This window comes from Coptis chinensis, chromosome 5 (assembly GCF_015680905.1).
Source record: "Coptis chinensis isolate HL-2020 chromosome 5, ASM1568090v1, whole genome shotgun sequence".
NCBI lineage: Eukaryota > Viridiplantae > Streptophyta > Magnoliopsida > Ranunculales > Ranunculaceae > Coptis > Coptis chinensis.
This window is the reverse complement of record NC_141460.1, coordinates 20123826-20194147: the sequence shown is the minus strand read 5'-3', so window position 1 is coordinate 20194147 and position 70322 is coordinate 20123826. Positions and strand designations below refer to the sequence as shown.

The window sequence follows — 70322 nt, the reverse complement described above, 5'->3', positions numbered from 1 at the left end:
GAATCGGTCCCAGGGGGAGTGTTTGGCAGATTTGGCACCTCTCCCAACTGTTACGGTTGATTTGGCTCCTCTCCCAGCAGTTGGTGAAGGCATTGTTCCTGTCCCAACGATTGGTGAAGGTATAGTTCCTGCCACTGAAGAATTGGGCTCTACTGAAGCAAGGGCGCGCTCCTAGACTGAGCAAAATGAGGGTGGGGCGCGCTCTGGTGCTCCACGACCTCCAGTAAATGAGGCGCGGGCGCGCTCTAGTGCTCCTCCAGCTTCTAGACAATCTGAACGAGAGAGACGACCTCCAATAACTCTCAAGGATTACTATAAATCTGATAGAGAACTGCATCCTCCAGTGACTCACAAGAATTTTTATTCTTTGCATGATGTTTCATATCCTCTACAGGAGTATATAACATATGCCAATATGAGTCGATGATGTGCAAGAACCCAAGAACTTTAGAGAAGCTAACTCTCGTCCAGTATGGAGAAAGGCGATGGAAGAAAAACTTCGTGCTCTAGACGAGAATAAAACTTGGGATATTGTTATGCTACTGTATGGAAAGAAAATTGTTGATTATCGGTGGGTGTTCAAAAACAAGTTCAACAGTCATGGTTCCTTAGAGAGGTCTAAAGCTCGACTTGTTACAAGGGGATTCACCCAAACTTATGGTCAGGACTACAAGGATACTTTTGCACCAGTTGCAAGGATGAACACGTTTAGAGTTCTTGTATCTCTAGCTGTAAATCAAGACTGGAAATTATTTCAGATGGATATGAAAAATGCATTCTTACACGGAGATCTTAAATAAGAAGTGTATATGAGCATCCCACTTGGACATCCGAAGGAGACTAAGGTTGGATTAGTATGCAAGTTAAAAAAGGCTATCAATGGACTTAAACAATCTCCACGAGCGTGGTATGTCAAGCTCAGTTCTGTTCTAGCTATGACCGGCCTTAAGCGAAGTGATGCTGATCCTTTCTTATTTGTTAAATCTAGCAGGTTATGCTTGGTTATTGTTCTTATTTATGTTGATGACATTGTTATTACAGGTGATGACCATATCGAAATTTCTAAGCTCAAGGAGTTACTGCACAAGAAATTTGTCATCAAAGATCTGGGTATTATGAAGTACTTTCTTGGGATCGAAATTGTTTATTCAAAAAGAGATATATTTCTAAATCAAAGAAAGTATGTGTTGGATCTTTTGAGTGAAGCAAGAAAGCTGGGGGTAAAACTATTTGATTCTCCAATTGACAGTGGAGCCAAGTTGGACAACACCGGTGATCTTCTTACTGACATTGGTCAGTATCAGCGATTAGTTGGTAAACTAATAAATCTAACTATTACCCGACCAGATATTTCTTATGCAGTAAGCTTGGTTAGTCGTTTTATGCATACTCCAAGGACTCCACATATGAATGCAGTTTCTAAAATACTGCAGTATCTGAAAGGGTCACCAGGCAAAGGTATTTGGATGCGGAAAAATGGGCATACATCTATTACTACTTATACAGATGCTGATTGGGTAGGATGTCCAGTTGATCGGAAGTCTACTTCTGGTTATTGTACCTTTGTGGTAGGTAATTTAGTCACTTGGAAGAGCAAGAAACAAAATGTAGTGGCTCGTTCTAGTGCAGAAGCTGAGTACAGGGCTATGACTTCCACCACCAGTGAAATCATATGGCTTCGCACTCTTTTGAAGGATTTGTGTTTTGGGTTACATCTGCCAACTACACTTTACTGTGATAATCAAGCTGCTATGCACATTGTTACAAATCCGGTGTTTCATGAGAGAACTAAGCATATTGAAGTTGACTGTCATTTTGTGCGTGAAAAAGTACAGTCTAACATTGTCACTACCTCCTTTGTTCGAAGTGACCAACGAAATTGCGCGCATTTTACCAAGGGACTTCCGAACTCCAAGTTTCATGATATTCTCTCCAAGTTGGATTCGCTGGATATCTTCGCACCAACTTGAGGGGGAGTGTGGGAGAAGAAGAGAAGGCACGGCCCTTGGCCGAACAAAAAGTCGGTGGGCTCAATCGCCTGGAGGTTCGTTCAAGACCGAGGCTGGTCACTGCGAAGCAATACTAATATGAGGGAGGGGCACATTCTGGTCGGTTTTGATAGAGGTTTGATAGATTCGTATGTTTTCTATAAACAAAAGTCTCCAATCCTTTTAGAAACAAGAGACACGAATATGCACTCATGTTGTGCTATATAAACACCTCTGTAACACAAACCAAAAATAATCAAGCAAAACATTTCTTCTCCCGTGGATGTAGGTTGTCGCATTGGCACCGAACCACTATAAATTCTTGTGTGTTGTCTCTTTAATTAGTTGTTTAATTCTACAATATCATGCAAGTATTAATATTAAGCAGAGTCATTTTATGAAAAATTCAACAGAGAACCCAACTGGGTTTTGGGGTTTATATCCTGCTGGACGAGATGAGGTTGTCACATAGGCCTTTTTCTCTCATTTTGTCATGTTCTCCACCTTTGTACTGGTTTCTATTTTCCTCATAAAGTAGGCCTATGTCTTTTGTGTCCTTGGGTTTATAATAGGGGTTATAACAGTTTTAAGTATATTGAAAAGAGATGTGTTTTTCCTTAGGCTCCTACTATATCTACTAAATGACATTTTAGATACCTCTATAAATAAATGTTTGAGTGCAGCCTTGTGTGGTGTTGATATCATGAACATATATTTTTTTTTCTGAAGATATTTGATGTGTGTTCGAAAATCAGAGAACCCAACTGGGTTTTGGGGTTTATATCTAGCTGGACAAGATGAGGTTGCATTATCACATAGATTTAAATTGTTAGATTTTAAACAGTTGATTAGTGCCTTGGTTCATGCCTTATATTATTCTTGTTGCCTATCCTTTTTGGGTTTTATCCTTTCAAGTAAAATATTTGGCATAGTTGAGTAAACTTAGGATCGGTTAAGAGTAGACTAGTGTGGACCTTGTATGATATGTTTCAGTGCTTAGCGGGTTTTAGCTCTGTAAAGCTTATTGAGATACATTTGAAACAAATAATATATTGTTCTATAACAACTTAGTTCGCATATTTAGACCCTTGCTTATAGAGAATGTGCTGCCAGCAAATTCTAACTTTAAATGGCATGTTAATTAGCTAGCAGATAAGTTACCTTAGTTAGATGGCCAACCACGGTTCTTTCATGCCAGCAATGGTACCTTTAGATGAGAATTGAGATATGCACCTATTGAGAATTGAGATTACTAAATGACTGAATTTGACTTGTGTTCTTAGCTTATGAGTATGTTCTCTAGAGCTTATCTAATGAGGCTGTAAATAAAATAGAAGGGTTCATTGCTTAGGTAGGTCTTTTATACTAAAAGAAAATTAAGAGATAAGTTTAAAACCGATATAAAGGTTAGGTTTATAGCCTTGTATAAGTTTGACTTGTAGGTTCATTATACAAAAGAGAACCAATAGTTAAAGAGATTCAAAACTAATATATAGGTTAAGGCCCATGCACATTAATTTCTGACTTAGTTTAGCTTAACCTTATTATAACTAGGTGAGCAACAAATTAAGGTGTGCCTCTTAGGTAGTCAAAACAGTTCCTTCTTTGACTTATAGAATTTAAGTCCACATATTCCTACATAATCATCACCACTTATTTCATATTTTAAATATCATGAAGGTTAACACAAATTGTTACAATCAAATATTCCTTAGATCATCACCGATCATATAAGACACTTCAGTAGCAAATAATTCATACAGATGCTTCAACTACTTAGTTCTCATACATATATATAAGCCATTTCTAATTACATATATATATAAGCCATTTCTAATTCATAGACACTTCAAATGTTTATTCTCATATCTATAAGCCACTTCAAAAGCAAATAAGTGATGCAGACACCACCAACCATATAAACTCATTTATATCAAAAGAAATCTCAATGTCAGTAACTTAACACAGTATACCCTTTTCTTTTCTTTTTTGGCTTTGATCAACATAACAATTTTTCACTTCAAATTTTCAATAAATAAATTCAGTACATCACTAATATAATTCATATATATGATAACTAATCAATTAAATTTAAAAATAATAAGGTTTAGATGACTCACCTGAAATTGAATTTGCAAAAGAATACCAATACTTCCTTTTCTCCAATCCCTTTTCTTCTTCTTCCTCTTCTTTTTGTTTATTTCAATAAAAAATGTTCTTTTTAATGGAGGCTAGGGTTTGTTTTTGAATAATAAGATTTTTACAGAGGAAATTCGCAGGTATTGTTTATTCAAGGTTTTAAATCTATTTAAGTTAACCTATGGCCCTCAAATGGGTCTAAAAACACCCAAGGTCCATACCTATATAAATGAGTATATTTTAACAATGTTTTCAAGCCCAAAAATGATTCTAAAATACCTACAAAAGTTCTAAGAAACAACTTCAAGTAAAAACAATTTTGAAAAATCAACAACAACCAAACAAATTCTACAACAAGCTAGACTTCATAATATAATAGTTATTTTTCAATTCAAATAATATAATTTATGTTGTTTAAAAATTGGGGTTGTTATAGTCGGGTTTTGAAACCATTGATAATGACATTTTTTGGGTTATAACTATTAGAAAACACTAGATTTCACATTTTAATTATTAATAAGGACATACTTAATTTATTTATTTTCCACTTTTTCAATTTTACCCTTCTATAGTCTGTGTACACCGACATTTATGCATACCATTTTCTTGTGATGCTTGGTATGCACAGATAAAACTGATAAAAGCATCTCCAATGGGGGGTGCATGTAAACCATATAGAGTGGAAAGTTTACACCCCAAGTGTCAAAAAACTCTATCCAATAGGGGTGCTAAAGTGTAGATAATAGACTATTAGTTGATAGAGGGGATGATAAATTTCCCATCTCGCTATCAGTTGAAAAATAGCTTGGGCGACACTTGAACACACGTCTGAATAAAAGAAACGTTCGAACGTCATTTGGAGTGACGTCCCTATCTATTTCTAAAGTCACAATTTGAAAATTTTAAACTCGGACGACACTTGAAGTGATTAAAGAGGGATGTCACTTCAAGTGTCATCTGATTTTAAAATCAAACTTTTTTACACTTCTCCGTTGGGAACAATAGATAGTAGATATTTATGGGCTATACAATAATTTGCAATTATAGCTGTAAAATCCTAATGGCACCTAGGTGGAGCCTATGTGGAGGTGTAATTTTACACCTCCCATTGGAGATGCCCTAAGGACAAAATTCCGAAATAATGAACCCAAAAAAACACCCTGATTTCAAAAACACTCTCAAAATCTCAAGGACAATAGTTGACTCTTGTCCGAAAAACACAATAGTACCCCGGTATGCACAAGTGTCGGTATATACCACTTTTGATCTGTGTATACCAAACATAAAAAGGTAAAATTGGAAAGAGTGAAAAATATAAAAATCAAATTTGTTCTTATTAATAATTAAAATGTGAAATCTGATTTTTCTAGTAGTTACAAACAAAAAAATGTCTTGTCTTTATCAATGGTTTTAACTTTTAAAACTTAGTTGTCCTATACGATTAAAATTGGAAAGTAGACATTTTGGTTTATTTCTTGATGCTGATTTGAGAGGGGAAAAATGGGCAGCTAGCCTGGCTAGGTAAGTTGGCTCGTGAAAGGAACAATATAAAAAAAAAAACTTTACACCCGGAAAAAAAAAAAAAAAAAAAAAAAAAAAAAAAAAAAAAAAAAAAAAAAAACTCTTCCAATAGAAAGTGTAAAACATAGGTAATAGTTATTATTGTGTAAAGCAAGGGGGGAATTCTCTAACTCAAATAACAGTTTGTAAAAAGCTCGGATGTTAGTTAAAGTGACGCGCCAACTTAAGTTCTTCTCAAACTTTACCTAAACCTACGCCTGTTTTTTTTTTTTTTTTTTTTTTTTTTTTTGTTGTTTGCAACGGACATAGGCCGTCGTTTATTGGGTGTTTATGTTTTAAGTAACTACAGACGTTACTAGGAGTTACGGTGTTTTGTTTTGGTTTTTAGTTCAACCTATTTGTGACAGACTTGGACCGTCGTTTTTCTCAAATTACTTTTACAAATTTGTAATTGGATACAATTTTGGATATGAAAACTATTAATTAATGGGTAACGGGGTTATGAAATCCTAGTGACTCTTATGTGGATCATATGTAGAGATGTATATTCATAACCGCATTACCCACTAATAATTTTTATACCCAAAATGGTATCCATTGCAACAAAGCTTATGAAGTTGTAAAATTAAAAAATTGGGAAAAAAACGACAGTTAAAGTCCGTCGCAAATTGGTTTAACTAAAAATAAAATAAAATGCAAGTCATTTCGAGTAACGTCTGTTGTCAACTAAGGGGCTATTTGTTTTTTTGGGTTAAGTTATAAGAGGGTCTTATAAGACCATGTGTTATAAGATGGTCTTATAAGATGGTCTTATAAAGTGATTTGTTTTTTATTTTAAGTTCTCCTTTATAAGCACTTGTAAAAATAGAAAAAACAAATACATGACATCTTATAGATGGTTATTTGACAAATATAACCCTACTTTACATCACATTTAACTTGAATATATTAATTTGAAACAAACGTATAGTTTGATTTTCGGTTTCAAATCAATTTTGATAATTAGAATATCGATTTTAAGAAACTACCTTAATTGGCGGTGGTGGTGGTAGTGGTCTTAATAGCACGGTGGTGGTGGTGGTGGTAGTAGAGATGATGATATTAGTTTTAATAGTATGGTGATGGTGGTGGTAGTAGAAGTGGTGGATGTCTTAATAGCACGGTGGTGGTGGTGGTGATAGTCTTAATAGTATAGTAGTGGTGTTAGTGGAGGTGATGATATTGGTCTTAATAGTACAGTGGTAGTAATAGTGGTGGTGGTAGTGGTGGTTTTAATAGCACAGTGGTGGTGATGGTGGTGGTGGTAGTGGCGGCAGTGGTGGTGGTGGTAGCCGGTGGTGGCTAGGGTAATAGAGTTATTTGAAAAATAAGATAATGAAAAAGGAAGAAAAGATAAATGAGGCTAGGGGTATATAGACGGGGGTATTTGAGTCATTTTTCAAGTTATAAGACTTATAGAATTGAAGTAGATCCAATTTTGGTACTTATAGAATTGGAGCCTCTTATAAGACATTTCTAGTAAAATGCCTCTTATAAGAGGCAAAAAACAAATAAAAAAAATATCCAAAATCACTGGGCCACATCTTATAAGAGGTTATAAGACATCAATGTCTTATAAGAGGCAAAAACAAATGGCCCCTAAAACTGACACAACCAATAAATGACAGTTTTTGCCCGTCGCAAACATTACAATTGTTAAAAATAAATAAAAACAAACGTGAGTTTATGTGACGTTCAAATTTGTTTTTAGTTGGGATGTTATTTCAAGTGGCATCCTATATATTTATTAACTAATAGCCCGATGGGGAATTTACACCTCTCATTGGAAACAAAATTTTGACATTTGGAATGTAAACTTTACACTTTAAACAATTTACACCTCCAATTAGAGATGTCCTAATAGTAAATATATAGAGATGACAAAATTTAGTATGCCAAATTCTTCCGAGTTTGAGAAAAATTCTTGCTACTATTCTAGAGATGGTTTTAGGTTACTGCGACATGAAATTGAAATTGAGATGTACCCAAGAAAAGAAAATATCCCAACCTACCTTGTTGAAATTTCAAGCAATTGTTATGTACCTAAAACTAACTTTAACTGTTACAATATTTTCTTGCTATCCCTATAGACTTGGCAAGATAGATATACTATGACGTTTTAATCTCCAATTTTCAAAAGCCACATAAAGAGAACAATATTCACTCGCTTAAAATAATGGGGAGGGGGGATTTGATTTAATAATATATTAGCCTATAATGGAGATTGTAAGTCCAATACTATCCCCTTAAACTACACTACATTTGGTATTAAATCTATATAACTGAACTAGTATGCGATATGTGCTACACACTAGTTCTTGTAAGCTTTTGCATAAAAAGATAGATTATCAATATTCTTTATAGATCTATGTCGACTTGTTACATCAACAATAGTAATAAAGAATTATAAAAATTAAAATTGTAGTTGAGTTTTTCGTTTGAGCCAATTTGTCACTATTTTGCAAAAACAGTGTGAGAATAAATAAAAATGAAGTGACTTAGAATAGTGCAGGGGAGTATTACTAATGAAATAGAACAGAAGTGTACGTTTACAATTATGTGGGAAGGTATTAATAAATAATGAAATGGGAAGAAGATGCTTACAACTATGTGGGGGCGGTATTACTAAACAATAAAAAAAGCAAGAGAGTAAAAATACACTACTCGCTAGGTAGATGCAATTTCGAAAAGTCTAGCTATCGAGAAGAGACAAATATACAAACCGTACTACACATCGACTGTTTTAAAGTCTTTAAACCCATTGCTCAAGAACATCTATTATTTACTTACAGACAGGGTTGGAGCCAGGAATCTGGGTTAGGAGGGCCAAGATATATGAGGAGACAGTAGTATACTATTTTAAAAGATATTGGAGGGTTAAGTCTTATAGTTCTAAAAACTTTTGTACATATTGTAATATAATTTAATTTGATTGGAATATAAATGAATGTTTTTTCTTTTTTCTAGGTTCTATTTTAATTCAAGAAGTAGTTGGGGGTTGACTATAAAATTTCAGTGACCTAAAGAAAGTTCTTCCAACAATAGGAGAGTTTATTCTAAATTTAGTGAGGGAGGTGTTTTTAAATTGTAGAAGAAGAGAAATAAAAAATAACTTATTTGATAGCGAGGGGTTGGCAGTATCACACAATCACGGATAGTTCGTGATTTCGAATAGAATATTAGGATTCCATTAACGAAATCAAAATAACAATACTGTTTGTATTAGGGTCGAAAAATATAAATTTCAAATTTTAGTTGAAATATGTTGATAATTCTAGCAAAAATTCCGATTTTTAGAACTGTTTGAATTTTGAATTCCAAAATTTCCGAAATTTCAAACTATGGTTTCACACTTTCACCATATCGTGGATTCGTGAGAGAATTGCTAGCGTTCTGCCCGGGGTAGGACAGTCCTGACCTACCTAAGTGATAAAATAAATTAACTGTTGACATTTTACAAAAGTTTATATTTTTCAGAAAATACAAATAAATCAATGAGTTGACTTATCTTCTTCCAAACCAAACCCAATCTGGCCACCAGTGTTTCAAACACCACCAACCACTTTCCAACACCGGATCCTGTCATAGGTTTACACACCTTTTCCAAATTCCTTTAAATTTCGAAAAAAATATATGTTTAAGATTGTACAATCTTCAAACCCAATCTTAAGTTCAGAAAAACAAAGTGGAAAAAAAGCAATTTTTTCAGGGAATCAAAGTTGTTGGGTTAAAACAAAAGTGTTCAAATGTTTATTTTTGTTGGGTTTAATTAATTATTCAAGAGTCTTCATTTTAACATAAACATATATAATATGAAAGTTGTTGTTTATATAGTGGGTTTTCGTTGAATTATTACTTCTTTGTGGATAGTGAACATTTCTTTTTCCGATGAACTTCCGTGAGCAGTTTACATTTTCTGGTTTGCAAGAAGAAGGAAAGAGAGTGTATTGAGTTTATTTTTAAATTTTGAATCAAGTAACTGGTCGGGACCCTCCAACCCCCTTAAAAGTTCAGGACGCTAGCAATTATCATATCGTGATGGTTGGAGGTTGGTTCCATTCCACCGAATATATAAATGGTTGGAGCTGGTCTAAGTAATAACAAAGTTGAATTTTTGAACATGTTGCATTTCACAGTAACAGTAGGATGGGAAGCAAAGAGACAAGTTTAGTCCACATCAAGGACACACCCATGCAATTTTAAAATGTCAATCTATCTAATAAGATAGGGTTATTTTTTTCCCACTACAGGACAAAACTATAATAAAGAACGGCCCAGATCATTTCTAACAAAATCTAACGGCATGGGTTCGAGCCCAAAAAAAACATTAGTTTCGGTTTTTTTTACCAAAGAACATCTTCTCACCTCATCATCGCTGGGGTTTTATACCATTTCTCTGGCTGGGTTTTATACCATTTCTCTGCTCATCTTCGAGCACTCGAACTCCCCTTATTCAAAAATCCCAAAATCCCTTCAAATCAGAGTAGCTTAAGCTTAGCTTGGCTTGCTTTTTTCTGAGAATATTATTTGCTTAGTCAGCTTTCGGATAGACTCAACGCCCTCTGCTAGATGACTAGCAACTGGTTTCCCAAGGTAAATCCACACATTCACTATTAGGCATAAGAATAGGAAGCGGCAGGTGCAGTTGCGTCCCGCCATTCATTCCTAGGGCGATAAGGCAGCATCCGAAGCATCGACAGAAAGGAAGGAAAGCAGTAAAAAAGCAGTAGGAACTAGACCGATCAAGGCCACTAGGCTCTCTCTCGCAACCGATTTCACACAGAAAAAAGGAATGTCTTCTTATGCACTGAAGGAATCCTGTTGTTATGAGTCATTCTATTGGAGTAAGTGAGAGTAGGAATGCACTGAAGGAATCCTGTTGTTACAAATGAGTTGCACTGAAGGAATATAAGTTTTCATGTTGTTACAAATGAGTTGCACTGAAGGAATCCTGTTGTTACAAATGAGTTGCGTCTGTTAGTTTGGGTTTCTTTGTAGCATCCTGGGATCCTGTTTCTACAAATTAACGGTCCAGAGTGTGTTTTGTTTTTCCGGGCTTTCGCGGGTTCGAGCCAAGAGAACACTGACAAGTTTGGGTTTTTTTTTTACTCTAATCTTCTTAAAACACAGTCGACTCCACTACTTACCCAGAGGTCATTGTCACCAGTAAAGCACCACTTGACCGGCTACATTCGCGGGATGCTAGGAGAGTGGCAGGAGGCAGACAATGCACTGCTAAAGGAGGATAGACGTGATATCAAAGAAATGTGTACTATTTTATAGCTTTGTGCTGGCGTCGTTGCTTGCTGGAGGTGGAGACAACTTCCGAGAGATCGAAGCTGCCATCGTTGCTATTCTGCAGTCACAAAGTATTTTGCTGTTCCGATTTTAAGGTGAAATTTATTGAACCCTCTAGCTTATTTGAATTTTTCTTTTCGAATTTTATTGAACCCCCTAGCTTATTTGTTTTTTCTTTTTTAATTAAGAAATGGGTATTTGTTAACTTTGTGCTGGTGTCGTTACTTTGTGCTGGTGTGCTATTTTTTTTTTAACTTTGTGCTGGTGTCGTTACTAGAGCGTTTAATGGGGTTACTTTCGAATTCCTTTTTTTACCATCGATAGTGGAGAATGACAGAAGTTAAAATGTAGACTTAATTAGAATTAGAATTTTCTTTGTTAATTCCTAGATATATATCGGTAGTGGAGAATAGATGGTTAAAATGTAGACTTAATTAGAATTAGAATTTTCTTTGTTAATTCCTAGATATATCTCGACAACTCAAACTCTTGCCAATTTGTTATAATTTCAAAATAGGAAGTGGAGAGTCCTTTTATTTAATAGGAAGTGATTTTATTTAAATTGACTGTTCAGAAGTAAGTGAAGGCAATTTCTTACTTCGTCCCACTGGTGGTCTTACTTTAGTGGGAAAAGTCTACGAGCATTGCTGGTTGGTTTCCTTTTTTTATATTTACATCGATAGTGGAGAATCCACTTCCTGTTATTAATGCAATTTGCATGTTTTTGATGAAATAGTGGAGAATGTAAATAAACTAACGAACTCTTCTTACTTCTTAATTAAAAGCTGAAAAAAAGACTTAATTGAATTAGAATTTTCTATGTTAATTCCTAAATATATCTGAAAGTTAATGTATTTCAGTGCTTTTCAATTAGGTGTTCTACTATTTACTGCTTTGAGTCTTCGCTGTGCTCTTTGATTAGAGCTCCGTTTTGATTCTTTAACTTTGCGCGTTTCCAAATTTTTGCGAATTGACGCTTCCTAGGCAATCATGGTTAAAAAGCGCATTGAAGAGAGAGGAAGGGAATCGTTAGTTCACCCAGACAATTCCATAGCAGAACCTCCCAATCTGGTATATGTACCTCCACATCGAAGAAATGTTGTGTCTCCTAATCTGGTATATGTGCCTCCTAATCGAAGATCAACTGCGACTCCCAATATTTTATTTGTTGTGCCTCCTAATCGAAGATCTAATGCGGCTCCGAATAGGTTATCTGTTGTGCCTTCTAATCGAAAATCTCCCGCAGCTCTTAATAGGTTATCTGTCGTGCCTCCTAATCGAAGCTCTCCTACGGCTCTTAATAGGTTATCTGTTGTGCCTCCTAATCGACGATCTCCCGCAGCTCCTAATGTGTTATCTGTTATTTCTCATAATCGAAGATCTACTGCGCCTCCCAATCTCTTATCTATTGTGCCTCCCAGTCAAAGCTCTATTGCACCTCCTAATCGGAGATCTATTGCACAACGTCTTCGAAGAGAAAAAGATATCGATCAAAGGACTATAGCACAACAAAATCGAAGACGGAGGGAAAAAGACGTTATGTCTGATTACATATCAGATTCCTTTAAGAAGACGAGGTCAACGTACGAAGTTGGGTCCTCTTCATCTATCACGGAAGATGTCACAATGCAAAGTTGTGAGGATAATACTATGTAAGTCAAGTGCTTAAATTCTCATTCTTTTGTTAGGTTTCAACATACCGTAAAGTGTGATATATCATAGGTCTATTTTTGCAGTGATCATAATATGACTGGATTTGATGAAAGTGAAGAAGAAATTCTTAATCCTCATAGAGGCCATGTGCTTCCTGTTCCAAATCGCCGCCACTTTCTGGGAAAGATGGATGTTCTCTGTCCATTTTGTTCGGCCCTTCATTGGAAAGATGAACAGTTATCAAAATCAAGGCGCAACCGACCTTTATTTGGAACTTGCTGTTTACAAGGAAAAGTTAAGCTACCGCTTCTTTCTCCACTGCCTCCGGCACTTAAATCTTTATTCGAAGGATCTAATAAACGTGCAAGATTATTCCGTGGAGCAGATTCGCAATACAATGTGTGTAATGCCTTTACCAGTCTTGGTTGCAAATTTAACGATCGTGTAGTTACATGGGCGTGGTCCAACCTCATTCATCATCCATGGGGAGTTCGCGGCCCAAATCGGTTCATTGTTGCCTGATCCGGGGGATGGAACCTAAGTTTTCGCGAACTTTATATTTATGATCCCCTAGCTGCTTTGGATCACCGCCACAATCGCAACCCGAATTTGTCAAGAGAAGTGTTGAAAACTGCATAAGAAACTCTTACGCACCCACAAATTTTGTGATATCTATAAGGAAGCATTTGAGGTTTTAACTGAAAATGCTTCTGAGAATAACAATGTTCCGGTCCATCTACACTATGATCCGCGTTCGGATAGACGAAGGTACAATCTTCCGACAACTGATGAGATCGCAGTGATATTGCCTGGAGATGGGAGTAAGGTTGATGCCATGCGTGATATTGTACTTCGCTTGAGAGGAGGGCATGAGTTGGAACGGATAAGCGAATGTCATCCCGCTTATTTGCCTTTGCATTATGTTCTTTTGTTTCTTTATGGGGATTTGGGTTGGTCACCTGATTTGAAGTTGTGGGACGTCAAGAGAAATGCTCCAAGCAATGCAAGACTCACTCAATTATTATATTACGCCTACCGTTTGTTTGAACGACCCACAGAGTACTCATCCATCTTGCTAGGGTGTAAATTGTTGCATGAATTTTTTGGTTGATGCTTGGGCTGCATATGAACGCGTAACCGTCTGCGATACATTAGACTAAATCAAGACACCATCCGTTCGGATGTGTACAAGTGCTTGACAGATGTTGCACTTGAGGGATTAAGTCCTGATCAAATTGGCCAACGGTTCATTTTGCCTTCCTCGCATGTTGGAAGTCCAAGGCACATGTAACGAGATTTTTCAAGATTCAATGGCTATCACCCGGCACTATAAGCACCCGGATATTTTTCTTACGGTGACTACAAACCCCTAATTGGCGGAAATTAAAGATGCGCTCAAGGAACACCGGACTTCGACACCGGCCCTGAAATAGTTGCACGGGTATTCGAAATAAACGAAAAAGCAATTATGAAAGAAATCTTGAAGAATGATATCTTCGGCCGGGTGGTTGCATATGTCTATACCATTGAATTTCGAAGCGCGGTCTTCCACACATTGCCTTTTTTTATTTCTCGCATGATGACAAGATCCGAAACAGTGAACAAGTGGATAAATTTGTATGTGCGAATTCCCGGACCGACACACCCACCCCCCGCATTGTTTGAAACAGTGAAGAAGTGCATGGTTCATGGCCCCTGTGGTGATCGAGATCCGAGTGCTTCATGTATGGAAAATGGTCGATGCACCAAAGCCTATCCAAAAGAGTTTGTGGAGGAAACAATTATGGATAAAAAAGGGTACTCCATTTACCGAAGGCGCGACACTAGCAAGAAATATTTTGTGAAGAGGAAGAATAAAATGGTTAAAGTTGATAATGGAGATGTTGTTCCCTACAATGCATATCTGTCTGAAATGTTTGACTGCCATATCAATGTTGAAGTTTGTGCATCGTGTCAAGCTGTTAAATATATTAACAAGTACATCTACAAAGGCTATGACAAAGCAATGGTGGTGGCGGGGAACAAATGATGAGATTCAAAGAATATATCGATGCAAGGTACATTGGACCAACAAAAGCCGCATGGCATCTATTTCAGAATCCAATGCATAAAGAGTTTCCAAGTGTCCAACGATTGGTGCTTCATTTGGAAGGCATGCATAGGGTTGTTTTCAATAGCAAAGAGCCCATGGATGCAATTCTTGCCCGAGCGGAGACCAAACCTCAACACCGACAACTTTCTTTAAGTGTTGTCTTTGAAGATCCAAATGCACGCGAGCATTTACCTATCAAGAATTTCCAAGACACTATGTTTTCACAAAGACTCTCAAGAGTGGACTCCTAGGACTCGGGGACCTTCCATTGGTAGGATGTATTTTGCAAGCCCTAATGCCGGAGAGGGTTTATCTACGCTTGCTACTTATTGTTGTAAAAGGCCCTACCTCCTTTGCATATCTTTATAAAGTCGGTGATACCATGTACAACACACATACAAAGAAGCATGTATTGCCCGTGGGCTGTTGGAAGTCGATGATGAGTGGATACAATGCCTAGAAGAGGCGGCGATTATGAAAACTGGATATCAACTACGGAGGTTGTTTTGTGTAATTCTTTTAGAGTGTCATCCGTTTACGACCGGATCTACTTTGGAGCAAATTTGCATCGAGTATATGTGATGATCTTGGACACTGGCTTTGAACAAAGCACGCATCCCGGATCCAAATGATGAGCAAATAACAGATTACGGCTTATATCTGGTGGAACAAGTCCTTTTAGAATCTGGGAAGACATTGGAAAATTTCCCGCCCATGCCAAAGCCAAAAGAGGATTGGAGAAAAATTGTTGGCAATAGGCTCATTTGGGAACAACGCCAACTTCAAAGATGAAGGCATAGGAGAAGAGGTCAGAGTTGATGTTAGTCGCCTTAATGACGAACAACTTCATGCTTATAATTTTTGGATCGATTCAAGATTTGGTGACAAGGGCAAACTTTTCTTTTTGAATGGAGCACTGGTGCAGGGGAAAACTTTTTGTATAATACAATTGCAAAGCCTGCCTGCCGCAAACATGGGTCTTATTGTCATCATGGTGGCATCATCGGAATTGCATCTCTTTATATTGTCGGTGGACGACCGCTCATTCTACATTTAAAATTCCAATTGATGTGATGGATACCACTTTTTGCGGCTTCACTAAACATTCCGACCTTGCTGACCTATTTAAAGAAACAAAACTAATTGTTTGGGACGAGGTGCCCATGCAACATAGATACTGTGTTGAGGCTGTGGATAGAACACTTCAAGATATTTGTGGAAACAAGAAGATATTTGGTGGTATCACTACAGTTCTTGGTGGTGATTTTCGACAAACACTGCCTGTTATACCGTTAGGCCAGAGAGAGCAATTTGTTGGTGCATCACTACGACGCTCTTTCCTTTGGAGTTATTTAGAAGTTTTGCACTTGGTACGTAACATGCGGCTTGAAATGGCGGAGTCCGAAATGTCGAATTCGCCCGATTTTTGTTGGAGGTGTGCTACTAATGCCTTCTAATTAGAATGTTTTTTCTCCATTAGTTTCATATATAAACGAACTATTTTAAAAACTAATGAATTCATTTTTGCTTTGATTCATTTAGATTGGTTCAATCCCAAAGAATGCGCGTAAATTGCGCGAATGGAATACGCAAGTGTACCAATATCCAAGAACTCATTTTCTCTGCCTATCCCCAATTGGATGTTATGGACACACCGTCTCCAAATTTCTTAACCGATCGTACTATTCTTGTTTGCCCCGTAATGATGATGTGAGTGCAATTAATGAGGTTGCACTGAATTTGTTCCCCTGGTGAAGCCTTTGAGTATTTGGTGCAGGATAAAATCATCGAAGATGATATTGATAATCCAAGTGGGGCTCACTATCCCACCGAGTTTCTCAACTCCCTCGACCCTTCTAGCTTACCACCTTTCAATCTCAAGTTAAAACCTGGATGCCCTATAATGTTGCTCAGGAACATAGCACCTAAAGATGGCCTTTGCAATGGGACCGCGACTTATGGTGCTTCAATGTGCGAAAGTAAAGTCCTTCAAGCCAAAATTTTGACTGGAGAGAAAGCTGGAAATCCGGTACTCATCCCAAGAATATCTCTGGCTCCCTCAAATGCAAAGTTGCCTTTCAAACTATCAAGACGACAATTCCCTGTTCGACTAGCTTATGCCATGACAATTAATAAGTCGCAAGGCCAGTCAGTGAAATATGTTGGCATTGATTTGAGGACACCAGTTTTCAGTCATGGGCAACTCTATGTGGCCATGTCCAGATGTACTTCTTCAAAAAGAATATCCATTTTTCTTCCACCTAATGCAAGAAATTGTACTACAAATGTCGTATACCCAGAAGTTCTTCTCTAAGGACATCGATACCAATGAGAAAAGGCAAGTGAGAAATTAAAGAATATTACATTTATTGGTTTAGAAATTAAAGAATATGTTGTATCCATATATATGCTATGTAAGTTTTTATGATAGTTGTTGTTGTTGTTTTTTTTTTTTTTTTATGATAGCGTGGATACTTAAAAATAAGAATAGAGATTATTTTATTTTGAGAACCATCTCTTTTGTAAATAATATGCTAAATGTACCAATTCTAAAAAAATCATGTGTATATGGTTTGTTTGCAGGTACCAAGTTAAATTGCCATAATTTTTCAGCAACATGATTGTAATCTTTGCTCCATGGCGCATTTATCCATATGGTAGCAGAATGGTGTGAACAATATGCATAGAGGGGAGAATGAGAGAAATAAAGAACTCGATCAGTGGGCGTGGAGTATTTATTTTATTTTATTTTTCTCTTCGTTACTAGAATTAGCCCCAGGTGAAAATTTATGCAAAGTCTTCTTTAATGTTTAATGAGTTGTCTTTTAGTTTTAGAAGTAATTTGTGTTATGTATAAATATGAAGTTATATATTTTGGTATAGTTGATCTATGAGAATTGTATTGTTTGATTTTCAAGTTATGACAGGATTTAGGTTTTTGAAATGTTGAAAATACAAAGGAGACTCTGCTGGATTTTTTTTATTTAAAAAAAAAAAATGATGATGCTTTTAATTGAAGACTCTCTCCTTTTATTTTCATCATTCTCATTCTGATATGTATTGAATTAATAAATGTGTAAATGTATGTGTAATGAGTTGGTTTGTGAGAAATGAAATGTATAGAATTGCAATAATTAAGCTCACTTTAGTATGCATATGAAATGATTATGAAGTATAAAACTGTTGGAAATGGTTATATTATCGATCCAATGCTACCATAGAGATGGTCTCTCTTGGGGTGTTGTTCAAAAACAATGTGTTTAGAGTGCCGATTGGCACGGGCATTCACTAGTTATATAATAATTTAAGGTTACTAAAGAACCTGATCTTGCACCTGATCTTCACCGTCGTCGAACAATCCAAATTCACCAACGTCAATCTGATCAAGAATTAGAACCAAACCCATGGCAAAAGCAGCATCAAAACCAGGTTTAACCACGAGTGTGAACACATCTTTACCAAACACCACATTAGCGAGGCGCGTTTCTTTCCTTCAACCTCCGCCATCGTCACTCGCCGCGCATTGTAAAAATCACAAAGACCGCCCGGGCTAAACGAACCATCGATCCGGTACTCCTCACCGGATTATCTCCATAAACCTCTACGATCCGCGGCCGGCCCCTATTATTGATGATCTTCATACACTAAAAATTGGTTCATTCTTTTGCCCTTCGATTATTTCTCCTAGAAATCCTTCCCATCTTTGGTGCAGACTTGGCCTCTAAAACAAAATTTCATTTAAAAAATTAATCAATTATAAGATTCACGTACTGAGTTCAGTTGAATATGAATACTAAGACCACTAACCTTTCTGCGAACACTGATGAGGCATTTGCCAGAAATATCCATGAGGACAAGTTCATGTCTATCTCCGACATCGTGACCATACGAATCAACTCGAAACACACGCTCACCCTTGTTATCATAGGCCGCGAAACCATCCCCCGCAAAGAATAAACATGTCTTGAGTACAGTGAGATGGGTTTCTTGTTCGAAGACATAACTTCCTCCCACCATGCTCATCAGCTTTTCCTTTTCTTTCCCCTCAAACTTGTTTTGTTATTTGTCTTTACTTCAGTAACACGCTATTCGAAGGGTGTCGGGGAGAGGAATATGGACCAAGCAGCTAAGTATATATTAGGCTGAGTCCAATGGCTCCCTATCCCTTTAAAAGTAGTGTTAAGGTCAATAAAATACAGTTAAAATAAACAAAATAGAGCTAAAGTCAACAGATTTTACTCTCTATCATTAATTTCCTCTTTATATATACAAAGGATTTTACTCTCTATCTCTATTTTACTCTCTCTATATATAAAATAGAGATAGAGAATAGAATCCTTTGTATATATAAAGAGGAAATTAATGATAGAGAGTAAAATCTGTTAACTTTAGCTCTATTTTTAAAGGGATAGGGAGCTATTGGACTCAGCCTTAGGAAAAGAAAATGGGTAGAAACGAAGCTAAAGTGAAATTGATTCCTTCTCAACGCGGTGGAACAGAGCGCTAGACATGTGGTTATTATTAATATAATATCTCTACTAGGATCTGCCAATGAGTACTGGCTGCTCCCTCTCACTTGTCATAGAAGTGAAAAAAAAAAAAACCGTCAGCCTATCATCCGGTTGGGTACCCGGTTTTCACCCGCCACCGTTTTTACGCAGTCGGGCTATAAGTGTAGGTTCTATATTCAAACCCGACCCGTCAAGCCGCCCGACCCGCACCGTGTCAAAAGCCGTTGACCAAACCCCGTTGATCCGCACAATTTCAAGACTATATTATAATATTTTTGTATTATGTTTATATTTTTTTTTAACTTTTATAGGAATTTGGGAGATCGATATGAACACAAACTTATGAGTTCAACATCAATTTCAAATATTCAAATTTGAACATTGGACACATATCAAAAGTTCAAATTCAACTTTTGAATTTTGAAGAAAATGAATCATTCATCCTTATATTAATTTCGAATTATTTTAATTTATATTTTATTATTTTGTACCATAAATTCTCGCTCCCATATTCATTTTATTATGTTATGGAAAATAATCAATTTATAAATGGTAAATCACGAGAAATAAGTTTCAAATTTACAGATATGGTTTTAGGTTCAAGTTCAATTTTTTTTATTTTTGTTTATTTTTAATTGATTGATTCTATTTTTTTTTTCTATGTTGTGAATTAGAAATATATTACTTGCACAATTAGAAAGTTTTTTTTGGGTGAAATTGGGTTAAAATGATAATTTCCACCCGACCCGGATGACCCGCCCAAAACCAGCCCCGTAAGCTGACCCAATAGGCCGGGTGATGCTACTAAGACATGACACTTCAACCTGCCCCATCGGAGACCACTGTATTTGTATTCCCTAAACCCACCCTGACCCATCACTATTTGACCCGCAATTAACCCGGCCCGCCCCGTATTACACCCCTAACTTGTCAGCTCTAGCTAGTCCTACTACTTTTCATAGGCTCCACGGGAAATAGAACCACAAAAATACAAAACCAAAACCCATTAACATGAGCCGGGCCTTAACTTAAAATACCCAATCTCATATTCTCATTAACGAGTCCACCAATCCTCCCTCCCAAAAATAAACTTACCTTTCATACAAGTGGGCAAGTGCCATTTCAGTTCGGAGCTATGGCGGCTTATTCTACTACTAGTAGTTGCATAAAAAACACGAAATTTTCATTTGAGAAGCGTTACGATGGAGGGGGGTTTTCGAGAAGCGTGTCGTTATTTAATTGGGGTTCAAAAACTAGAGTTTCGGTGCTGAATGGACGACTGATGGTCTGTGCAAGCAGTAGCACCGAAAAGTCTCAGAGCAGTGACAATGCTGCCTTCTCTTTATCCGACTCTTCTGCTCCCAGAGCAAGGTCTAAGTAAGTATATTATTATTATTAGTTCAGTTTATTTTTTTTGCCTATGTGTTGTTTACATTTATCGAATTATGGATTAGTCCAAGCGTAGAGAGTAAACATAAAAACTGCATGATTTTAATTCATAATATTAATATTAAGTTTGAACATTCCATTATATGCAAACTTCTTTGGTATAATTCCACAACAGACCCATTCTTAGTCGAAATGTAACAGGATGTGGTGTGCACAACACCTTTCCGCAAAATTCAAAATTAGTTCAACCTCTCCTGTATGGAAAACCTAGAGTACCTTTGATTGGAAGATGGAGAGTATGATTTGAACTAGTTCTTGTGTATGGACGCATTTACTAGAACAATTTAATCCACCATTCATTAGACTTACTGAGAGTGTTAATCTCAGTGATCATAATAACCATTAAAGGCTTTGCAACCATGTAGGCCTGTGTATGGACTGCAATTACGAGCAAAATTATCAGGCATGGTAGAGAGTTTGAGATATGTCCTTATACTGTCTCACTGCTGGATTTGGCTTTTGCTTTTGATCATCTGTTAGGCGAAGTGGATTTGGCTTTTGCTTTTGATCTGTTTTTGAGGGGATGTCAAATTAACATTCTTGGAAGAACCATTCTCCTCTTTTAAATCCTGGAGCCAGGCTTCTTCCTTAATCTCATATCAGACCCTTAATCCTAAATCATTCCAACAAGGAGGCAACTTGTTCATCAAGACAACTAGTGAAACCACTCATTTGTGTTATTAGGGCCGCGACCAATCTTTCCCATGTAATGCCTGGCCCTACCTTCAAAACAACCTTCGGCCCCTTAAGCACATAGATGACGCATTTGATGGCCTTGGCAACATGCTGACGCCTATAACAGATAAATGTCACCTGACAAGGAAAAAAGAAAACTAAAACAGCCTTAACATCTATATTATTATGGACAAAGACTTCTTTTTGTGTGGTTTCCGGTTATTTTTGCTATTTAATATTATTGCCAAGGTTACTTTTATATCTAAGTGCTAACTCAAACATTTATCCGGTTGCACTTCTGCAAGTTATAGTGATTAATGTCTTGTTAGTAGTGAACACCGACCAACTTAGGTTCATGCTTGACATTCCGTTTCAATATAATTGCAGAGTGAGGCGACACACAATTTCGGTATTTGTTGGTGATGAAAGTGGAATGATAAATCGTATTATTAGGGGGTCTTTGCCAGAAGGGGTTATAACATTGAATCCCTTGCTGTTGGCTTGAACAAGGACAGGGCTCTCTTCACTATAGTTGTTTCTGGAACTGAAAGGGTCTTACAACAAGTTGTGGAGCAGCTTCACAAGCTTGTGAATGTCTTGAAGGTTCTCATCTCATCCCATCCCTGATTTTCAGATGATATGTTTTCTCTTTAGTATAAATCATTATCTTCTATCACAAAAACATTTTTATTACGTGGACCATCTGGCTGGAAAGAAATCATAGGACTTTTTGAGATAAGTTTTGCGATTTAGATTGCATTATTTGTAAATGCAGATATGTACTTTGGGGCTGGCCATCTCATCTTCTTACTGTTAGTAATGTGAGTTTTGATTTTATTGTAACTGCTTGTGCTACTGTTAGGAATGTGGGTTTTGATTCAATTGATTCAAAGGAAGTTCGTCAAATTTCAGGTAACGCCACTATTACGTTCAACTGATTCGATAGAAAAGCAACGTTTCTTCCACCATGCGCTGCATCAAAAACTCGAAAGGGCATCAAAAACTTGTTGATTCTACTAACAGAATACTAAGATATGGGTGATAAACAAGAGAAACCAATTTCTTTAAACAATTTTCATTAATTTTTTTTTTTCGTTTTACAACTTAGTGGTATATTTTATAGCCTCCTACTAGAAACATCCCAAATTGGTTATACGGCCTAAAGGGGTCTAAAACTACTTAAAATACTTCAAATATCACTCAAGAAACATCTGAAAACACCCTAAAAAATGAAAATACTTAAAAATAATAACTTCTAAAGTTTCAAAAAATCACATATGGGCAGAAATTTTGAATCCCATTAATCATGCTTTGAAATTCAACCTGCACCATTAATTAAATCTTGGTGGAAGATAGGGAGACCTTAGAGAAACTGTTATAGGATGATGAGATTCTTGAAGGTCTCACTCGACAAAGGGGATCAAGTGAAAGGGATCTAGCCCCTGGTTCTCATGGTTTTCCTATTGAATTTTGCAAAAAAATTTGTATTAATATTAAAGGAGATATTTTGGAGATGGTGAGAGATTTTCAACTGAATTTCTTTGGTACTAATCACACCTTTCTTCCTCTCATATCTAAGATGCAATGCGGTGGAAATGGATGATTTCATACCTATTAGTCTTGTGGGCATTGCTTATAAAACAGTTTCCAAAGCTCTCTCTTTGAGGTTAAAGAAGGGTTTGACTCAATCATCTAACAAGAACAAGGGGCCTTTATTTATGATAGCCAAATCCTTGACGGTGTCCTCATTGCTAAAGAAACTATTGATGATAGGATAAGGTCTTGTGAGCCAAGGGTTGTGTAAGGTGGACTTTTCCAAATTCTATGATTATGATAATGTGAGTTGGTACTTTTTTGATTACGTGTTTGGTGGATGAGTTTTGGAGAGGTGTGGAGGAGTTGGATTATAAAGTGTGTTTCTTAGCGCTTTTTTGTCTTAGTGAATGGGTCTATTGCAAGGTAATTTAAAAGTCTTAGTGGCTTAAGGTAGGGTGATCCTCTTTCTCCATTCCTTTTGCTTATTGTGGTGGAAGCTATGAGTAGGATTATTCGAAGAGCTAATGAGTGGGGTGTTTTATTAGGTTTCACCGTGGGAAGAGACAATATTAGGGTCACCCATTGACAATTTGTTGATGACACACCATCATTTTTTTGGGTAATGAGGTGATTAAAATTAGATACCTTAGAGGTCTTCTTACTTGTTTTTAGGCGGTATCCTGTTTGAGGATTAACATTGCTAAGAGTAGGAGGGAGAAATAGTGCAATTCAGCTTGCTAAGGTCATAGGGTGTTCCTTGGGTTCTTTTTAAGCTTCATAATTAAGTCTTCCCTTGGGTGTTGCTTATAGGTGTGTTTCTCTTTGGGACCCTATCATAGAATAATTTGAACACAAGTTGGCCTTCTATAGGGGACGATATGTCTCGGAAGGGGGTGGAGTTGTCGTCATCAAGAGTTCGTTGTCTAGCGGTCTAGCTCTAGCCTAGTTGTTTATTTCATGTCGCTCTTTAAAGATCTAGTGAGTGTCACCAAGCGGCTAGATAAGATCTCGAAAAACTTTTTTTCAGGTGATTCCAAGTAGGTACATCACTACCATCTTGTTAGTTGGGATAGAGTGTAACTGTCAAAAAAATGGGTGCTTTGGTCTAAAGAAGCTAAAGACTCAATTTATGAATCGTGCTCCTTTGAGTATGTGATTTTGGAGGTATGACACTCAGAGTGAGAGACTTAGAAGGAGAACTATTGTCTACATGCATGACTTGAATCCTTTTTGGTGGGAAAATTGTGACATAACAACCCCTTATGGGTGAATGTGGAAGGGGATTATGAAGGAAGTGGAGGATTAGACAGAAAATTTTATAAATTTAATGAAAGGGACGGTTAGATTTTGGGAGGATGTCTCAATTGGTAATAGAGCTTTACGTAAGGATTTTGGAAATTTCCTTAAGTTACATTGACACAGATACGTGTGTCCCTATCCGACACGGATACAAAAAGTCTTAACACGATGACATGTAAAAAGTTGAGGTATATCACATGCAATATGTGTCTAATATGTGTCTCACACATACATTTGGATACATATCCGACACAAATTATTTCTAAAATATGGCTTGTCCATGTAACATAGGAAATTTCTATGGCATGTCAGATAGGAACCATTCATCTTAGATAGACGTTTGTTGGTTGGAAGATTGATGATGTAGCCACCTTGATGGCAAGATTAGGGCCTCTGATTATTCTCACTTTTGAAGATGATCAGCAGGTCATGATACCGAAGGAATTTTCACTGCTAGATCTTGGTATTCATATATCCTTATCAGCTTGCCTAGCCAACCTCCTATCTTATCTTCTCCTAGTTATCCTTGGAAATATATTTGGAGGGCTTACTCCAGCCAAGGTCTCTTTCTTCTCTTGAACTCTGGGTGTTCGGTTCTGGGTAGGATATCAACCAGTGACAACCTTCGGGAAAGGTAAATGAATATTGTTAACTATTGTCCTTTTTGTTGTGCAAGGAATCCGTTTGTCACATCCTTATCCTCTGCCCCTATTCGTATGCCATTTTGAGCTATTTTCTTCAATCTTTATCAATTAGTTGGGTGTATCTGAGGTCTGTCTGTGATGTCTTGATGATGTGGTCTAATCTATGGTCCCCCACCTATAATCTCTTGAGGAAGTTCTGGAGCATCATTCCCTTTGTGATATTTTTGGTATATGGTTGGAAAAGAACCGGAGATACTCTGAGGCTAGAAGCCTAGAAGCCTTGGCATTGCACAGTTGATTCTTTACATCAAAGGGTTGCTTTTCCTTTGGTGTAAGCGGTGGAGGGAGTTCAAGAAGACACCCTTTGGGTCTTTTGCACTTTCCTCGGAAGCAATCTTAGTTCAGTGTTGTTTATTTAGTTACATTTTTTATATTATATTTTATAGTTTTTTATTGACGTTGTTTGCTGTTCTATACGCTCTCCCTTTCCTTAGTAGGATATCTCATCCTACATTGTACTTATTCCCGTGGTATTGCTAATTTATAAATTGATCAGTTACCTATTCAAAATAAAATTTCAGACCTTTTGTATTACCCCGCTGCAGTGTTTCATATACACCTATGGCAACCAGCTTTTACCCCAATACCCTTACACATCCTATCCCTCCTACAAACCACAACCACAATTCCTCCAAAGCTCCCATATTTGGTACACCGATTTGAACACAGATACCCACCTCCAGCAACCGTCAAGACACCTCAGGGCACCACCACAACAGCAATATGCACACCATAAAACGCCAAAATGTTCACCCACCTCTCCTTTATGAAAGACCTTCCTCTAATTTTTTTAATTCACAAACTACCCACATTAAGGCAAACTTTAACACCAATACCAATCCTAACGCCATCACCAGAACCAGTCCACAATCTCAAACTACCAAAAGTTAACAACACAACACATCCCCAACTTCAAAACCAATCCAGTGCGCCCAAGCCGAAATTTCCTTTCGAAGCACTTCTACCCAGACCCAACGGCCTGCTGAGAGTCTCAATGCCTTTATTTAAGTTGATTTCTGTGTAATTGTATATCTGTACGTGTATAAGCATGAGAATATGTGCCATGTATATGTACGTGTATATATTTAGGTAATATCTCCAAACAGTGTGCTCATATAGTTATTTTAAATAAGGGGATATCTAATACATTATGCTTGATGTAATTTATCAGGTTGAAGATCTTTCAAGGGAGCCACAAGTGGAGCGTGAGTTAATGCTTATAAAACTCAATGCAGATCCAAGCAACCGTCCGGAGGTAACTGCAATTCTTAGTGTTTTTCTTATGTTATGTTTTTATAGTTTCTCTACATCTAATTGCTTTCTATTCTACTTTATTGATTTTATTTTTTATTTATTTTTTATTTTGTTTTTTTTATTTACATAAGAAAAAAGGAACTCTATAAAAGATTACAAGGTGGATAAGAAAGTAACATGAACAGAAACACAAAACTCAAGGAATCAAATTTATTAAATAATCTCATCTAAATAGTTGAAATTAACTCCTTAAAAATATTTCTTAAGTGCAATACTTTGGGCTGGAATATGGTGGCCCGAGACACCTGCCTATTTGGACTGTCCAGGGCAGGCCCTGGCGAGTCAACTGCCCTCGCCTAAACTCATGGATCCAGATCAGGAACCAAATTATTTAATGTTCATGTGGGTCAGATGCAGATCTAAAAGTCGAATCCAAGTCTTAATTGAGTCTGATACTTTTATGGGTAAAACTTGGATTCTCCTTGATTTGTCTCATGCTGACCTATTTGCACCCTAGTCATCCTTGACTATTTCACCTGATGGTTTGGTCTGCTTCTAGGATGCGGTGACTTGACATTAATGTCACTTGTACATTTCCTGCAGTAGTCATTTTAAGAGACTAGATAGAGATAATTTTGCTTCATGTGTAACGAGTTTGATAATTATTGTACCAACACAAGATTCCGCACTGGACCTTATCTCTTGACTATATTTGTTTCCCCTGAGAAAGTACTGTACTAGTCACAAGCAGCACCAATGTAATTAGCCATAATCAAATACCTGTAAGACTATTCAAATTGTTGAATGAGAATTTTCCAGTAAATGAATAGATGTTGATGATGTACGGAAAGCATCATTCTCATTGCTTCTAAGAACTTGTGAATGCTGTTTCGATGGAAATGGAAATTTAAGTTACACTGACACGGATACGTGTGTCCGTATCAGACACGGATAAAAAGTGTCTGACATGGTGAAATATAATAAATTGAGGTATACCACATACAATATATGTCCGTTAGTGTCCGACAAGGTATACCACATACAATAATGTCCGTTAGTGTCCGACACCGAAAAAAATGAGTTTCAATGAGTTTTGGCAGTTTTAAAACACGTGCTATACGTTTTATCTCTTAGGTTAACCTGTCATACCCCCTTCTTTTTGGTATTGCTGCTATATTTTCCTCTCTTTTCTGAGTTGTAGACAGGAACTGAATATGTTCTAGTTTTAATTTCAGATCATGTGGTTAGTGGACATATTCAGGGCGAAAATTGTGGATATTTCAGAGGATTCACTAACTATTGAGGTGACAATTGTTACATACTTGGTTTTGTGTTTTCACTTGTATATAGCATTGGTAATGTCACTTAAGCTTTGATTTTTAAATTTTTTTAACAGTGTGAAGGGAAGATTTTTGAATTATTTACATATCTAAACAAGTATATTTTATCAATTCAGAGATTTACAATGAAAATAATGATTATCACCTTTACAGTAGTTCTTTTAGTCTTTTTAGATGAGTAACTTTTATTTTTCTTTTTTTTGATAAACATCTCTTAGATTATGTAGAGAGCTACTCTACTCTGACTGTGAGAGAAATCCGGAGAATATTCAAGACTATGGTATTGTGGCTTTTGGGACCATTTGACATGATTGTATTAGTATTTTCACTCACCATGACTTAACCTATATAACAAATTGTACAAAAAAACAGTTCCTTGATTCCAATATGTGAAAATTGTACCATCTTGATAACATTGCAGGTCAATTTTGGGGGAACAGAAAAATGCTTGCATGCATGGGTACAATTTTGGGGGGACACTGGGGTAATGACACACCGGACACAAATGTAGACCCTAATTCTCAGATCTCGCCGTGTCCAAATCGTCGTACCCGTGTCCAAACCAGACACTCCGTCCCGTACCCATGCAACACAGGAAAAATGTAGTGACATAACAATCAATTCAAGGGTTGACGGGTGTCGCTTTTACTCAAAACACTTTATTTGAGTAAATTGGCGTTAAGATGCAACAGGTGTAAGGACAAAGGAGTCAAATTCAACTTTTAGATTCAAAATGTACAAACATATTTCTTACGCATTTTGGATTTCAAAGTTCAAAATGCTAGAACTTTTGATCCGCAAGTCAGTTTTTATTATTTGAAGGAGAGCCGTAGGTATAGCTTATTAAACTGGAAATGGCATATTTGACTAAGAGAGATAGGGGTTGGGATTCTAAAGGATGCACGAGTTAAATCTGGCCTTGATGGGAAGTTGGCTTTGGAAGTTTGGTTCGAAAAACATAGGTTATGGTGAAAGGTCATTAAGTCTATATTTGGGGAGGCTAATCCCAGACGGGTGTTGCTTTACTCAAAACACTTTATTTGAGTAAATTGGGGTTAAGATGCAACGGGTGTATGGACAAAGGAGTCAAATTTCAACTTTTAGATTCAAAATGTCCAAACATATTTCTTACACTCTTTGGATTTCAAAGTTTAAAATGCTATAACGTTTGATCCGCAAGCCAGTTTTTATGATTTGAAGGAGAGCCATAGGTATAAATTATGGAACTGGAAATGGCATATTTGGCTAAGAAAGATAGGGGTTGGGATTCTATAGGATGTATAATCAAGTGTTTTACATTCATTTTAATGCAAGCTCACTTGTAGATGCATTCAAACACCTGATTGAGTGGATGAATGCATCTACAAGTGACCTTAGAATGAATGCAAAACACTTGCATTCAACACCTGATTAATTGAATGAATGCATCATTCATTCTAACGAATGTGAGTTTAATCTGGCCTTGATGGGAAGATGGCTTTGGAATTTTGGTTAAAAAAACATAGGTTATGGTGAAAGGTCATTAAGTCTATATTTGGGGAGGCTAATCCCAGATGGCTGGCCCTGATGGTGTGGTGTGCAACACATAGTAAAACTCCAACCATAGATAAACTTATTAAGAGAAAAAAGATTGTCATTATGTATTGTCCTTTGTCTATGTCTTGTGGGAAGTTGGTTAGTCACATTCCCATCCATTGCAAATATTCCTTGTCACCCCCTGATGTTTGTAGGGTGGAAAAATGTTTTGTCTGTTGTTGGAGAGTATTAGGAGACTTATTTTTGATAGAATGGCATCAGTAGTGAGGCAATTGTTTCAACCGAGGACTTTGTCGTTCTTTGGTTGAACTTTTTGTTAGATTGGAGGGACATGTCAATCGGAGCATTCATAATCTGTTGGGACTCTTTGTTGGGGGCTTGCCTTGTAGTTGATCTTGTAGCTAGCTTATTTTAGCTGTTTCCCGGTTTTGTATTTATGTATTTGTATTGTAGGATATCTCATCCTAACAATTTCATTCCCTTTAATAAAAAAGATAGTTATTGGCAGTAACATCAGTCTAAAACCAGTGCATGCCTGGTAACTATTGTCGCACAGAGAGTTTGATTACATTACCAAGAATAAGAATTGTAGGAAATAGATGGAGAACTTAGGTCAGGGTACTTTTCATTTATTTATGCATTTTTTTTTTGGCTTGAAGATTGACTCTGTTACAATTGATGTTACTTGAGCTAAAGTGTAGAGATTGAAGAAGAGGAGACAAATTCTAGGGTAGGTCACTGTGATCTTTATCCTATACATATGTAAATAACTTGTAGATTACTGTATGCCGAAATGTATGTGTACAAGTGTTGGCCAATATGAGATGACTAGATTTTTTTAGGACCGATATATAATTCCAAAAGAGAAGCAAGTTCTTAGTTCTTACCCCAAATCAACCACCGTCCTTCTGTCCTCTTCTAATTTTATCCACCTCCTCTTCTTCCTCCATCAAACTCCAAATCCTCCATGAATCTGACAGTGGCACAACTGCTTCCGCAGGTTACGGGCTACTATTACTATTGTTGATTAATCCAAAGGGGAGAGAGTTGTCGTGTTCCCTCCAACGTGTTTTCTTTATTTTGTTTTATTTTTTTCCTCCTTGTCCCAAGCTGAAAATGTGGGTGCGATGCAAGTGCTTCGCCAGTCATTGGTTTTCTAGTTTGACTTGTTATCGGGTTGCCTTATTTGAATTAGATGTTGTCGTGTGCCCTTACTAATATGTACTTAAAATGTGTATTGACGTATCATAAAATTTTCTTTCTTGCTAACTTTTGGCTACTGTTTTTCAATTAATTTTTGTTCTTAATTGATTTGATGGCCTAAAGTTTTATAAAATAGATCATTTTTCAATTGACTGTTAATGATGTAGGTGACGGGAGATCCTGGTAAGATGTTTGCTGTGCAAACAAACCTTAGGAAGTTTGGTATTAAGGAACTTGCAAGAACTGGAAAGGTATGCTACGTACTTATATTCAATTAATCATATGAAGTTGTCTTGCATTTCTAGTGCTCTGAACTAGCTGGTTCTTATAGATTGCTTTAAGAAGAGAAAGGATGGGTGAGAATGCTCCCTTTTGGAGGTTTTCTGCAGCTTCGTATCCCGACCTTGAAAGTACAATACCAGTAGATGCTGTTTTGAGGACCACAAATAGAGCTCTCAATGAAGAGTCAGAGCTATCTATGGGGGTATAGATTTCTTTCTATTGTTGTTGATTTATTTTTATTTTTTTCTTAATTGGGGACTATTTAGTTTTTATTTGCATAAGAAATTTCTGAAAACTAATTTTACCATTAGGAAAGGAAAGAAAAATTTCGGGGAATGGTAGAAAATATATCAAGGATTGGAATGAACACCTTTCTTTTAAACTTTCTGCCTTAAACTATATAAATTGTTTAAATAGTGTTGGAATTCTTGAGTGCTATTTTTGTAATTCAAATAATAGCTACTTAGACAAACAAATAGTTTTAGATTTTTTTATGTCTTTGGTTATAAACCATTGTGAGCTCCTCAAGTTAAATATTTGGTTCTAGAAATCAATGGTAATGTATCCTCATTATAGTACAAACCAATGATAATGTAGCCTCATTGTGGTACAGCAAACGCCTCGATAATGGGTATGCGGGACTATTTCGACAATGTACAAGAGACAAATTTATTAGAATCAGTGTTATATAGTTATTTTTATTTGTTGAGGTCTAACTTTTCACAGTTTTTTTTACATTAAATGCATACGTTATTTGAGCCGCACGCAACTAGGTCTGTAGCTGACACTTTGGCCAACTTTCCTAAAAGTCATTAGGACTCTGAAAAAAAAAGAAAACAAAAGAAAGGGTCCTTCGGGTTAGGTAGTTCCAACTTGGTTATTTGGTGGTCAGGAATCTCTTAAAATATGGTATCGAAAATACTGTTTTATTCCTTAGAATCCATGATGGCTTAGTAGAAAGTTCTCGTTGGACTGATGATCATAGTGACTCAATCTTAAAGTATTAGTGCTTGGCATTCGGCAAAGAAAATTCCTGTTAGTGAGTTTTTATACGGACAAAGTGCGATCCTCTTGAAATGCGTTAAATCACAATTTGTCTGGTACTATTCGTTTTGACTCACTTATTTATTAATTTAGCTTTGTAAACCCAATCTTATATCCTTTTCAGTACCATCGATTCACAAATTCCTCTCTCTCTCTCTCTCTCATACGCACACACCAATCTTTGCCTGTCCGTTTTATGGTATTGATAGTTCCTTACTTGCACTTAAATTAATGTTTTATCCATTTCTTTTGTGTCGCATAGATACTACCACTACTACTAATAATAAAAACTATATTCCCAGAAAATCATAGCTTTTATCCTGGACCATGGATTGACAAAGTTTCATTGTAATAGACTAAGAGTGATGACACAATTTGCCACTAATCGTCTTCAACACTTAACTGACTTTTACCTCATTTTATGCCAATTTTGGTTAGCCTTTGTCTTCCTTAAAGCACTTAATCTTTTAATATCTTGTGAAGGGTGATGTTTATCCTGTGGAGCCTTATGATGGATTTATGATGAATCAAGTTCTTGATGCTCATTGGGGTGTTCTTGATGATGAGAATGTAAGACTTTCATTTCCTGCTCAGAATTTTAATAAATTTTGTTTCATAATTATAACTAGACTTGTTGATGCATGAGCATGGAATAATTAGACTTGATTTATTATTAGATTGGATTTATGAAATTCGTTTTTATTCATTAAACCCTAGTTTTGGGTATTTTATACATTGTGTATCTATTATTCTTGCTTCTGCGGCAAAGATACATCACTTGTTTTCTAATTTCCTATGGAATATATGGAAGAATGTATCCCCAATAGTTTGTAGATTTATACAACTCAATTTTTGATTATTAAATTGAACTCCAAGGTTTGATGGTTCTTTTTTCGCCCCCAGTCTAGTGGTCTTCGGTCTCACACACTTTCTATGCTCGTAAATGACACTCCTGGAGTTCTCAACGTAGTGACTGGTGTTTTTGCTCGTAGAGGTTACAACATTCAGGTTTGTTGGTTTTGGTTTTTTTTCTCCTTTTGTCATGGAGCCTTCATACTTAATAACACTGATCATTTCATGCTTTAGAGTCTGGCTGTTGGACATGCAGAAAAGGAGGGGCTCTCTCGCATTACTACTGTTGTTCCCGGCACTAATGAATCTATTAGCAAGTTGGTTCAGCAACTTTATAAGCTTATCGAGCTTCATGAGGTAAGGTTTATTTCTCATAGATTTACACTTTTAAGTGGAAGCTGTTAAAATTAGGGAAATTGTTTAATTTTTCGTATCCTAACAGCTTGAGAAAAAAGCAGAAAATACAGCACGACTAAGATTATGGATTTCATGATTATTTTTAATATGTTTGGAGTGTCAGATAATCTATAATAAATTGTTATTGCTCTATTTAATAGTTTTGAGTTTGAAAAAAAAGAAAAAAGAAAACTCAAGATTCTATTGAGAAAGTTCATTTGGAAGCAAGAAGTCAACAAGGAAAGACTTCAACAGCCAACAGGGGAGGTAGACTAAACCGTAAAAACTAAAATAATCAAACGAAAACGGAAATGTGACAATATATAAAATTTGAAGTTTTGTCTGAGATTAGTTTGCATCTTTTTCTTCTGGATAAAGCAACCAGAAGAGAAAAAAACGGATTGAGATTGAGTGCAGTAATGCATAAGAGGATTAAAGCTTTTCTGGAGAGCCCCATCCTCAATAGATGTCCACAAAAGAATTATGTACCTAAGCAGTTAAAATCGGATTTAATCGGCGATCAATCGGTGAGTAATTGCATATCGGGACTGAAGCGAGATGTTTTCCACCGATTTATCAGTTAGTACTCAGTTAGTGATATTTTCGGTCGCATATCCGATAACACCGATTTCTTGGAGAAATGAGAAAAAAAATCTCGCCGAGATTATCGAACCCAACAATTAAATAGAAAAAGAAGAAAACATAATCGAATTATCAACCACTTCCGATTCCCGGCGGCTTGTGTTTCATCTCTCTTCTTCAACTATGAAGTGAATGATTAAGAAAACATGTATGACTTATTCTTTGTTCCCTCTTCTCCTCTCCACTCTATCGGAATAGGGTAGTGTGCTAACTTGTTCTGGCTGGTATTCTGAAGGCAAACCACCAGAAACTGATACATTTATGCAAAAATCCGTAACCCCTTTGCTAGAAAAAGGTGAGAAACAGAATGGGTAAGATTAAATCCAAAGAAATTGAATGAGCTAAAAGTGGAGAAGAGTTGAGTGTGCATAGTGGTACCTTTTTATTATGACTCATCCTGTCACTCCTTGGTTTGGGTGCTTCAAGAAATTAGATGCAATTGTTGTTGTTTTGGTACATGTGTACATGGGTTGGTTTGGTTAACTTCAAGTGGGTCAGTGACTGGTTGATTCCACGTGTCAAGAGTGTGGGTAAAGAATAATTGAAGAAAATTTTCGTTTGAAAAATAATTAAGAGAAAATAATAATGGCATATGGGAGCATAGTCTGTTGGTAACACAGTTGTAATTTTGTACTTGAGAGTTGCAACTATTTGTTATTTTGAACTTGCAATTTTGTAAATCTACCTATACTTTGAACGAAAATGGGATATATTAGAATTTACAACTTGTGTTTTACTAAATTGTTTCTTAATTATTACACTTAATGTTGTTGCTATTCTAAATTTCGAAGATATAATTGTATTATTTGTATATAATAATATAAAACCGATTAACCGATTAAATTTCCGATTAATCGCATATCGCTCCTAGACCGATTACTTTTGAAAACCGATTTTAACTGCTTAGTTCTGTACAGACCTTGGACCTTCTTTATCTGTATGAGACACTGATTCATCTGCTGTCACTTGTGGTCCTCATCAATTGGTATTTATTTCGAGTAGATGACAGTGAGCTGTCCAAAGTTGTACCTACTGAAAAAAATAAGAATTAATAAAATTTAAAAGATTTGATCTTACATTTGATAAGTTGATTCTTAGAAAGACTGTTACGTTGTCCATAGCTCACTATTTCCTTCCTCTAGATCTTTGTATAAAAAAGTAATATGCTTGTTTTATTAGAATTGCTGCTCAATACCCCCAAAAATTAATGAGGAATTGTAGCTTATGTTGGCCCATACTGGACTCCTGGCAGGCCGTTGCCCTGTTAATATACATCAACTTTTGCAAAGATCAAATTTATCCTGAGGGTTCTCCTATTGATTTTGCTAAGTGATCTGGATTTTATGATGAATTGATGACACTGTTGTATATAGTTCACAGTAATGAATATCAAATTTATTAAACAGAGTTCATGACCTTTTCAGGTTCGGGATCTTACCCATCTTCCGTTTGCTGAGCGAGAACTGATGCTAATAAAGGTTGCTGTAAACACATCCGCTCGAAGGGATGTGCTTGACATTGCTAGCATATTTCGGGCAAACGCTGTTGATGTATCTGATCACACAATTACCCTTGAGGTGTGCATCCTTTCCCTTGAAGTCAAATATCTTTAATTTATTAAACAGAAAAGATATCTTTCCCTTGAAGTCAAATATCGGGCAAATATCCTTCCCTTGAAGTCAAATTTATTAAACAGAAAAGATATCTTTAATTTCCTTTTAGATTAAATTTTGCTGAGTAATAGTACTTTTAATAGTGGATTGGATTAGTTTTTTATGGTAATTGTTTGGGACTGGACCTATAGAACAAAAATCTTAAAACGGATACACAGTGTTATAGAGTCAGTTTAGCAAGGCTATCCATCTCGCAATACAAGTGTATCCCAATAGGCCAATACAATAAAATTTACAAAGTTAACCTCTTTGAATGTTGGACAACCTCCTGCCCAGTAAAATAGTGTCTCCTTACCTCCACTTCCAATTTGTAAAAACTGTCCCAACCAATTGCTATACTCCTCTGTAAAGTAAAGTAATCCATGGGGATTACGCGGCTCCTTCAAATACCACTTGGTTTCCCCTTCCCCATACTTCTCCACTACTCTTTCCATGATTCCGTCAAAGTTGGTCCTCCTCTTACCCAAACCTCCTAAGCTATTTACCCAACAAATCTTGGTTCAGTAGCAAAGTGTGCTTACACCCCCAAGTCATCCTCTTCCTTGGAAAGGGAAAGTCTATCACACTTGATCCAATTAATATTCGACTTTCCTTCCTCACCATCGCACAAAGATTCTTCTAAATACGTGGATTCTTTGACAACGGAGGGGATTGGTTTCTTTGCCATATTCTTTGATAGTTTGGGATCTTATAGCTTCCTTCAGATCCTCCCAATTGTGCTTGAATATGCTAGAGATGTAAGAATGGCTTAGGTAACTCTGTTTGAGTTATTACCAGACATTGTTCTGAAACCGGCTCACTCACCTATCCAAAATTAAAAACAGATTATAAATGACTTAAGCCAGGCTCTACAGAACTGGAAACTACTTCTGAAAAGTTGAAAATACTGATCCGAGGTTTTAAGGTTTTTGTTGGCACTTGGTAACTAGCACAGATGCTGTAACATCGAGTATACAAATATGCTATATTAATGTTGTATTTCTAGTTCTACATCGACATGTTGTGCCCTGGTACTCTGATTTTAAACTAGGCGATGTATTTCTTTTAGGTAACCATATAATTGTTTAGGCTGTATATTTTAACCGGGCGGTCAAGTATCAATTGTGTTGGGTAATAACTAGGTCATTCTTTGTATTCATCTGCCAAACTTTGGTCCTTTCTCTCGGCACTTCAAAAAAAGCAAAGGATTGAAATTTGAAAAAACTACTGTTTTGCTTATTTTTGCCTCCTATTGAATTTGGTTTTAATGAGCTCCTTCTTTCTTTTTTGGTAAATTCCCTAGAATGCATAGACTCCAAGAGTACTATGGCAGTAGTAGCTTCTCCTTGCAGTTATTTGACATTAAACCTTAGATATTCATTTTGGTTTCTTTTAGATATATTTGGTTGTAATTGAATCATGCCTTCCACATTTCAGCTTACTGGAGATTTGGACAAGATGGTGGCATTGCAGAGGTTGTTAGAGCCTTATGGAATTTGTGAGGTCTGCACCACAAACTTGACTTCTCATGGAAAAATAGTGTTGAAATTCTTGTTAAGTTTGATATTATATTTACATTATCTTGGTAAAAAATGTGGGATGCACACACAACGAGCAAGGTTTCTTATCTTATAATTCATATACTTGGTTACTACTACAGTTTTGACTGGAATTTTAAAAGTTTATAAACCAAACTGCTTTCTAGTAGTTACACCTTGGACACCTGGTGCTCCACTTTTTAACTCTTCCTTTGCATCTTGGCCTTTTTTGAAGGTGGCACGAACTGGGCGGGTTGCACTGGTTCGCGAGTCTGGAGTGGATTCAAAGTATCTGCGTGGATATTCTTTACCTCTGTAGTATTGGTTACTTTGGCAGCTTGAAGGAATTGGATGAAATCTGTAGGACGTTCTGCATAGAATATTTCCTTTAGTTAGATCTTATTACCTTGGGTAATTAAGTATCTGAAGAAACAAACACAAAGTGGATTCATATATTCGTGGGTTTTGGCATAATTTTAAGTTTTTAACTAACTTTATTTGTTGAGTTCTGTATATATATATATACTAGCTTGTAGGCCTGTGCATACGCATCAGTTCTTTTGAAAACATTTATATTTTTTTTAGAAAATTGGGATTACCGTTTTAATTTTCTAACAAATTGTTTTAAATTAAGTTTTAAAAATCCGTTTTTTCAATTGGTAGAGAGATTCTGTTTTATTAATAGGAGAATGATTCCCGTTTTAATTAGATACGTTAGATTTTCGTTTAATTTTCAATAGGGGAGGAATTCTCATTTTAATAGGATAAGGATACTCGCTTTAATTAAAAATGTTAGAATTTGTTTTAATATGGGTCGTTATAATAGAAGAGAAATTTCCGTTTTTCAAATAAAAGAAAAATTCTCGTTTTAATAGGAGATGACGTAGAATTTTAATAGAGCTCGAAAAATATTCTTAGGGGAACTTTAATATTAAAATATTGACTTGTTCAAGGAAGTCATTCAGGCCGCCAAGCAGGTAATGGACCAAATGAAGTGGGGCAATTACTCTTATGCGATTAAATTGACAAAATCAAGATTTTAGTCTTTCCCCGCGTCCTCATCCATGGCGATTTGAGAGCAGTAACTTCGTTTAGAGTTTTTAATGCAACTTCCCGTTGGCTTCTTTTTTCTTCAAACAGAGCCCGACTTTCCCAATTTGGAAATCATGCTTTGTTTGACGTAACCCAGGCTCGTGAAATCAATCAGTGTTCGTGATTCCGAACGAAACCTCGGAATTTCGTACAATATTTCGGTTTTTGAGAAAACCGAACGAGGGATATTATTGTAATTATGGTTAATCATTCGAATTAACAGTTAATAAAACAGATCTCAGTCTCTAACCCTAGCTTGACATCTCCAGCCAAAACAATGTTGTAAAGAAATACAGAAACCTTTGTTGTAAAGAAACACTTTACATGGGCGTCATGACGACCATAAACAATGTAAAATAGCCCTAATTATGTTTTATGCTCCCGTGCTTATGTGGTGTAGCTGCTACACTAAAACCACTTTTTCTCGCTTTGAAATTCCAAATGTTGGCTCTCGTTTCCTCTTTTAAGTTTTAATTAAGTTGTAAAGGTTACTGATAATACAGTTTATGTTTCTCTTCGTTCATTCCTACCAAGATAATGCTATCTAATTTGGAAAGCTATGAGGTCACTAGGAAAGTCATGTGTATGAGTAATGCAAAAGGGATTCATTGCTCGAGATAGTTGGAATGTTTGTGTAGTGGCCCAATAAAGAGAAGTGGACTAGGTCAACAGATTAAGAAACGGGATGTAACGTAATATGAGAATTCGAGGAGTAGGGAATCGTGGCCGCGGAACTCTAGACCGTGGACGTAGAATATATACGGCAAGAAAGGGAACCGAGAGATGAGAAGACAGGTGGATGATCTAGATGAAAGGGGGAAGGGGTATAAAAAGAAGAGGCCGCACAGTGAGAAAAGAGAGTGAAGAGAGGCAAGAAAGAGGGAAAAAAGAGAGGAAAAAAGCTTGGTAGAGAGTACATTTAGGTCTTCGGTTTGTATTAAAGGTTTTGATGTTCATACATTTGGTGCCATCTGTGGGGAAGATCAGAGAAAGTCAAAAATGGCACCAAAAGTTAAGAGAAGGGTAGGCAGACCAAGGAGGGCAGTGGTGCAAGAGCCAACACCGGAGGCGGTGATTGATGAGGAGGGAAATCAAGAAGAGGAGCACGAAACAGAAGATACCCGGCTTATGTGAGAGGAGATTGTGAGGCTGAGAGAGGAGAACGACGAACTGAGAAGAGAAAAGAAAGAGCGGAGGAAGAAGAAGGGGAAGAAGCAGAGGAGGAGTCTGATGATGAGGAGGGTGGGCCGAATCTTGTCAAAAACCCGGTTGTTGGCTTGACCATGGAGCAAGTCTAGGAGATGATAGATAATGATAGAGAGGCGAATCGGCAGCGGGCGAAGGATCGTGGGAGAGCGGCTAGTCAAGTGGTGGCCGGACTAAACCGCAATCCATTAGCAGATGCCATTTGAGCTTCAGAGGTCTTGAAGCATTTCACTCAGCCGAGGTTCGAAAGATATGTGGGCAAGGGAGACCCGGCAGATCACATCCATCATTTCCAACAACAGATGCCTCTTTGACAAGAGGCTTGGTATGATGGGCTGCGGTGTATGATGTTCCCGGCCAGTCTTAAAGGAAGGGCGTCGGATTGGTATTACAGATTGCCAGCTGGAAGCATAAGTAATTTCCAGGAGTTGGAACAGGCGTTCATAGACCACTTTATACGCTAGGAAAGGCGAGTGGTGGATATCGCGGCGTTGTTCAACGTGCGATAGAGATCCGCAGAGTCAGTCAGAGAGTACTTGTGTCGGTTTAAGGCTGAGACATTGAAGGTTGAGAATCTGGATGAGAGAACCGCAGTGATCACATTTGATAGAGGATCAAGCGTCGCGACGAGGAGCATCACCGCGTGGCGAAAAGAATGAGATCGCGACCTTGCACAAGCTATATCCGCGGGTGGAAAAGTATATAAGATGTGATGACACTATGCATAAGGATTCCAAGATGTCAGGGAAGGCAGTGTTAGCGTTAGAGAAAGACAAGGAGCACCAAAGAACAGAGACATCCGGAAAAGAAAGCGGGGTATTCGCGTGGGTGGAAAGAAATCGGGAGGGGATTCGAAGGGATAACAGGGAGAGGAAGCCATACCGCGAGATAGAGGTGACACCGCTAAATAGACCCCTGGGTGAGATTTTATCCCTGATTAAGAACATGCAGGGATATGAAGGTCCGCGGAGCACACCGACAGAAATACCGGATAAACTTTTCTGCACATATCACCAAATACGAAATCATGAGACTAATGACTGTTACGCACTAAAGTGGTTGGTCCAGAGATTGGTGGAAAAAGGGAGGATGAGGGAGTTTGTGAGGGGCGCACAGAATGAGGAGCACTTGCCGCGCCAGGACCGAATACTGGGAACTATTAATGTGATTTTTAGTAGGGAGGTTCTAAGTCATAACGCTCATAGAGATAAGGTAAGGAGAACATCGAGCATCCAGTAGATCAACGAAGGGACAGATAGGTCGTGACCGAGGGTAGGGGCAGCGGAGGAGAGAGATAGGATTGCCTTTAGCAGTGCGGATCTACAGGCTGTGGATTCCCCCCATGAAGACGCGTTGGTCATCACAGTAGCGATGGGCAACTATATAGTGAAGAGGGTGTTGATTGACTGTGGCAGTGCAGTGGATTTGTTGTTCAAAGGAGCTTTGGAAGAAATGGGAATTGATCCTAGACAACTGAGGCCTCCGCGAACCAATTTATACGGCTTCAATGGGAGTATGACGGAACCCATGGGGGAGCTCTTATTGCCGGTGACCACGGGTCTAGTGACGGTCTTCGCCCGGTTTATAGTGGTGGATTCTACTTCTCAATACAACGTAATTTTAGGGAGGCGGTGGATTCATGAGATGAAGGCTGTCCCATCGATGTATTACCAAGTGATACGATTTTCCACCCCGATTGGCATGTATGAAGTTTGCGGCGATTAGGTGACGGCCAAGAACAGTCATTGGGGTACAGTGAAACAATTGATTCGCGGACAAGAAGGAGAGACTACAAACCCTCGGAAGTGGCAAGCATATCAATTATAGTGTGCCTTTATAGAGGGGGAGGAGGAGTCAATGGTGGGTCCGAAGACACTTGATGAGATTGAAGTAGTGAATATTGGTGAGGGGGAAGAAGAGAGGTTCACGTCGGTAGGATCCAGTTTGCTGGAAGAGTGGAAGAGTAAGTTGGTACAATTCTTGTCTAAAAATAAAGATGTCTTTGCTTGGGTAATTGAGGATGTCAAGGGACTAGACCCAGACTTCGCATGTCATCGGTTACACATGAAGAAAGACGCCAAGCCAGTGAGGTAAAGGATGCGAAGCATTAGGCCGAAGTATGCTGAGGGAATTCGTGAAGAGGTCGCAAGGTTAAAAGGAGCTGGAATAATACGAGAAGTGGAATTCACAGATTGGTTGTCCAATGTCGTCGTGGTACCGAAAAAGAATGGCAAGGTTCGAATGTGTGTCGATTTTACAGATGTGAATTTAGAGTGTCCCAAGGATAGCTATCCCATGTCGCGGGTGGATGAATTGGTGGATAGAACAACATGATTCAAAATATTTTCGTTCATGGATGCATCTATGGGGTATAACCAGGTCGCGATGTACGGACCGGATCAGGAAAGGACAACATTTGTGGTTGAAGGCGGCACGTATTGCTACACTAGGATGCCATTTGGACTGAAGAATGCCGGAGCTACTTTCCACTGGTTGGGAGAGAAAATGTTCGAAAGCAAGATTCGGAAGGGGATCGAAATATACATAGATGACATGGTGGAAAAGAGCATGTCGGATGAGGAGCATCTAGAGGGTTTAAGAGAGACATTTGGGATACCGCGGAAGTACAAATTGAAGTTGAATCCTGAGAAATGCACATTCGGAATGACCATGGGAAAGTTCCTGGGCTACATTGTTACTCACCGGGGAATAGAGGCTAACCCTGAGCAAATAAGATCCATGGTGGAGATGTCATCACCGCAGAATGTCAATGAAGTGTAGCGGCTGGCCGGTAGGGTCACAGCTTTGAATAGGTTTATTTCCAAGTCATCTGACAAATGTAGACCATTGTATCAATTACTAAGAAGCACACCAGATTTCTTGTGGACATCAGAATGCGAGGATGCATTTCAAGAGTTGAAAAGGTATTTGGGCAAGGCTCCTCTGTTGTCACGACCAGAGCAGGGGGAGAAATTATACTTGCATTTAGGGGCCACCGAATATGCAGTTAACTCAGTTCTTGTCCGGCTTATCGACAGAATGGAGAAGTTGGTGTATTTTCAAAGCAAAACATTGTTAGATGCAAAGACGCGGTATAGTAGAATTAAGAAATATGCCCTGGCGTTAATCTTCTCGGCCCTAAAGCTAAAACCCTACTTCGAATCACACTCAATGGTAGTGGTGATGAACCTACCTCTAAAACAAGCATTAAAGGCAGAAAAATCAGGCAGAATGTTGAAATGGGCAGTGATGCTTAGTTCGTACGAGATACAATATCAAATAAGAACCGCGGAGAAGGCACAAACGGTGGCAGAGTTTCTAGCATAGTTCCCCGTGGAAGATCCCACTTGGGGAGAAGAGATGGTCATGGAACCGGAGAGGGATGTAGAGCCCGACCTCCTAGACCCTTGCGATAAGAGGAATGGGTGGAAAGTATTCATAGATGAATCTACCACTGACGCATGCAGCGACATAGGTGTTGTATTGGTTATACCTGATAATAACAAAATAGAACAGACCATGAAGCTAGGGTTCGCAACAACCCGATAATGAAAGCGGTATGATCACGATGATAGTGGGATTGAGAATAGCCGAGGACTTGGGGGTGAAGGAACTGACCGTGTATTCTGATTCAAACTTAGTGGTGTGTCAGGCAAATGGACGGTTCGCTGCCCGCTGTCCGTGGATGGCGAAGTATTTAGAGGTGTTGCACAAAAGGTCCACCAAGTTTGCGAAGCTCAGATTTGTACACTTGGGTCGCGGTGAGAATAGGCATGCATACGCCCTTGCGTATGTGGCTGCAGCCATACCTGGGTTAGAGGAAAAGACGATACGGGTAGGAAGATTGGAGAAACCAAGCATAGAGAAGGTGATGGAGGTGTGTCAGATCACAGAAGAAGAAGGGGGATGGATGGATCCCATTAAGTGTTTCTTGGAGGGAAAGGAGGTGACAGATAAGAAAGAAAGAAGAAAGGTGGAACAGACTTCTCAGAGATACGTACTGTTGGAAGGCAAATTATACCGAAAGAACTTCAATGGGCCATTGTTAAAATGCCCAGGGACGCGGTTAGCCTTAGAGGTACTAGCATAGATGCATGAAGGGGACTGTGGGAGCCATTCCGCCAGAAGGACTACGGCACACCGACTCTTGACGCAGGGCTACTTTTGGCCCCACATGAAAAGGGATGCAGTGGAGTTCGCTAAGAAGTGTGACAAGTGCCAGAGATTTTCTCAGCTGATATTCGCCCTTACGGAACCCCTGCATAATGTCTCAAGTCCGTGGCCTTTTGCTATGTGGGCGATGGATATCGTAGGATCATTTCCCATGGCTAGCGGCAAAAGAAGATATATGATAGCAGCTACGGACTACTTCACTAAATAGATAGAAGCCGTACCCTTGCAGTAGGTGAAGGAGACACATGTGATTAAGTTTTTATAGGAGAACATCATATGTCGGTTTGGACTCCCATATTGCATCATTGCAGACAATGCGACACATTTCACGGGAGCTAAGGTGACCGAGTTTCTGCAGGCATACAAGGTGAAATAGGGCTTCTTGGCCCCCTACAACCCTAAAGGCAATGGACAGGCCGAATCTTCTAACAAAACGATAATGAACAACCTTAAGAGAAAGTTGGAAGACAAGAAGGGGGCGTGGGCAGACGAGTTGAACCAGGTTCTTTGGGCATATCGAACTACTCTTCGGACGACCACCAAAGACCCCATTTGCCTTAGCCTATGGCGTTGAGGCCGTGATTCCTTCAGAGATGGTGGCAGTTACAATGCGAACCAAGGCCGTGGAGGAGGGATCGAACTGGCGCATCTTGGCAGGGGATTTGAATTTGGCAGAAGAAAGAAGAGACTCAGCCCGCATTCAGTTAGACGAGTATCACATGCACTTACAGAGGCAATACAACAAGTGGGTTAAGCAGCGGTAATTCCAAATAGGGGACTTAGTGCTCCGTCGAGTGACTCCTAGTACAAAGAGGGAAAAAGACGGGAAGTTGAGTCCAAACTGGGAAGGGCCATACACCGTGGTGGAAGTAGGAGGGGCTGGTATTTACAAGTTACGAACAATGAAGGGCAAATTGATAGAAAAGCCTTGGAATGTGAGAATGCTAAAAAGTTTTACAATTGAATGTAATAAAGGTACAAAGCAATGTAATGGAGGTCCAGAGCAAAAGACCAGAGCTGTTTGTAAATATATAATACCACGAACCTTTTGTGAAAAGAAATGTGTTTGCTATGTATGATTTCTAAGTAAGAAGTAGGTCCATCAATGGTCATCGCATCCGTGGCTTATTCAATAGTCGCATCGGTAGTCTCTTTAGTGGCCGCCGTCTGGCTTATGAGTCCTTCTGTCACGGGATGCTCAGGGGTTACCTTGGTGCCCGACACCTCTTCATTGGCTATCTTAGGGGTTGCGATCGCCGGGACAGCAGACCCTTCAGGGAGAAGACGACCTTCGCGAAGGAGGCGTGCATGCTCCTCTTGAATTTTCTTGGCCGCCCTCTTGTCGGTTAGGAGCCTGTAGCGTTCCTGAAGGGTGGTCATATCCAATTGGTGCTGCTGCATCAGGTCCGCAGAGGCATCCTCATGCTTCTGATTGAGAGCATCCAGGGCCTCCTGGTGTCGTTGAGCGAGGGCATCCAGATTGGCCTGGTGTTGTTGAGGGAGCACTTCCCTTTGATGGCTCAGGCGTTTGTTGACCGAGTCCATGTATTGTTGGTGGGAGGACTCCGCGGTCTTTAGCTCGTCTTGAGCCTGAACTTTAGCCAAATTGGCAGCTTCTAGATCCGATTGAAGGTGGGCATAGGCAGTTCGTAGTCCGGTAGGGCCGCTGAGTTCTTTCTCGAGGGACTCCACCTTGGCCTTGGCACCAAATAGGTCACGGATCATGTAGGACATATCCAGGCTGATAGGGTTATATACTAAAAGTATTACTTTTGTATTAACTCTAATTCTTTATATTTTGAATGAGAATCATATGGGCAAATGTTATGCATATTATATATGTTATTAGTTATATGCATGTGTCTAATACTTTATGTTGTAGATGATATAGTGTGAACACACAGAAGATCATATCATCAGTACCTTATAAAGTATAAGTAATCTTTTACAACCTAGATGGATTTGGAAAAACCATTGGTACGGTTGTAGTATAATCTGGTATTAGTTTATCTTGACTATAGGATTACATTAGTACACTTTGTGTGTATTGAACAGGACCAAGTGAGGTTGTTTCTCCTTATACTGACTATATAAGAGAACAAACACCTCTATTATTATGGATGCTTGTCCTCCTAATCCGGATATAATAACGGGTACTTACATGCATTGTACATTGCTTTAAATCATCAATGAGTGAGATTCATTTGTGAATCAACAAACTCGATGGATTGGGTAATGACATTGTATGTAAGGTGTGCTATTGATTATAGAAGGAATCCGTGTCCAGCAAGAAGGCGGGTTGATGATGTCCCCTTGAGGAGCTCAAAAAGATTGTCATGTAAACCCTGCAGGTGGATTTATTCCGACATGACAATGAGGTTGAGTGGTACTACTCAAGGATATAAGAAGTTGATTAATGTAGTTGTCGATAACTTGACTTAATCAACGGACTTTTCGATATCTTAAATACGGGAGATCAACGAGCATATAATATGGAGCCCATAAACGCGTTGACACGTAATTTGGGATTAGGGGTAGTGCAACAATGGCCTTTAGTGGAATAAACCATTTGTTGTTGACGGACTTGGGCGTGTGTTCAGGGCTTAACATGGGAAGCCCAAGCCCGTCGAGGCCCAACCCTAATTTCTCCTCATGGTTCCCGCTTGTAGCCTATAAATAGAATAATCTCTCTCTGGCTGAAATTCACTATTCATCTGAACAGAAAAAGAGGCAAGGAAAGTTAGATCCAAAATTGGATCTAGCTTTGTGAGAAAGAAGGGGATTGGTAGATTGTTGTCCACACAACGTCCAATCTATTATAAAGGAATACAACAGAAGATCAAGGGGTTGATTGTTGATTCGGATTCATAAAGCTTGGATTCTCAGAGTTATCAAAACTGGATCTAAAAGGTATGTTCTCTATCACAAATCGTGGACACCCATTAATTCTGCTGCGCGTGGTGTTCGCGGTTTGTAGAAATATTCACATTCTGAATAACGGTTCCTACACAGGCTCACCTATGAACAGGGAAGAGGATGAAAAAAAAAAGACAAAAGAAAAAGGAGAAGGGAGATAGTACTAGGGCTGGTCATGAGACTCGGTGCTCGTGAGTAACTCGGTGCTCGGCTCGTTTTGAGATCGGCTCGTGCTCGCTCATGAAATAATATGAATCAAATATAAGCTTAGTTTTAGGCTCGTTTTGAGTTCGAGTCGAGTACGAGTCGAGTAGCTCGAGCTACTCGTTATTTTATTAAATTATTATTTTTTCTATATATTATATATGATCCATAAAAATACCCACTAACCTAGGCCCATAAACATATTAACCCACAAGATAAAACCCTAAAAAATAGCCAAAACACCAAAACTTTGAGGCCGCTCTCAATTCATGAGTTGGGTTTCTCAAAGAGAGAGAGGTCTTTTCACCCTAGATTTGAGCACTTGATTTCGGCAGTAGGACAAATCGACTGTGATGAATCGAGTGTTGTTGTGGAACTCAATCGAGTGTTACTGTGGAACTCAATCCAGCTGTCTTTCTTTATGAAGACAGCTTTCCTCATTCGCCCCTGTTCGAGATTGTGGATCGGAAGCTGCAGCCTTTTGTTTCAGACTTTCCTATACATTCAGCTGGAATAAAAACCTTCCTTCGAGCGTGTTCTAAGGGCATGGCTCTCCCACATCTTATTCAACAACTTCTTTTGGAGAGGAAGTCAGTAATAGCTTTTGGATGTTGATGGTAGTTTGGATTCGCTTCTTACATTGTGAAAACTGAAATGTAATGTTTTTTTTAGATTTTTTGAGTATATATGCTACTGTTTCCAGATGCAAGCTCACGAGCTAGTTTTGAGCTCGAACTTCAATCGAGCTCGTTTTGTAAAACGAGTCGAGCCGAGTCGAGCTCGAGCTAATTGTAATTCAAAACGAGTCGAGTTTGAGCACAAAGTAGAGCTCGACCTTGAGTTTGAGCTTGGCTTGAACTCGACTCAAAAACTCACGAGCCGAATCTGAGCATGCCAATACTCGGCTCGCTCGACTAGATGACCACCCCTAGATAGTACCTTCTCCCAGTTGGTGTATAGGGAGGTCCGGTGTTGTTCAAAGGAACCCCCTTCAGCATAGGCTAGGTCCTTAGGCAGATGAGCTCCAAAAAATAAGGAGGAGGCCACGGCTGGGTTCTCCAGAGTGGAGTCTGCGGTATTCACCTTGCGATGGCGCACCTTAAAAGTAGGACAGAAGGCCTCGGGGATGGCAAGCTCGGATGTCGGGGCGACGGGAGGAACGAGGCCTTTTCCAGATCGACGTGTACGGGGGGAAGAGACTGCAGACTGAGCAGGTAGAATGGTGGGCACAGGCTCTTCGAACACTGATGTCCACAGTCTCTTGGTCAAAGGCCTGTCAGCAACAGCCTACACTTCCGTGGAAGGAACCTCCCTCACGTTATCATCTCCTTCAGAGTCACTAACAAACAGTTTCACCTTGTGGACATCCATGTCTTCAGGAGGGGAGGTAGGAGAAGTGTATTGATCATCCCAAGTGAAGATAGAGCGGTATGAAGGGACGTCCTCGGGGGCGGAGGAGATAGGAAGATCGTGAGATTCAAAGGATGCGGGGGAGTGTGAGGAGGTTCGGGGATGGGTACGGCGAGAGGAATGGAGGCGACTCTTTTTCTTTGGAGGAGGAGACGCTCTGGGTTTCCGTTCCTTGGGAGGGGGAGGACGGTAAAAAGGAGCTGAGTAGCCGCTGATAGTGTGGAGAGCAGGGATTGGCAGCAAAGGTGTAGCGGTAGTGGGGTGGATACCCAGGAGGTCGTGCATGACGAGAAAAGTGGTTGAAGGCCATGCATGACGAGATGGATTTTTTGCATAAGAATCACACTTATGAGTTAGTTAAGAAACCGCAAGGACGAAAAATTCTCAAGAATAAGTGGATATTGATAAGCACCCAAAACTGTATTATAAAAACCTGTAGAGACATAACATTTCGATCAATTTTGTGCTTAATAATCATGAAATAATCGCATCTTCGTGCTTTTTGCAGGTTGGAGCAACTAATGTAAAAATTATGATAAAGCCAGCATTTAAGCACGGAATAGGGAGTATACACATGTTTTCCGATCAAGCCCATGTGAAACCCAACAAATCCGAACTAAAGCCCAAAGACTCAAATAGTACGTAATCCAAATAAACGGGATTACGTGCGTAAGCGTCAAACTTCCGGCTCATATCTCTTGAATCGGGACTCGAATCGCGATGAGTGAGCTGCTCCGACGATCAGTCACGACAAACTCTACGATAAAGCGGAAGTTGTAAAATGCCAAAAGACCGCCATCGACTTTCGCCGCGGGACCCACTAGGCGGGCCCATAAGATTTGATGAGTCATCATGCAAGTCAAGACAAAGGTGCAAATAATTGGTGCAAATTTGACACCTTGCATGAAGTTAATGAGTTGGTTGGATTTAGGTGATGATTATCTAAAAAAATGAAAGGTGTCAAATGGGGGTTAGTTGTGGATAAGTGAAAAATAAATGAGAGGAGAGTGTTTCACGTGGGAGAAGAGAAAAAGGCTCTCTTATGTAAAGGGGGGCTAATTTTGGGAGTTGGCTAGCTTTTACTTCCTTGACTTTTACTTTTCATTTACTTCCATGTCTTTACTTTTAGTTTTAAGAAAAAAAACTTGTAACTTGTTAATGGAGGACTACACCTTCTAGTTCTTGAATAAAAACTTCTGTTTTCCTTAGGTAATTAGTTGGCTTTGTATTCATTTCTTCTTTCTATCTCTTTTTACTTATCTTACTTGTAGTTTTAATCAAATCCTAGGATCATGAGCTAAAACTCTCCCAAGAGGAGGGTTAATGATGCTCATGTGAGGACTAGGCTACAAATTTAGGATTCCAAAATCACTACTTAAAAGACTTAGGTTCTATTTTTCATCCTGTTCCAAAATGACAGAGATTGACAAATATCTGATCAACTGTTGTAAAGTAGAACTAGGAGTTGGAATGATATTTCAGAGATGAAATATCATTTTAATTCCACATGCTAGCATGATATGTTTAGAGATAGGTATATTATGTTAGAGATTTGAGATGGTAGTGACCTGTTTCTAAAAGACTTGTAGCTAGGCCTTGCATGAGTAGGATTAATACTTCCCTATCTTTCTCTCTCTTTCATTTAACTATAAAACAAACTTACAAATTTTAGATAACTTGTGTAAAAAAAAATCTATCTATTAAATCCTTCTCACTTAGTTCTCCAAGGTGTAGATTTCAGTTGTGATCATTTAGATTCTTGTCTTAGAAGTTGGAACGAAATCCCTACTCGAACTAGATTGGCATTCTAAAAGAAAAACAGTGAGTAATGAATTATTGAGTTTTAGCACGTAGTAAGTAAATTTCTAAACAAAACACTGAAAAATGCTAAGATCAGATATACAAAGTTAAGCATGAAGAGAACAATCCTCACCCAAGGCATAAAGCTCGCATTGTTATTAAGGGATTTGGTCAAAGGAAAGGGATTGACTTTGATGAGATTTTCTCTCCTGTAGTGAAAATGACTTCTATCCGGGTGGTATTGGGTATGACCACAAGTATGAACCTAGAGGTTGAGCAGCTAGATATTAAGACAACTTTTCTTCATGGAGACCTTGAAGAAGATATCTACATGGACCAGCCAGAGGGGTTTGAGGTCAAAGGCAAAGAGCACCTAGTATGTAAGCTGATAAAGAGCTTGTATGGGTTGAAGCAAGCACCGAGGCAGTGGTACATAAAGTTTGATTCCTTTATGGCGAAGCATGGATATAAGAAGTTTGCTTCTGATCATTGTGTGTTTGTTCAGAGATTTCCAGACGATGATTTCATTGTGCTTTTTTTGTATGTGGATGATATGTTGATAGTTGGCCCAAACATCAACAAGATATCCAAGCTGAAGAAAGACTTGAGTAAGTCCTTTGAGATAAAGGATTTGGGTCAAGCAAAGCAGATACTTGGGATGCGGATCACTCATGACAGAAAGAGTGGGAAGTTGTGGCTTTCTCAAGAAAACTACATTGAGAAGGTGTTGAAGAGATTCAACATGGATCAAGCGAAGCTAGTCAGTTGCTCGCTTGGTGGCCAGTTCCACATGACCAAAGAGATGTGTCCAAAGGGTGAGCATGAGCAGAGTCAGATGGAAAAGATTCCTTATACATCCACAGTGGCAGCTTGATGTACGTAATGGTGTGTATAAGACCGGATATAGCTTTCGCCGTGGGCGTTGTAAGCCGATTTCTGTCAAATCCGGGGAAAGAGCATTGGAAAGGTGTTAAGTGGATATTGAGATATCTCAAAGGCACTTCCAAATCGTGTTTGTACTTTGGTGGAAGTAAGCCCTTACTTGAAGGCTACACTGATGCAGACATGGCAGGTGATGTTGACTCGATGAAGTCCACCTCCGGTTATCTTGTTACTTTTACAGGGGAAGTAGTTTCTTGGCAATCAAAGTTGCAAAAGTGTGTTATCCTCTCCACTACAGAAGCCGAGTATATTACAGCCACTGAGTGTTGCAAAGAGTTGCTATGGATGAAGAGGTTCTTCGACAAATTAGGGCTAAAGCAGAAACAGTTTGTAGTTCTATGTGATAGTCAGAGCGCTATCCATTTGAGCAAGAATCCGAGTTTTCATTCTAGATCTAAGCACATACATGTGCGTTATTATTGGATTAGAGAAGTACTCAAAGACAAGTATTTGTGTATCGAGAAGATCCATACCGACAAGAACGGGTCGGATATGATGACCAAAGTCTTACCGAAAGGTAAGTTTGATGTTTGTTGTGGTATTGCTGGAATGGCATCACACTCCTCCTGTTGATTTGGAAATTGCATGGAGGAAGCCCCCCTCACTGTTCGGGAGGGGGAGATTGTTGGCTTTATCCCTCACATGAGGAGAGAGAGAAGGAGTTCATTCTGCATGGAAATATTTGAGCGCGACCTGCTCCCATGCCGTGGAAGACTTCCAGTACCTTCAGCGCGACCCGCACCCAAGTCTATTTTCAGAAGAAATTTGGGACCGCGAGTTTGCAATAAGAATTAAAGTTTTTGGCAAAACCTAACACCCAGAAAACACATGAGAGGCATCACAAAAGTCAGAGAAAACCCAATCTTGAAAGCTATCAAGATTGAGAGATAACCTTTACAGAGATACGACCCTGTAAAGAGATAAGAGTGATCTAGTAAGGTGAGAGACTGAAAGGAGAGATTGTAATCTTCCTTCCCACTTTATAAAAAACTAGCTCTTGTGGAAGTAGACATAATTGGCCGAACCACGGTATATCTTTGTGTTGTGGTATGCGTTTAATCCTGCTTTACATTATTATCTGTTGTTAATAGTTGTTTAGCGAGTTGGGCATGTTAATATAGGTTGTAGTTGATATTTAGAATTTGTCTGGAGTTGAATTGTGTTCAAATACAAATTATATGTGTAGTGAGAGAATCGATTGGTATTGGTATAAACCCCAACAGGTAGATGTTGGTTATTTGATGTTCAAGACAACCTCAATTGGTATGGTGAATGTATCTTGTAATTGGTATGGTGAATGTATCTTGTAAGTGAATTTTATACATTAACGTGGTTTCCCTGAACCACTATTTTGGCGGGATTCAGATGAAGTCGAACTATCCTGTTACATCAGATTGTGTTATAATCTTACAGACCAACTTCTATGTGACAATGTAAGGCGTTCGTTGTATTGTAATGACCACATCAATTGTGTACAAAATCTCCCAATAGTTATTTTATATGACAGGTAGATTTTTTCTGTTATATCTCTCAATAATCAACATGATATAAGTATGCACTATGCTCCTGGTCAACGCAGTTAAAATAGTGATTTGGCTTAATTATGTGAGGATGTTCGGACGGTGCACCTTTGTTAGCCATATCACTTGCTCAACCCTTGAGCGTTATTCCGGTGCGGCACAGTAACTTCTACATAAACTTTATCAAACCGATAGAGTAAAAGTCCCTATTCATGCCCTCTTGGTGCGGCGTTGCCAGGCAGTTTGGTCATATAATATGCTGAAGTCAGGCTGTATCAATTCTCACATACACAGTAAGTTACCCAATACTTGATCAGTTATTTAGAAATTCTTTATTTGATGTTCTAAATCAGTGAAGCCTCAAAATTCAGATGTGCATGTGAGTCAGACATTTGAAAACCACTCCATGCAACTCGCAAACTCGTTAGCTGCTTGCAAAAAATGCGATGGTTGGTAGTTGTAATTGGTTTGTGCTACCTTGTATTTTTATTGTACAATATTTGCTTGTTTGTTGATGAGTTGATACGGCCTTAGTCTCCATTGCTTATGCACCTTATGTGGAGCCTTTCTGAAATGCTTACAGTAGCATCTGGTTATTTGTGGGAATTGGAACGACTGCCTTCCATAGAATGATGAGTTCTCAGTTAACTGAATACTGACTGGCTGCCTCAAGGACTGTAAGGATATTACTGGTTGAGGGCTAGTTTGTAGATATGCAAGGATATAAGTGAGAAATGCTGTATTTTGGGTAGTCAAGTGAGCGGAGCGAACGTTTCAGCGAGGGGTGGGGGTATATTGCCCAAAATGTAGTTTGGTAGGTTTCTGCAATATCTCACCTTCCCTCTTTCCCTCTCTCCCTCTAAGGGTGGAATTTGAGCCGAGGGCTCGGAGCTCGGCTTGGGCTTGGCTCGTTTAAGCTTGGCTCGATTATTGCTAGTTAATGCTCGTGCCTTCGGCACGGATTCCATAAAGAAATATCACAGATAATGTGATTTAAAATTCCACATACATTTATTATTTATTGTGATGGGAAAAAAATTGATAAGTGGGCAGCTCGATGAAAATAGAAGTGTCCAAGAATAGAAAATTCTCCTATAGAATCGAAAAATAAAAATGGATAAGTAGGCAGCTCGATGAAAATAAGAGTATCCGTGCCGAATAACTATGTAGACTATGAGAAATGCAGCACAATTAAAATTCTAAATAGTTGGGTTCTGAAGGTTGATTGGGCTTCACGCTCCGTTGGCTATCAAGGGAGGCAGCTCGAGATTGATTGGAGGTTCTGAAGGTTGTCCAACGTTTTATTAAATAATTGTAATCAATCCTTAGCTTTCAAATCACACGTGAAACACGAAATGCCTACGAAGATTCTTGTTTTGATTGTGAATTATAGGCACAACAATCTTTAGGATTCATCGGTTCTGCAAGTAGTAATGTTTCCAGTTTACTAATACAATATTAAGATTTGGAACGAATAGATATAAAAAATAAATTTTGTGAATGTACACCAACTCCATACAACTTATACAACTAATGCATTTGACAAAATAGTGATAAAATCAATGACCATGCTTAGTATTGTCCTTCCCAGCAATGCCTATTGTCTATCCAAAATCCTAAATTAGAAGGCAACACCATAACCATCTACTTAAGGACCATAACCATCTACTTAAGGACCATTGTGCAATGCTGAGCTGATGAGGCCATCATAGAATATTACCACCTGTCAATAAATCAATAAGTTTAACACAAACAGAAATATTTCTGCAGCTTCAATAACCTTAAAAATTGCCAAATTCTACCTTTAATTCAACTAATTCTAAGGAAGTTGCAAGTACCCTATTAAAAGGTCATGTGTAAGTAAGTAAGTAAGCAACAGAGTCTATTGTCGCTATTTTGCAGATCCATCAATGCTAATTGGACTCATTATTAAACTGACTTCCCTAAAAGCTTCTTAGAAGCATACATTCATAATTGGTTTAACTGAAAAAGTAAAATAGTAGACTTCGATATCTTTCTAGTCATATTCATCCATATTGTTTTAGAAACGCGTCTCACGCCGCGTTAACACACATTTTGTATAGCTCTGCTTGGACAAAAAAATTGTGGCAAATTAATCCCACAAATAAAATTTATTTCGCTATACATGAATCGACCAAATATCAACTCCAGTTTTCAGAAAAATACTTGATGGATATCAACCTATTTCATACACAACTACACCTCTCACATTGTGTCATACCAAGTAAATGACTTAACAAATGAATTGATAGTAGGGCAAATGATAAATTCCCTATGGTGAAGATGATCATCAGTGCACAACACGAAGACTTTGGAAAACCAAGAGGCCTGCGTAAAGTGCATGGAGTGGCCAAGCAGTTCTAGAGTTTGCACCCTTATCTGGAATATACAGGAGACTCAACACCTCTTCCAGCATGTTTAGATCAAATTGATCTGTCAGGGAAAATCCAAGGCTGCTTCGCAATTCGGGTACCTGTCAACATGAACTCTTTACTCACATCACATGAGCAAAAGGAAAATACATGAATTTTCATTTTGAAACCATTACAAATTAAAATGTGTAGCAGAACGAAAATAAAAGTTGGGTGATTGCTTAAGCCCTTGTCCTTACACAATTTTCTTGTCTCAATTACCTAAACTAAGACTTCCAAATTCAGCGGTCTCACTACAATATATTTTTAAGTTACTTAGGCACATCCAATGCTCCAAAAGGCTGCTTGAGAACTAAAGTACAGCTAGTAGAAAACCTAAGGTGGGAGAAACAAACCGTTCAATATAGAAATGGGTACAATATTGAATGTTTCTCCATATAGTAATCCTTGCTCCGAAAAAAAAACTGAAAAAATCAACACGTAAAAAAAATATAATATAATAAGTTTGAAACCAAGACATTGAACAGCTTGCCGCTTCCTAAACTACGATTAAGAATGCAAACCTAAGTATAACCTTATAAAGGAGAAAGCAACTGACCATCACTTATAATAGACCCACTCTTTTCTTTTTCTTTTTCTTTTTTTTTTTTTTTTAATCAAACAGTTTTTTTTATAAAAAAAAAGGATAAATTAATAGCTGGACATACTGGTTGCTATACAAAAAAATTATTTTGGTTTGAAATCTAAATATTCTAACAGTAGCTTACCCAAAAAGCTGCATAGAGTATTCTAATCTAGACATTCTAGTTCGGTGAACACATAATGCTACCAACAACTACTTGTAAAGAAAAAACAATAAGAACATTCATCTTTCTTCCCGCACACCGACATTTGCAATTTAAACGGAAAAACAGAAACTCAAATCCTTTTGACTTACTTGCTCTTCATTGGAAGCTAAATCTGGAACCGTCAACATACACTACAAAAACGAACCACCAATAATCTACCCGAGCCCTCTCGACCACCAATAACAACAACCAAACTTTATACAAGATTGCATGCTTTCAATACGCGGAGCCAGTAAACATGAATGGTTATAAATTTGAGACATTGGAAACTCAATGGGGGAGTAACATTAGAGAAACACACCAAGCTTTCATAGGATTAGTGGGTGATACAATAGCAAATAACAAAGGACGTAAACTATTTCCAGTTATACCATAGTCTCAACTCCCTAAAGTTAAAACAGTGGGCAATCCGTTCCAACCCTTTGTTGGTCCAAATAAAGCTCAATCTCCCAGATGAAAATTATTAGGCCATGGGACTCTCTAATCTTTGTTGAGCATACCCTAATAAATCAAACCTTTTTCATTCTAACATTTAAGGCCAAAAGAAACTGCTACAATTTTTACTTTTAACACCCCACTAACACTTACACGTAACATATCATGTTCACACAATACACAAATTAGCAAACGTAAAAAATAATTTGATGAATTAAGTATCAAAAGAAATTTGATATCGTATGACATAAACAGTCTAATGATACACCATTTGTATCAGTCAATACCCAAGATTTCAAATTCTAACAATACCTAACACAATGCATGTATGCACTCAAGCTTACCTACCATTTGAGGACTGGCATGTACATCAAAATCAAACCTTCGATCATCACTGCCATCAGAACCCGCATTAATCAGGAAAAAAAAAATGAAATTAGGCCTATAACATTGCCACACAAACACCACACATTGCGGTGAAAGCAGTGGAACTTCTCCTTGAAGTCAATGGATTCTTTTGAACCACAAACACATATTACACATGGTTAATATTGAAGAATAAAAAGAAAAAATATTGGGTATACATATACGAACGCACTTACCTTTCTCTGGCATCTCTTCAAACAACAAATATCACGTTTTGATATGCTCTTAAGGACAACCATCAAGATAAGTAATCAAACCAACACCACCAAAAAAAAAAATCTCTCCGATTCTACTACAGAGTTGTAGCACATAAGCATAAACCTGTCAATGACAACAAAAACCTTAATAAGATGCATATAATTTTTCCACATTGGAAGAGTATAATCAATTGTTAGTACCCTATGTTAGTTTCATACATGTTTCAGATTAAATCTTGTAATTGATTGTTATATAAACAATAACCATTCGTATTGACATTGTAGAAGATTTCCATATCATCAAATACTAAGTTCTAACATCAAATTGAGTAATGCGTTTAGAGATAGCCACAGATTACCAATCTATAGTGAGAAGGAATTGTGTCCCGTGATTCTAAATAGGCTTAAAAATGTAATAAACATATATAAAAGCTTAGAGTACGTTAGAGAGATAGCCACAGATTACCAATCTATAGTGAGAAGGATCGAATTGTGTTCATTGTCAAATAAAATTTAATTATAAAAAAAATAATAATAATAAAAGAAAGAAAGATAAAACTTCCAACCACAAAGCCTTAACATCTCTTATCAAATGTTGCGGTGACTATAAATGGAGAAGTACATTTGAAAGGCGACATGATCAACAAACTCATATTCATTGTTACGATTTTGTGACCAAAGAATCAACTCTGTAGGCATATTATTACTTACATTATGTGTGTGATGCGACACCAATTGCTTCCAATTTAATTTTTTATGAAATAGTAATTTATGGTATTGGTATAAATAAATTCTTCTAAAATTTGTAGAGAGAAACGATAGCTACAAATATAATAAATCAATGAGTTTACCATAGTTCATAGTTCAGAAGGTGGGTAATCAATTTCCTACAGACTAAAGAAAGAGTGTACAAACCTTTTTTTTCGCGAAAACTTCTCAGTTAGAGTAAGGTAACGTAGTTTAATCGATCTGAGATAATAAAAAACAAATATAAGATAAGATAGAGGAGATTGCTTACCAGGCGACACTATTTATGAAGAATTATCATGGTGTAGGCTTAAGTGAAGAAGACAACAACTTGGATCTTTGAGGCATTAGAAATAATATACAGTGGAAGAAGCAGTTTGGAGAAGGCCGGCGATGTAGCGAAGAGTTATTTTTCTAATCGTGAGGCGGCTATTAGAAACGAAAAAAAAAAAAAAAAAAATTGTTTAAATTCACAATATATGGAGAAGAAGAGGAGCCACAGTGGGAGTCTGATACTTGATTGAGCTATAGGCATTTGGTAATTTGCTGTAATAGAAATGATTCACCAACCAATGTAAATTATTTCATGAGTGAAAGTGGCCCTGGCAAGGGCATTATATCTACTAAACAGTAAGAAATACACTCAATCAAGAAGTCATATAGAGCATTTTCTCCACACAACATCATTGCACCAAGCATTTCGCTAGCAAAAGTTTCAATGTTTCAGTATGCGTACGTATGCAAAGTTTCATAAATCCACAAATAACCATAGCACAAAATAAAGCGGTCAAGTAGGGAAAAAAATCGGAAAAATTACCAAAAAGAAAATAATAATAATAAATAATATACATGTAGTACTACACTTTGATTCCATCTATCCAATTTCAGCTTCTGAGACAATTCAGTAAGGCTGAGTGTCTAATCAGTTCTTGACCGACTAAGTTATACATATAGAATATAGAGAAACACCAATCCGATATTCTACTTACGAAGAAAAATCAACTTAGCCATGAGAAATACACAATTGGAAAGAATGAGAAGATTAAAGAGAAAAACTAACTTCAAAAACACTCAATTAGAAGAGATGGAAACTATGAAGCAATAGCCCATCCAACGAAAACCGTGCAACCGCAAGTTGAGCTATACAAAACAAACGAATAGTGATCGCACAATTTCAAGTAAACAGTTTCAATTGAATCAGTGGTTGCATGAATCAGTTATGTGAGACCCAAATTTCAACCAATAAAAGGCCAATAGTTCAATTGAATCAAAACATAAACCATTTAAAATTTGGGAATAAAGAACAACCGAAGCAAAAGAAGAAAAGAGGACAAAAACTTTACCTTGTAAATGCATCAATTGGCTTTGGTGAAGAAGACAACGACATTGGTAATAGATGGGAGAGAGATCTGTAGAAGTTTGGTGAATTGGAGAAGAGAGAATGACTATTCGGTCAAACTTCTAATTATGTTGAGAATTGAGCGAATGTAAACAGTTTTGTCGAAGAAGGTAAACACGTATAGAGATAGAAAGTTAAGAACTCGAAGGGTTGATTGGAATCAAGAAAGGGCAAGCTTACTCATTAATTCTTTTTCTAATTTTACACGTGTCTTCGGTTTTGACCGCCGATTTATACCCACTGAAATGTGACTCCCAGCCGTGAGTCAGAGATGAAACATATCAATGATAATCCGTGTTTTGAGAAAGTAGGACATCCATAGAACATAGCCAAAGATAAATTGTGTAACAATACCATATGATTCCATCCTTTTACATTGATTAGCAACAATTTCATGATCAAGAGAAGGGGAAAACTCGAAAATGAATAGCAATTCAAAAGGGAAAAAAAATAAAAAATCAACATCAAAAGATTTTTTTGAGTGTCGAGCATGAATAAGCTTCAAACACCATCAACAAAAAAATGAGAATATTTTTTGTGAAAAAATGTCAATAATAGTGTCATCAGTTCAGATCTTAAATTGCGTTAATCAAGAAAGAGAGATAGCAAGAGGAAAGAGATCGACTTACAAACATTGGGCTACTCAGAAAGTCTTCTGCATAATTGTTTTCATCTTGTGCTTGCCAATGACTTTTCTAGCTTGTTCCACTCTACTTGTTCCTTCAAATCCTAAAATAAAAAAATTTACTCGTTAAACGACTAACAAAAAAAAAAGGTTTCTTAAAGGAGGTTTGGGAACACTATAGAAAGCACTGATGTGCTTATGAACCTGCACAGATATGTATGCATCTAATTACTTTAGTAATACAACGGGTTTAAATTAGGCAGTGTCCGTTGCTTCATGTTGAAAATAATTCCTCACATGGTTAGCTACCATATGTTTCACTATATGTACAAAAGATTTCCAGTTCAAATGATCGATGAAAATGGCTAAAAAGTGAACAATGTGACAGTCCTTATAATTACAAACACCATTCATACCCTTTAAGATGATAGAGTGGGAACTAAAACACCCTTTGAGTTGTTTGGGGAATGAGAGAGCATCCCAACCATTGGTGGGATGAAATCTCAACCACAACCTATAAAGAAGCTAGGCACATGAATTAGTTGTCCAATAAACTATAGTAGTAAGTTGTACATGTTTTTACATGAAACTCCTTCATCTGCTATATTTTGTGTGCAAACTTCCTCTGTTCAATTGGCGTTCCTCTGTTCAATGCAAATTTACCACGTGTTTAGTTTTGGCAATGCAAATTGATTTAGCACACCTATCTTCATAACAAAAAGCTCCAGGCAGCAACAGTTTGCATTACTGAGATATCGATAATAAGTAGAAACTATACAATGAGCATAAAACGAACCAAATCGGCTTGCAAACTTCTGTGCAGATTGCTCCAATCCCCTGAAGTATATTATCACATGATTTATAATGTATTGATCCAAACCAATAAAAGATATTACAACGCAAATATCGAACTACATATGCAAACATTGATATAGAGAAATACCATTCCGACAATCTGATTTTCAAAGAAAAATTAACTTAGCCATAAAAAATACACAATTGGAAAAAATAAGAAGATTAAAGAGAAGCACTCCATTAGAAGAAATGAAAACTATGAAGCCAATATCAATCACAATGAAAACCGCGCAACCGCAAAAACCTCAAAAGTTGAGTTACAAAAACCAAATAAATCAGCAAGACACGCACACTTTGAACTAAATAGTTTCTTTCGTAGTTTTGTGAGACCCAAATTTCAGCCAATAAAAGGCCAATAGTTTAATTGAATCAAAACATAAACTATTTGAAACTTGGGAAAAAAGAACAATCAAAGCAAAAGAAGAAACGCTGATCGAAACTTTACCTTGTATATGGCATGCATTGGCTTTGGGTGAAGAAGACAACACATTGATCTTTCTAATAGAATCATAGCTTGAGAGAGATCGGAAGTAGTTTGGACTTTGGAGAACTGGAGAAGGCAAACAGAGAGAATGACTATTTGGTTCAATTTCTAGCCATGTCTAATTAATTGCAAGCAAGGAGGTCTTAATGGTGAGAGTGAGAACCAAGGGGTTTGCACTACAAAGGGTTCTCACAATTAAGACTTTTAATTATTAGTAGGCCACATGGCAGAACGGTGGCCCTCGATTTATAACCCCTGAGAACGAATCCCAGCCGCGAGTCAGGAAACCGAGCTGTTTTGTTAAGTTGATGCAAGTGGAGACGGGGAAGTTATACCAAATTATACAACTATGCAAAATAGGAATATAGTTGCTGTCAAACCAAGAAGATATCAGAAGCAAGAAGTACTTGGTGCTCAAATTGTGAAAGAACTGAATTATATTGCAACATAATACTCACCCAAATCTTTTTTGCCTCCCTCACTAACTTCATTCCCTCTTCATTATACCCATTCGATTGTACAGGTGGATTAAGCACCTCAAAGCTAAGCTGGAACAAAAAAAAAGGTATCAACACGAACTCGGCATACACTGGCATATAAGAATGCAAATAAAACCATCGAGTAACTAAGAGAAACCTCGAGGGCCTTATGTTGCGTAACATAAAACATTGTATTGTTAGGGTTCTGCTTAGAAGGTTCCATCAAAAATAAAACAACAAGAGATTGATCAAGGAGAATCAGTAAGGAGCTACTCCTTTGGAGAAAAGCACCAATTTACCCAGGCCTATAAACACAAAGTTCAAGTTCATGTTAATGCGGGTCGAGGGGACAAACTGTGCAACTTCCATACCATGATCGTCTTGAAATTCACATTCCTAGGGGGGTGGGGGGTGTAGCTTGGTGCAACTCTTCTAAAGGTATAGCTCCTTGGCATTCCACAATTGTGCAATATCATGAAATTATAGTTAAAGAAAACCTCATGAAACTTCACTATTCTTTCATCTAATGCATCAGCTTCACAGAATGCTTGAAATTTGCTAATTACCATACGGGCTACCTGTCATTAAAAAAAAAGAAGAAAAAAAAGGGGAAATTTAAACAATTCAATCATATGGCAATTGAAGCATGAAAATGTAAAATTCAGTTACTGTGGCCAACATTCAGTATTCGTTGTATTCGTGTATTACTCCGAGTAGGAAAAACAAAACTAAAGAAAGTGGATAGATCGAACTCAACCTTGGCGTAGCGATCAAGAGGAGTCATTGCGATCAAACACATAATAGTAGCGCAATTAGGATTAGCAATAATAGCACCTTTACCATAAAAGAGTCTAGACATTATACCGGATTAACTTCGGAATGATTAGTGGAACCTGTTTATACATAATGAAACACGTATATTATCTATAACAATTGCTCCACGCCAACAAAGAAAGCAGTGTGCAAACTCCTTACTAATTGATTCACCAGCACTAAATAAAGCAATATCAATCCCATCATCAAAGTTGTTGCGATTTATCCCTTCTATTACATAATCTTGGTCTTCAAACCTAATTTTTTCTCCCGCATAACGTTCGATTGCAAGCATTTTGATACTCCGATAAGGAAAATCTCGTTTCATGATAACGTTGAGAAACTCCTAGCTAATGATGGACTGTTTTCTTTATTGAAACTCATTCTTACCAGCGAAGACGACTTGTTTGTACAAATAGGATTGAGAGTGTGGGCATGATGAACGATTGACATTGTTTTCTCTTAGAGGTTGAAGATGGTGCAATTAAGCTTACCACGTTATATTAATGACTATTTTCTCTCAGTGGAGAGGGAGTGGCCAGACCCTTGATTTATCCGAAGGGTTTATTGGAAAAGAAAAAGGTTATTGGAACTGAATTAATTGCTTAGTTATCGTCATTAACAAAAGATAAATACCTAAGGGGTTTGCGCTACGAAGGGTTTTCACAATTAAGACCTTTCATTAATTCCTAATCTACTAATCTACGTGGCAGAACGGTGGCCCTCGATTTATACCCTCTCAAAGTGAATCCCAGCCGCAAGTCAGGAAACATCAAGAGACAAACTAATGTTGAGATTCGAGAGAGAGAGAGAGAGAGCTGAAGAAGAGGAAAAGTAGTTAGGGGTGGGGGAAGACTGAAAGATGGGTAATTAACGTCTTAGTGAAAGTGAAAGTGAGAACCAAGGGGTTTGCACTATGAAGGGTTTTCATTACTTTTAATTTATTCCTAATACACGTTGCTGAATGGTGGCCCTTGATTTCACAATTCCTAAACATTTAGTCCAACTTTGCAGTAAGGTAGTGTTTATTTTGTGTGCTTAGTGGCACAATGTTTTTTGAGGAGGCCCATTTTAAACAATGTTACATTTACCTACTAATTGTGTTGCCTAGGACACTATGAATGGATCCTTTGGCCCCACCATGCCTTGCAACATTGTTAATGGTGTCTCTGGCACAAAGTACATGCCTAAAATATAGTAGGATTCCAAAGTGGCAAAAAAAAGGGGGGAAAAAACCAAAAAAGAAAAAAAAAAGAAAATGACAACCCCAAGATTTCAAATGTAAAAGACTAAGAGAATAGAAACGGAGAACAACGAAGTGAGTATACCCAGGAAGAAGAAATGAACTTGAATCTTCTTGAGTGGCAAAAAGGAAAAGACGAAGATTTGGTGTTTACAAAAGAACTTCCGAATTCTAAAGCGTAAGCTTAGCTTGTTATAGCTTGACTTCCACGTACATTTACTTCATGTCCTTCCCTCTCTTTAAACTTCATGAATGGCTGATACACAGAAACATTAATAGTAATATAATATCAACAACAAAGAAACAGAAGATACAGACTATCTCAATACTTGCACAAAAGCTAAAACAATATATGCATTGAAAAAACTCGAATATTGAAAATAAAGTACATTGGAAATTCTTCTAACACCATCAAGACAGTATTAATGTCTACGTGAATATCATGATTCTCATAGCAGTAAGCTAAATGTTTTATAACCAAGAAAGAACATACAGGGCTGACTTCAAGAAACCACCATTTTTGTTTGCAACGAACAGTGCAGAAGCTATGCCTTGACTAAGAATGAAAAGGTTTCTACCCTGATAAAGATTGATTACATAAAATAAATTGAGTTAGTAAAGAAATCTACTCTTGGCATAAGTAAACAATTGGATTAGTACAATCACTTATACATACAAAGCTTGTGTACACAACGTAGAAAACTTTAGTAGTCAATAGGCCTCCAATGCTATAAAACAAAGCTTAAACCAAATTGCTTCATTTATGGCTGCAAAAGGAGGGTGTGCACATAGCTATCAAGCATAGAACAATACAATATAGGTTTCAAATTTCAAAACAAAGACATTACCTATGAGGTCAATATCATTATTTAAAGGGGTAAAATGATATATTTTTAATAATTAAGTAAGACTGTGTATACCGGTACGTAAAAAATAAAATATTACTCCAATTTTTACCAAATTATAACAGCTCGGAACAAATGAACATGATGATCAAAGAACAATCGACCATGCATATCCACCATATCCACCACAATTTAATTCTTAAATGCAACTTCAGTCAAAAAAAATTTTAGGCAAGGTCAATGGATATCAAGGTCATAAAATAGGATGAGCTTTCAGAAGAATCAAACTTAAAAACATTATGACATAAGAGTAAACCTATTCCCAATAAAAATTTGACCAAGTGGAAAATCTGAAACAAATTATCTTACTATTTTGTAGAGAAACACATTTCAAATAGGCCAATTCCGCTTTTAAATTACTATAACTCACTTCAGAGCTGAGTGATTGGAGTTAAGTGCATAATTCATGAACATATGTTCACGGGTATATCCCTTTTTTTTATGGTGGGGGTGGGGGTGGGAGTTGAATCACATGTTTATCAAAAATCAATGCTCAAGGTAACAACCAAACCGTTAAGTGGTCGAAAAGGGAAAACATCTTATCACAGATCCTCCAATCAAAAAGGAAAAAGTAAGAAACTTAAAACGGTGCATACAAATGAAAAAAATTCCCACGTATTACTTACCAATGCTACTTCATAGGGTGCTCTAATGGAGACTTAAGACCTCCTCAATTAAAGTATCATCAAGAAGAAACCTTCTGTCAAGGTCCCTTAGCTCACTGAGAGGAATAAAATTCCAAAATCCCCAATCAGGATGTTTTGCACTAAATTGGTGTTGTGTCTCTGCATGAAGAGTAAGATTCAATTTATAAAACATAGACATGCTATATATTATCCTAAACTGAAATAAGTTATACAAAAAGCACACATAGAGTAATATTCAAAGCTCTTCGCACGCTTAACCGATCATTCATTTGATGAACAACCGAGAAACTAAACCCAGCAATATCATATCTACTCCAACCATCAGGCTGACCATATGAATTTGCAACATCTAGGAACACTGACAAAAAATGATCCACTTGGATAAACCAGCACCCGCCTATCCGAAAACACGCAATGATCAAGAATTTTTTTAAAAAAGAAGTGGTAAATTATATTATATACAACATATATATCTACTCTACTATACTGGAAAAGTGATCGATATATAAGCTTACCATGGATAACCACCAGTTGTAAAAGCTCGAGAATAATAGCACTCGTCGTTCAACTTAGAGAAGGCTTTTATAGTTCAAAGGAGGCGCACATTGCATGATGCACCTGCAGTAATGGCTAAGTATAATGGATTATTTGATTGATCTCTGTAATTGCGGACGATGAAAGAGAGACAAAAGAGGCGCACACTATATGGGAGGGGAAGAGAGAACGAAAGGAGAAGCTAAGCATAGTACATGAAGGGTTTCTACCATTTATTGCCACAGTTAAGTTTCTAATTAACATCCAAATTAATTTCTATCTCTGTTCGGTTTCCATAATTAACGAGGGAGAAGAAGTAGCGAAAGGGGTTTGCACTTTACGAAGGGTTTTCACAATTAATACCTTTAATTAATTTCTAATCCATATCCTAATCCACCTGGCGGAATGGTAGCCCTTGATTTATACTCTCTCAAAGTGAATCCCAGCCGCGAGTCAGGAAACAGCTCTGTTTTGTTAGATTGATATAAGCCAAGCTCGAGCTCAAATTAAAACTCGTGTAACAAATGAGCTTAATGAAGCTCGGCTCGTTTAGCTTAAATAGCATATTTATAGTGTAAAATAACCGAGCGGCTCGGGCTCAGCTCGAGCTTGGCTCGTTTAACTATATGAGCCGAGCTTGAGCTCAATTTAAAGCTTGTGTAATTAGCGAGCCGAGCTTGAGCATGGTAAAGCTCGGCTTGTTTAGCTCGAATTCCACCCTTATCTCCCTCTTCCTCTCCCTCTCCCTCCTTCATTCTCCGCTCAAGTCCCCACTGCAATGCCCGTATACTAGAAAATTTTACTTAACAAAGCCCAAAACACAAGCCCAACTAATCCGTCCAACCCTGTCTAGGTCCGCCAAGGCCCGTCTAATTGGCCCACTGATTACTTCGATGATTAGATACCAAATCAGTTCGGCTATATACCACCTAGGCGGCTGCCTAGCCCGATTTTTTAGAGCACGGGTCTTTATCATGTTTTTTTGGGCCCTAGACCGCTTACTCGGACCGCCTAACCCCGCATAGTCAGTCAACTGATTTTTTCACCGATTTGGTGTGATATTTTACAAGAAGATTGTGGTTGGGACATTGAATATATGCTTGGATTGGCAACGAGAGTAGGTGCAAGGTTCTTGTTGACTAGTACTAGTAAGGTGTATGGTGGTCCTCTACAACACCCTCAGGTTGAGACTTACTGGGGAAATGTTAATCCAATTGGTAATTATTCTTTTGGATCCGTGGATCTGACTTTCTAGTGTGCACATTTCGTGACTTACTGGCTTATTGCGCTTGAGAGACCCTACTAGCTCAGAATCATCTAGGAGGGCATTGGTGAATGTCGAGGTTGCAAAATTGTCCTTCAGGCCTGGTTCCATTGATAGCAATTCCTTTTTGAAATGACCTAAGAAGGCGTGAATGGTTTCGTCGTGTGCTTGCTTCAGCTGAAACAACGAGTCTAGGTCGGCTTGTTTCTTCCTGTTGTGGACGAACTCTGCTGCGAATGTCTCGGCCAGCTTGTCGAAGTTGTGGATTGAATCAGGCGCTAGCGTATAGAACCAGTCAAATGCTCCGTCCTTTAGGCTGGCTAGGAAAAGTCTGCATCTCAGGTAGTCGAATTCTGGAGCGTTGTAGAGCGTCAGGATCTGGCTGAACCGAGCTACGTGCTGACCTAGACACGAGCTACCATCGTACATTGGAAACTTTGACTGGATGAAATCATTGGGAGGCTTCTTGTCCCGGATTTCAGTGGTGAATGGTGACGCTCTGTAAGATTGGAGCATCTTTTGGACGATCTGTGCTGATCTTGGCCTTTTCGCTTATTTTTCCAAGCGCTAGGCGAAGTCGTCAAGGCGTTGATTTGGCTGCGACGCCGATGTTATCAATGGCGTAGGGATCCATGTTATTGGTGTTGGATGTTGTTTGTTTGCAAAGAGTTTGATTCTCTTGTTGAAGGGCTGTAAAAGAATCTTGGAGAGTCTTCATTTGATCTGCTAAAGCTTTGAGCTGTCCTTCCATGGTAGTTTTACCAAGTTTCGTGGGCTTGAGAAAATGGTATGAATGGTTTTTCTGAAGAAGATGAACCGGTAGACGACGCCAATGTAGATGTGTGAGTTTCTACCTACGACCTGATGTTGAGGTTGATGGGGAATGGCTGCACTCTTTCTTGGGATAAGAGTTTCCTATGTATCAAGTTTCTTGGGTGAACTTGAATCAAGCCGTACGTAGTTCATCTCTCTCTACTTATAGGTGTTTGATTTGACTTTCCTTATTTGCTTCAGGCCGTTGTCAGGTGTAGATCCATATTTTGTGCTCTCTTGATGATTCGTCATTACTTCTATTGTTAGAAAGAAAATGTATCCTTCATTAGTGCGTTAACTGAGCTTCAGGATCACCGTAGATCATTTGTTTCCATATATGACTATATTTGATATTTGAGACGACCTGAGTTTGGGTCGTGGTTACGTCTTGGTGGCGTGGCACAACCTAGTGATATAAGAGTTGTGAAGATACGACCTGGTGTGTGGACACGTTTGTTGTAGTGATTGGTTTGAGAATGGAGGGTACTTACATCCCCCGATGGAGAGAATCGGGATCCTACCACCGCGAAAGGGTCCGAAACAGAGGAGGTGTTGCACGCTATGCAACCAACACAACCATAACAGAGGCACTTGCAAGTACTTCATTGATGACAGGGGGGCTAGTAAACGTCCTGCGAACCAAGAGACTATTGACAAACGCTTCAATATCTGAGTTTCGAGTAGCACAGACTAAATTTTGTGTTTCACTCTTTCTGTTTTCACGCAAAAAATCAGCCATAATTGAAATGAATCATTGTATTTGTTTTAACTATGGCTACAACATGATCTGGAAACATATTTTGAAGGGATAATCACGTAGTGAAAAATTAAATCCAAACAACAGCGTTATGTTTTCTTACACCTACGTGTTGGTGTCGCCTTATGCACACTTTTAATTACTGCGATTGTACATGTTTACTAAAACCGTTACTACAAGTTACAAGTTGGGAATTCAACGAGTTGACCACCACCTCCTTCTGACGTTACTTGCAATTGGCCCCACCTAATTTATTGAAGTTTTGGGGTGAATTTTGAGTGGTCACTCTTTGCTTTTGAAAACAGGTAACCCTAACCCTAAATCCCCAATTGGATGCAATATCACATTCTTCCTCTTAATCCCTGACAAACCGAAACTAATCATGAATTATGATAGAAGGTTGGTTGGTTGAGGAAGTTCTAGACCCAAAACTAGAGGAAAGTGTGGTTGTTTTAGCTGGGTTTGTCCATCAAGAAGGGATTCTAGCTCAACGATTCGACTAACTGCAGTACGATATAGAAACAAACTGCTCTTCGGTTTAGGGAAGTGGAAGTGGTGAACAATTTAATAGGAGAACAAATTGATGAAGAGGAAACATTTATTAGTTCAGACTAACTGCTGAACGACTTGGGTATTCAGAGAAAGTTGCAATCTTTAGTGTTGTTTGTCCTATGGGGTGTACTGGTTGTACTTGTAATGCAAGTGTAACTACAAGTTAGCTACCTTATCCATATCTGTTTTACTATCTTATCTTGGGATGTGGGATGATAAAGTTGAATCGTGCTCCTGAAGCTTCTGATCAGTCTTTCCCGGTAAGTTTTGGTGGTATCATTCAGAATCTTGCATGACACACCATACAATTGCAAGATATATAAGATACTGTCTTTCTCTACTCCAATAGAAGTTTGTCTCATAGTTTGAAGCAGAAATTTAGGTTTGATAACACAATGAAAATGTCAATTACTTCCGGGTCATTTCTTCCACCAAATCAATGTGTGCAAACTTTAGAAGAAATATTGTTGTCCATCACTAAGCTGAAGAATGAAATGAGTTTGGAAGGCAGGATGGAGTTAGATATTCTATATGGCAAGTTGGATATATTTGTTTGTGAATACGATATGATGCTGAAAAGAACAGAGGCGATGACAAAGTTGGCTCTTGCACATATGCACCAAAAAATGAGGCGGGTGGTGGCGTGCTCTCGTAAGTGGAAGCGCAAATTAAAATAGCTAAAAAGTGTTATACTATATTCATCAGAGGTCCCTTCATCAGATAGTTCGTCTTGAAAATGTATAACATGGCATCCTCTTCGGTGCCATTGGGAAGAAAAGGGAAGAAAAGAATTCAGTTTAGTTGTGAGGTTATGTTGCTTGTTTGTTTCATGTTGGGATATTTGTAGATGTGATGGTTACTGTCGTTATCATCTTACTAGTTTATGCTAGTTTATGCAAGTGATAATGTTTTTCCCTAATGTTTATGTTAGTTTTGGAATTTATGATGGTGTTTTGAATGCAGTGGAATAATCTGTAATTTCTAGGGTAATTTCCTAATTTCTATGTAGGAGTTCATTTCATTCGTCAACAAGCACTAGGCGTTGAATATGTTACTATTATAGTCCAATGTAGTGAAATAGGGAATCTCACCACTCGACAGCATGCATTGCAATCTAGTGATACGTTAGAATGTTTGACTACTTCCATAAGATGTTGTAAGGAAATTATCCATTACAAATAAGAAACGCCACAGTACAAAAATGAAATGAAAACCCACAGAAGTAAGACCGGAGACACGCTATGAAGAGACGACAAGTGATTCCTATTCTGCCCAAGTTTTCCGCCAACCCTTATAGGGTTCTCTGTGGAGCAATTGGTAGCGGCATCGAAGTCGGACATAATCGGAAGAATATCTTGCATGCCTAGTGTTGGAATTTCTTTGTCTGATATCATCTCCCTGGTACCTAAATTGAACTGCATGATGTTCCTATCACTATTAAAAACAACAATGTCTCTGGAATTTAAGTGAACAAAGTTTGGAGAGGGTATAATATTGCATAAATGATGGCTGTGAAAGTTATGATATTTTCAAGCCCATTACTCATTGTCAAGTAACCAAGATATGCTATTCAAGGTGTACTCGGCTAGAAACAAATGTTTATTCGCAAGACTTGCCCATTGACGGCATAATTTCTTGGACTTGTGATGTAAGGATAGTGGAGCAAGAGTAAGAATGTGAAGAACCGTTTATGTTGGAAGGTACTTATTGTTCTTGTGCTCTCCTTGCAAAGAAGAGGCTTCCATTGTAGAGTTATTGGTTGAAGGATGTCTTGTGATAAGTTAGTAGTCCATGTCTTTTGTTTATAATATGTATGGTAGATCATGATATATATAACTACTTTGAAATGTTGTTGATGTCTAAAAGGGATAATAAGTTGTCTTAGACAAGATAATTATAAAAGTGTAGGCAAAGCATAAGTAACTGATGACAGTCCAGTACAATGGAATTATTTTGTCCATCCCTGATAGTACACTAGCCAATGGTTGTTGCTAAAATTC

The 70322-nt window shown here is 38.0% G+C and overlaps 3 protein-coding genes, 2 long non-coding RNA genes and 1 pseudogene across 5 annotated transcripts; 4 read left to right on the top strand and 2 right to left on the bottom strand.

Annotated features, from left to right (window-relative positions):
• Window positions 1-9871: 9871 nt before the first annotated feature.
• Window positions 9872-17642, top strand: LOC147497032 (uncharacterized). The gene is made up of 2 exons (XR_015195000.1): window positions 9872-11080; window positions 17314-17642. It is a non-coding gene; the product is annotated as an uncharacterized LOC147497032 (long non-coding RNA).
• A 401-nt stretch (window positions 17643-18043) lies between these two features.
• On the bottom strand, window positions 18044-18773 carry LOC147497031 (protein LURP-one-related 12 pseudogene; annotated as a pseudogene).
• Window positions 18774-20341: 1568 nt separating this feature from the next.
• LOC147497030 (acetolactate synthase small subunit 1, chloroplastic-like) lies at window positions 20342-37135 on the top strand. Its single transcript, XM_086559796.1, has 12 exons — window positions 20342-20618; window positions 21753-21968; window positions 26076-26159; window positions 27394-27462; window positions 30405-30488; window positions 30569-30721; window positions 32047-32133; window positions 32467-32571; window positions 32650-32772; window positions 34878-35030; window positions 36543-36608; window positions 36879-37135. The coding sequence occupies exons 3-12, from the start codon at window positions 26118-26120 to the stop codon at window positions 36960-36962; spliced, it is 966 nt and encodes a 321-aa protein (XP_086415922.1). The 5' UTR covers window positions 20342-20618; window positions 21753-21968; window positions 26076-26117; the 3' UTR covers window positions 36963-37135.
• A 5374-nt stretch (window positions 37136-42509) lies between these two features.
• LOC147497029 (uncharacterized) lies at window positions 42510-43490 on the top strand. Its single transcript, XM_086562739.1, has 2 exons — window positions 42510-42951; window positions 43426-43490. The coding sequence occupies exons 1-2, from the start codon at window positions 42510-42512 to the stop codon at window positions 43488-43490; spliced, it is 507 nt and encodes a 168-aa protein (XP_086418865.1).
• An 8413-nt stretch (window positions 43491-51903) lies between these two features.
• On the top strand, window positions 51904-52446 carry LOC147497028 (uncharacterized). The gene is made up of 2 exons (XR_015196689.1): window positions 51904-52199; window positions 52278-52446. It is a non-coding gene; the product is annotated as an uncharacterized LOC147497028 (long non-coding RNA).
• A 1771-nt stretch (window positions 52447-54217) lies between these two features.
• Window positions 54218-61935, bottom strand: LOC147497027 (uncharacterized). Its single transcript, XM_086562738.1, has 5 exons — window positions 61782-61935; window positions 61659-61687; window positions 61292-61372; window positions 60774-60863; window positions 54218-54400 (listed from the first exon to the last, which is right to left on the bottom strand). The coding sequence occupies exons 1-5, from the start codon at window positions 61933-61935 to the stop codon at window positions 54218-54220; spliced, it is 537 nt and encodes a 178-aa protein (XP_086418864.1).
• Between the last annotated feature and the right edge of the window lie 8387 nt (window positions 61936-70322).

What these genes read in the sequence shown, in the direction of transcription:
- LOC147497027 (XM_086562738.1), bottom strand. Translation starts at nt 61,935, where the DNA reads ATGAAACGAGATTTTCCTTATCGGAGTATCAAAATGCTTGCAATCGAA. An exon ending in TATTGCTTTATTTAGTGCTG is followed by an intron (nt 61,688 to 61,781) that starts GTGAATCAATTA and finishes ATGTATAAACAG; the next exon opens with GTTCCACTAATCATTCCGAA. An exon ending in GGGAGGCAAAAAAGATTTGG is followed by an intron (nt 54,401 to 60,773) that starts GTGAGTATTATG and finishes TCATGTTGACAG; the next exon opens with GTACCCGAATTGCGAAGCAG.
- LOC147497030 (XM_086559796.1), top strand. Translation starts at nt 26,118, where the DNA reads ATGCTTATAAAACTCAATGCAGATCCAAGCAACCGTCCGGAG. An exon ending in AGTCAGAGCTATCTATGGGG is followed by an intron (nt 30,722 to 32,046) that starts GTATAGATTTCT and finishes TATCTTGTGAAG; the next exon opens with GGTGATGTTTATCCTGTGGA. An exon ending in GTAGAGGTTACAACATTCAG is followed by an intron (nt 32,572 to 32,649) that starts GTTTGTTGGTTT and finishes TTCATGCTTTAG; the next exon opens with AGTCTGGCTGTTGGACATGC.
- LOC147497029 (XM_086562739.1), top strand. Translation starts at nt 42,510, where the DNA reads ATGATAGTGGGATTGAGAATAGCCGAGGACTTGGGGGTGAAGGAACTG. An exon ending in GAGATACGTACTGTTGGAAG is followed by an intron (nt 42,952 to 43,425) that starts GCAAATTATACC and finishes GCATCATTGCAG; the next exon opens with ACAATGCGACACATTTCACG.